This window comes from Ovis canadensis, chromosome 20, assembly GCF_042477335.2.
Source record: "Ovis canadensis isolate MfBH-ARS-UI-01 breed Bighorn chromosome 20, ARS-UI_OviCan_v2, whole genome shotgun sequence".
NCBI lineage: Eukaryota > Metazoa > Chordata > Mammalia > Artiodactyla > Bovidae > Ovis > Ovis canadensis.
In genome coordinates, this window is record NC_091264.1 from 54,617,434 (window position 1) to 54,689,522 (window position 72,089).

A 72,089-nucleotide genomic window follows, 5' to 3' on the forward strand; every position below is an offset into this window, starting at 1 on the left:
TTTAAAATAGGAATGAGTGCTGGTAGTATATGTCACCATCCTTGAAAAAGCCAAGTATCGATTGCAACAGAAAAGCAGGCTGGATTCTACCATTAGGTTCAGCCTTGTTGCATTCAAGTCACTTCACAGAGCAGAAATCTTCCTTTATCTTGTCCACTCCCCATTTCCGGTTCATCGAGGATGACGAGTACTTCATTCGCAACCACTCCTTTGCCTCCTTCGAAGGATGTGGACTGACTGAAAGATCAAGCAGAAAACCTTGATCTCACGGAGGGTGAGACGTAGAGGAAGACAGGCCTGGATTCAAGTTTTACACATGGCCACTTCCTATGTGGGACTGAATAGGATACTCGACATTACAAAGTTTTTAATGTTCTTATTTGTAAAATTGGGATGATGCTATTACCCAGAGTTGTTTGGGGTATTTATTTTTTTAACCTTAAAAATCTTTTTATTGGAATATAATTGTTTTACTATTTTGTGTTAGTTTCTGCTGTACAGCACAGTGATCAGATGTATGATTAATGTATACCCCCCACTCTTGAACCTCCCCTCCCACCTCCCCATCCCACCCCCCTGGGGCATCACAGAGCCCTGAACTGAGGTTTTAAAGGAGATTGTCGATGTAAGCTACACGGCATATGACGATTTGGTGGGGGTTGTATTTCGTCCCAGCCATGCTGACCTCCTTCCCTTTGCTGGGTCATCTGACTCCCTCTTGGTCCCCTCTGCTCCCCCAGCAGGGGATGGGCAGAGGGCATTGAGGGAGAGGCTGACCGCACCCACATTAGCCTGACTTCCAGGGGCACCGTTAACCCCAGGGATCCCTTCCCTGTATGTTGCTTTCACGTGAACTGCAGGTCACTGTCAGTCGGCTGGCCTGTCACAGGGTGAGCACCCCTCTAACGTGGAATGTCCACCTGTCCTGCGAGTCCAGCACCCTAATGAGGGGAGAAGCCGGCCTTGAGCACAAGATTGCTCTTTTAAAATCTACGACTTGGGACTCCCCTGGTGGTCCAATGGTTAGAACTTCCAGTGCAGGGGTCAAAGGGTCAGTCCCTGTTTGAGGAACTGAGATTACACAGGCTGCAGGGTGAGGCCAAAAAAGAAATCAATAAACCCCATGACTTAGGCGTTTCAGTCCTGTGTCCTCTCACCTTCCTTGTTTACTTTTTCTCTCTCTCTTTTTTTTTTTTTCAAAGAGGAGGTTGGGAGTGGGTAGGGAGGATGTTATGGGATTTTAGTTCCCCAACCAGGGATTGAACCCAGGCCCTCAGCATGTTAAACTTTTGTGTTCATTCCAAGTACCCATGTCCTTGGAGAACATTTCTTAGAAGAAAGAAATAGCACTGGTGTAAAAGCACAAGCGTGGTGGGAGGGACTCTGCTCTGTGACATGAGAGGTTGGCTGACCTGGGCCCCGGGAGTGGCAGGAAAGAGAAAAAACTAGCCATCAGAAAGAGCGTCATGTAAACACTCAGGCACCAATACCCTCATCCAAGAAGCTGCTACGAATGTCAAGTGCATCGTCTTTGCTGAGGCAGGCTCAGAGACCAGCCAAACTCTGGGCCATGCCAGTGGAAGGATGAAACACTACTGTCGTTTTCTCTGCGCGTTAATATCCAGTTTCCTGAGGTGACACGGCTCCTGGTGCGAGAAGAAAGCAAACGTGTCTTTGTCCCTCTCTGGCTCTTCATGTAAGGCTTAGTTTTGTGACAGATGAGCCCAGGCTCCTTCCAATGACTTATCCATGTCAACAAAAGTGGCAGAAAGAATCTTTAGGGCAGGACCTCCACTTAGACGTGGATGAACACAGGATACACTGTGGCATTGTGACCTCTTGGATGGTCAAGAATCCTACCCTTTCCAGCACAACTGAAGGGATGACAGTGATGGCTGCCTCTGGAAATTCTATGGAGGTTCCTGAGAATGTCCACAAGGCTGTGAGCAGCTCCACCCAGACCTGTCTGCTGCTGAAACTGTATATTCGTCTAGTCTAGGGCTCAACCGCTCAGGCCTGGGGCCAAGGATGGTCCTATTTCTGTTGAGAAGGGTCAGGAATGCTTTCCATTTAATCCTGTCTCAGATAACATTCAGATGCTTTAGCCCACAAAAATAAATTCAATTCTTGGAGGTCTAATGTGTGTTTGGGTCTTTATATATAGACGATGGGGACTATATTTCAATATTGGCTTTAATAGAAAAAGCAGGCCCTGAGTGTCTGTAAAATGAAGCCAATGAAGCCATTTTAAAGCCTATAATTATCTTGATAATGCAGTAGAATGGGAGATGCAATAGAATTCAATAACATAATGTAGATTTTTAAAAATTCTAAAGACAATATTTGGATTGATCATTTAAATACAGTTCAAGCAGGCCTAACTTTATTTCTCACTTAGAAAAAGGTAAGAAAATCGTTTCTGATTGCTGTCGATCCAGGCCATGAATGAATAGCCATTTCTGCCACGGGAAAATTGAATTTCTCTGGAGACCTTTGCATTGTGGCAAAGGCAGCGTATGAATTTGTCCAGAGCACCGCCTAGTGGAGAGAAGCATTGCTTCAGAAACCTCAGTGGGTGATGGTGTCTACATTTCTTCTCAAGAGAAATCAAAATTTCTTGTTAATAGAAACAATGTGAAACCCTTTTTTAAATCTCTAGTTTGTAAATGTAAATCTCAGTTTTCTCTAACCTGTAGCCTGGAAATGATTTTTCTAATCTGTTTTTGTTGTTCAGTCAATAAGCTGTGTCTGGCTCTTTGTGCAGACTTCCCGGTCCTTCTCTGTCTCCCTGAGTTTGCTCAAACTCGTGTCCATTGAGTCAGTGAAGCCATCCAACCATCTCACCTTCTGTAGCTCCCGTCTCCTCTTGCCCTCAGTCTTTCCCAGCATCAGGGGTTTCTTTTCCAGTGAGTATAAATGTTTTACCTCAGTAAATACAGCATACTGAATGTAACCAGCCATTTCTTAGGTAAGTCAGAATCCGATCATGCTTTTTGAAATGAGGCCAGTGGTTGATTAAATTATAGGTTATAATTATTTAAGTGGCACATTCAGCTGTATATATGTGTGTGTGTGTGTGTGTGTGTGTGTGTGTGCAAAGGCATGTATACACAAACGTGTGTAGGGTATATAGTCACTTCCTTATAAAAGCATGGAGAATGTGCTTTGCCACCCATTGGAAAATTTGCCACTCATTGGAAAAGACCCTGATGCTGGGAAAGATTGAAGGCAGGAGGAAAATGGGATGACAGGATGAGATGATTGGAAGGCATCACCGACTCGATGGACATGAGTTTGAGTAAACTCCGGGAGTTGGTGATGGACAGGGAGGCCTGCTGTGCTGCAGTCCTTGGGGTTGCAAAGAGTCAGACACGACTGAGCAACTGAACTGAACCGAACTTGCCACCAAAACTGCCCCGCTCTGCACCCCCGGAGGTACAGGGGCCACTGCATATGGGGCTTTGCAGCCTGTGGCTGCAGACTTCAAGCTGTGGTTCTCAACCTTGACTGTATTTTGGAATCCTCAGGAGAGCTTTCAAAAAACAGTGATGCCAGGTCACACCCCCAGAGACTCTGATTTAATTGGTGTATAGAAGGTGCTGCATACTGGGAATTTTAAATGCTCCCCAGATGATTCTAACGTGCCCTCAGTGTCGGCAATCACAGATTTCAGGAATAACTTCTCCCAAGTGTAGGAACAACATTATCACTCCTCTGAGATAGCAGAAGTCAGCAAGAAGGAAGAGGGTAATGAAAAGGAGGCTGGGAACTTGCCTGCAAGCTCATGGCCCTGGTGGCTCAGATGGTAAAGAAGCTACCTGCAACACAGCAGACACGGGTTCAATTCCTGGACATAACTGAGTGACTAACACATTCACAATTACCTGGTTATTAACTGGTTACCTAGTGCTGTTAACTGGCAATTAACTGGTTACCTGGTGCTATTCACCACTCAGTGTGAGAATAGTGTTACGGGTATTCTTCCGGCCTGCCAGTCACAGGTAGTTGAAAGGAAGAACAGGAGGACATCAAAAAGCTCCAGAAACAAACCTCTCATTGGTTTATAAGCTAGCACTGAAAAGTGTTCACAAAAGGGAAATAATAAAGAGTATATATTTAATTTCAGTAGTAATTATATGTGTACAAATAAGCATATCTTCCCTCTTAATTACCATAAAAATTATTTTAATGATATTCGTGTTAACAGGACGAGAGTGAAACTCATTTTCCATTGACTGTACCCGCTTTGGAAAATAATTGAGCAGCATGGGTCAGGGCTGATAAAAATGTTTCCTGTTTATCTGAAGAGACGTGATACAAATGAGCTTACAAAACAGAAAGAGACTGACAGAGAACGAACTTACGGTTGCCAGGAGAAGAATGAGGAGAAGGGATAGTTAGAGAGTTTGGGATGGATATGTAGACATTGCTATATTTAAAATGGATAACCAACAAGGACCTACTATACAGCACATAGAACTCTGCTCCATATTATGTGGCAGCCTGGATGGGAGTTTGGGAGAAAATGGATACATGTCCATGTATGGTTGAGTCCCTTCACTGTTCACCTGAAACTATCACAACACTGTTAATCAGCTATATCCCAATACAAAAAGAAAAATTAAAAAAAAAGTTTCCTGTTTAACCACCTAATTCCCCTGAAAATCTGAGGAAACATTTTATAATATGAGAAAATCTACATGGATGAAAAGGTTCATCATAGTTATTCTTAATAGTACAATATGAGAAATAGTCAAAGTATGAACAGTAAGAGAAAGGTTAAAAAGATAAATCACATATCCATTGGGTAGAACATTATGCAGCCATTATAAACATTGTTAGAAATGAAAATGTTTCGTATCAAAATCTTTATGCTCTAATGCTAAGTAAGGGCTTCCCAGATGGCGCTAGTGGTAAAGAACCCGCCTGCCAGTGCAGGAGACCTGAGACTCGGGTTCGATCCCTGGGTTGGGTAGATCCCCTGGAGGAGGGCATGGCAACCCACTCCAGTATTCTTGCCTGGAGAATCCCCACAGACAGAGGAGCCTGGTGGGCTACAGTCCATAGGGTCGCAAAGAGTCGGACAGGACTGAAGTGACTTAGCACACAGCACAGTAGATAAATGAGGGGCACGAATGGAGAGTCCTGGGGCTCTGCAGGCACCTCCAAGCTCTGATTCTGTTAAGTGCTCTTCCTCCCTAAAGAAAGCAGGTATTACTTAACAAAAACTCCCCCAAAGTGCAAGGAGTTAAACAACTTCAGCCAGATGGACAATTCCAGGAAAAAAAAAACCCATCACAAAATGCCAAGAAGACGCAGGAGCAGCAGAGAAAGAGGATCCCTGAACAGGATGCCAATTCTGTTTGATGAGTCAGGAGTAGGACCTAGAAGGTATAGTTTTTGAAAACCACCCAGAAAATGTTGGGAACCAATGAAATTTGACAACTGGTGCTCCAGATGTCCTTTGCTTATCTCCTGCCAAGTGTAAGGTTTCACAAAGTCCTCTCTCATACATCCTGCTCTGCCCACACTCATGCCTCTGGATTTTTTTTTTTTTTCTTTTCAGGGCTGAGCTATTTGCAACAATCTCTTGAGCTTCAATCTGTATTACCCACTGCATCTCCCATGCTGGTACCAGAACAGTGGTTCCTAAACTTAAGTGTGCGACAGGATAGGCTGGGTGCCGTGATACAACATACAGATTCCCAGATCCCATGACCGGAATTTCTGATGCTGAAGGCTGGGATTGGGGATGAAAATTTGGATTTTTCATCAATTTCTTGGGGGAGGCTGCTCCTGGTGGACTGGGGCCACACTTTGAGAAGCGCTGTACTGGAAGGGTCATCCTAAAGCAGATGGTGAGTTTGTCCATCACCTGAAGACTTCCGTGTTTACAGCAGAAAGCCCAGCCACTGAGCAGAGTCCATAGACACTGCGGCTTTTCCAGAGACTTCCTTCTCCTGTTCACATCTCTGGCTCAAGCACACCAAGCACTTCTCCGTGTGCACTAAACACTACCCCATGCTGTGTTTCTTCACACTTGCAGTCTTTGCAGATACAAGTCTCTCTCTGGAGAGATTTTTCTATTTCTATACTGGGTCAACTCCCACTCATCAGTCAAGATTCTGCTGGAATGTCACTTTCTCCACGAAACCGTCACAGGATCCTTCAGAAATAGCATTTTTCTCTCTCTGCTTCTCTGTGCCTCTGATTTGGAATACAGCACATTGCATTTTTTTTTTAAAAGATTTTTTTGATGTGGACCTTTGAAAAAGTTTTTACTGGATTTGTTGCCACATTGCTTCCAGTCTTTCCTTAATGTTTTGGTTTTCTGGCCAAAAGGCATGTGGGAACCCATACCCCTTGCCCTGGAAGGTGAAGTCCCAACCACTGGACCATCAGGAAAGTCTCCCAGTGCATTGCATTTTGATCCTCTGAATATCTCGATTATCTGCAGACTTCGCTAACTCATCATAAGGATTTCAAATAAAGATAAATTATATTCTTTATTGCTTATCCTCTCTATCCCAAAGAGCTAGCACAAAAGACATGCTAAATTCACACTTGTTGCCTGAAAGACGGGAGAGTCAAGGACACTATTTAGGCAAAGGGTTGTTTGATTTTTTCCTAAAGCCTAAAAGTACTCAAAGTGAAAAAGCAGATTCATTCTTTAGATGGCAGTTGAGCTATCAGTTACCTAGCTCTGGAAACTGTTTAAGGCTGGACATTGTGGGAAATACACAAATTTCCATAATGAACATCCTTAGAATACTATACTGTCTACAGAAGGATTAATGTCACATTTTCCATTCCTTACCCAAACCTCCCAAAAAGACTTTAGCGTTTAAAATCTGATGCAAACGAGTTTGGGTGTGATTTCTCTCTCCTCTAAGCAAATATACAGCAAATAAAAAATTTTCATCTGACAAGAGAAATGGTTTAATAATACCCACCACATTTGAAATATAGGACATGTAATTTAGAGGATAGAAGCCCAAAATCTTTCCTTTTAATTCATATTAGTGCAAATATTTTAGGGCTTAAAGACAAATACACGGCCACTGGAGAAACTTAGCCTGTTCACAAAAACAAATTACAGTCATCCATTTTCAGGGCTCTAAAATATTGGCTGCTGCTGCTACTGCTGCTAAGTCGCTTCAGTCGTGTCTGACTCTGTGCGACCCCACCAGGCTCCCCCGCCCCTGGGATTCTCCAGGCAAGAACACTGGAGTGGGTTGCCATTTCCTTCTCCAAAGCATGAAAGTGAAAAGTGAAAATGAAGTCGCTCAGTCGTGTCAGACCCTCAGCGACCCCATGGACTGCAGCCTTTCAGGCTCCTCCATCCATGGGATTTTCCAGGCAAGAGTATTGGAGAGGAGTGCCATTGCCTTCTCTGAAAATATTGGCTAGGCTGAAAAAATTCCAAATTTATAGATGATTCTAAGTGAAGATGTTCTTCTCTCACTGGCTGGTATTTTACAATACATGTCATCGTGTTCAGCCTTGTAGGATTTATGCCATTAGGAGTCATATCTTCAGATAAAAGCTGGATCAAGGAAAGGGGATAGTTGGAAGAGTATTTGTCGGTGAATGATTCACAGAAAATGAGTTCATTTCTTCTGAGTTTCAATCTGTTTCAATAAAGACCTTGACCAAGGGCTTGGAGATCTGCCCCTGCTTGTACATACTTCAAAAGGGCAAAGTACTCTATGTCACGAGGGTTAGGTGAGACTGGCCAGCTGAGAAATATTCTGGGATTCAACCACTAATTCAATGTAGAGTAATCAGTCACTCACTCATTCAACAAGTTTTTAACAAGTAATCAATCATTCATTCACTCATTCAACAAGTTTTATTGCCTTCCAATTGCTTGCAAGGCGCCCGTGTTGGCCCTAAAGATTCAGCAGTGACAAAACAGACACAAGTCTTCTCCCATATGGGTCTTACACTGTAGCTAGGGAGAGAGGAGTAATAAAATGTGTGTGTGTGTGCACATACATGAGTGCACGTGTGTGCATAAACCGCCCCAGAATAAAGCTCGGTGCGGGCTAGAGAATCATGGGAGTGGCTAAACTGTAGTTTCATCCAGGGAAAAGCTCATTGGCTGTCCCACCTGGAGCGGGGGGAAGAGTGACCAATCAGCTGTCTCGGGGAGGAGCCTTCCAGGCAGAGGGAGCAAAATGTACAAAGATTCTGCGGTGGGATGAACGTAGAGGGACTAGCGTGATTGGAGGGAATGAAGGGAAGAGTATTAGAAAATGAGATCCAAGAGAACAGGATGGTGAGGTGGGGGCTGGAGTCTGTTCTTACATGGCCTTGTAGACCTCTATTTTGGCTTTTACTTGGTTATGAGATGAGGACTTTGTAATGTTGAGTAGCAAAGTGATAATAAGATCTCTCCTATTTTAGAATTGTCAATCTGGCTGCTGTCTTCAGAGTCGACTGAAGGGAGAGGGGGCAGAAGCAGGGAGATGAATTAGAGGGCTATGACAACAATTCAGGTGAGAGATGGCTTTGGCTCCGACAGGGATTTAGTGTAGGTGGTGAAAAGTGATCAGACTCTGGATATAGTTTGAAAGAAGAGCTGACAGGATCTGCTAAAGGACCAGGTAGAAAACGTGAGAGAAAGAGAGAAGTCATGGATGCTGTCAGGTTTTGTTTGGGGAGGAGTGGAGAAGGGAATGGCTTTGAGAGGGAGAGAGCTCTATTTGGAACGTGTTGAGATGCTGATGGCACAGCCAAATGAAGCCTAGACTTAAGGAAGATATAAATTTGGCGATCCTCTGCATGTAGCTGGTATTTAAAGCCATCAGACAGAGTGAATGCTATTAAGGTGAGTATTGTAAAGTAATAATAATAAGCAGAAACAACAATTAAGTAGAGTTGGGAAACCTGGAGGAGGAGCTCTCTCACCCTGGGACATGCTTGACTGAGCAGGAAGAAAAAGACTCCTTTCCTGGCAAGGACTCAGCCAAAAGCTATGGACTCTTTGTTTACTACAACCCTGCCGACTTTCTTTTCCTCTTATAAAAGTCTTCCATTGCTCCGGGGCAGGGTGGGGTGGGGGCTTGCATGTGGCCTGCCATGGTTGCACACCCCAAATTTAAATTCTCTGTTGATCCCAACTTAACCCATTTTTGCTGGAGAGTCTGGTAGTCTGTTTGTTTCAGGTCAAAAGTGTGTAGCTAGAAAAGAGGACCGGTACAAAGTAAATGTTCTGAGCTCTCTAGTGGAAAAGATCAGGGGCATAAGAAAGTCAAGGAACCAAATGAAGAAGTGAAGGATGTAGGAAGGATCTTCCACAAGGACATTGAAATCATCAAGAATTAAGAGACGTGTTGGAGAATGTAATAGTGACCCAGAAGCTAAAATATTCATGAGACAGACCATCCAAAGTTTTGATTATTATACAATCAAGTAGAAGGGCTGAAAAATGCTATAAACTCCAATAGATTGTTAGTCTACAGTGGAGATGCATATTGACTTCTATTAACTATCCTTTGGTGCCATCTGCTGGACACAGACCAAAGCAAATCACTACAGAAGGATGAACCTTTTAAAGAAAGTCCTTGTGATTAAGAAAATTTCACAGAAAATAAAAAAGTTCTTAGTGTACTGAGAGTAATTAGATAGTCACTTTGCAATTTCACCAAGCTTTGTTTCTTAAATGTCTAAGGAAAAAATAGAGACAAGGGGATGAGGGAAAAAAAGAAGTGGAAATGAGAAGGATTGTTTAATTAGTCTATGATCTGTCTTTTGGAAAATATCCACTTTAGAAATTGGGACTTATACTATCCAGTTTTGAAAGTCTCATGTGTACATGTGCTTTCCCCTCCCCAAGAGGTTAAATTTTCATAATCAGGTCCCCCATCTTACATATTGCTAGTGACATGCCTAGCCTACCACTGTATTTAGGACAGGGCCCGGCAAAGAGCAGATGCTTAATATTCAAAGACTGGAGTAAGAAGAAACAACAGTAAAGATATTTTAAACAGACTCACGGATAAGGAAAACAGGCCTAGTGGTTACCAATGGGGAGAAGGAATGAGGGAGGGGCAAGAAAGGGGTATGGGATTAAGAGATACAAACAACTCTATGTGAAATAGATAAGCAACAGGCATATATTGTAGCACAGGGAAATACAGCCATTATTTTGTAGTAACTTTAAATGGAGTAGAATCTATAAAAATAGTGAATCACTATTTTGGATACCTGAAAATAACATAGTACTGTAAGTGAACTATACTTCAGTTAAGAAAAGAGTGAAGACCGTTGTACAACAATATGAATATACTTATTACCAAATTGTGCACTAAAACATGTTAAGATGGTGCATGTTATGTGATTTTCAACGCACAAATTTAAAACTATAAAATAATCTTATTTATTATTTTTTAAAAGATTTTTTAAAACGTAGACCACTTTTAAAGTCTTTATGGAATTTGTTACAGTATTGCTTCTGTGTTATGTTTTGGTTTCTTTGCCCTGAGGTGTATGGGATCTTCTTAGCTCCCTGGCTAGGGATCCCATACTTCCTGAGTTGGAAGACGAAGTCTTAACCATTGGACCACCAGGGAAGCCCCATCCTTGTAGTGATGGAAATAGCCTGGATCTTGATTGAATTGATGTTAATATCCTGGTTGTGGTATTGTATTATAGCACAGTTTTGTAGGATGTTACCCCTGGGAAAGTAGATAAAGGGCACATTGTATTTCGCTGTATTGTTTCTTACAATTGCAAAATAATAAGTTCAATTAAAAAAGACTATCTAATAGAATGATTTGACATTGACAATAAATTGCCTCAAGACCAGAGCATGAATAAATTAGATGTTGCTTTGTTGTAGACAGGGTTGCACTAGAGAAGTTCCTCTTTCTAGCACCTAATTGGCAGGCCCCTAGCACCTGAAGTCAAGGACTAAGGTCCAAGTGAATTTCTCTACATCAGCTGCAGCTGGTAATTGCTTGTTTGTTTGTTTGTTTTTTCTGTGTGGATTTCCCTCATTCAAGTTGTACAGATTTCAACATGTCTAGAAGGACAGAGGGATAAATGGTCCTTTCTTGGAGAATTAAACAAAATAAATGGTTCCAAGTATTCTGGACTAATCAGCAATTGCTCATTGCCATAATATTCCTCTGGAAATTGAACTTTCCTGCATTGGTAAAAATGAAAATGTTCATTTTATAGAATTTATGAGATGAAATTTAAGACTATTAAGCTGGCATTTTGGTGTTGACTGTAAAATTGTTTGCAATAACTTACTGACAAATTGAAAATAACCAAAACCTCTAACAAACAGGCATTGGTTAAATGTATGATAGCATATTTCAACTTTTAAAAAATTGCTAACTCCTTAAGCGGTTTAAAAATATATTTTTATAATTTTGAATGGCACATGAGGAAAAAAACCCCTCATTTTAAATTTAAAATATGAAACATATTTTAGGGTCAATATATTAAGGATTATGTCAGAAAATTTCTTAAAAATACAATAGATGAATCATGTGTGGAGATTATTAGTTAGTAAAAATAGTTAGGGAGTCTTAAACAGTGCATATATACCCTAAATATTTTGTTTCAACCTAAAATAATTATATATACTTTCACTTGAAAATGAAAGTATAAATGTTTTACTTTCTCTTGAAAATGGACTTCCTTGGTGGCTCAGACGGTAAAGAACCTGCCTGCAATTCAGTAGACCCAGGTTCAATACCTGGGTCAGGAAGATCCCCTGGAGAAGGGAATGGCAACCCACTCCAGTACTCTTGCCTGAAGAATTCCATGGACAGAGGAGACTGGCAGGCGACTGTCCATGGGGATGTAAAGAGTTGGGCACAACTGAGCGACTAATATTTTCACTGGAAAGTACTTTGATGTAACACGAAAGCATGGTTGGAATTCTTACAAAGATCACATCGTAATGCATTACCTATAACTGCAGGTTTAGGTTCCTTGAATTGGAGGGTGAGATTTGTACATTTTGTGAAACCATATGAATAGAAGCTTCAAAGATTTTTTTTTACAATCTTGTCTATTCCTTTAGATCATATTTAAGAAAAAAATGCTTTTCAAAATTAAATGTAATAGCTAGTAGTTGGACTGGATGCCACAGGCTTATGAGCCTTCTAGACGAAAGAAAGAGCCCAGAGACAGTGACAGAGACGTCAACTGCTACTGGACACAGAGATGCAACCGCTGTGTGAACAACTACTCTATGTGTCTGAACCAAAAGGTCTCTGTTTCTATGTGTCTGAAACAAAAGGTCGTAGAGTGACACCCCGCTGTGAACAGCAGACAGTAAGAGCAGGCAAGACACAATCACAACCTTCACTGCTTGAGGGACAAGGAAACTACCCTTTATATGGGGAATCAGTGTCAGGTTTTCCCATCAGTCACCAGGGAAACCAGTGTCTGGGGCAAGCACGTAGGCAGTTACTGATTAATACTTATAATTAAGAGGACCGGATAGGCATGTGAGTGAGGCAGGCACTGACCAAGCAGGAGATGTACAAAGAGCAAGGGAACCCCCGTCTTGAATGGTCTCACCATATTCCAGTATAAATGGCAATAAATTAGGTTTCAGAAGAGATATAATCAACTCTTGGTAGATATTCAACTTGATCCTTGGGTGCAGGGGTAATTAATTGAACCTGCTGGAAAGTGGTCTTTTAGTCATAAATGAGCAGCTTTCCATGGGCATGGCTGGGTAGTCTTATGGAGTGAATGAAAATATAGGGTAAATGTGAGTGTGCACTACCCAGAGGGATTGTTAAACTCAGGTTGCTCAGCCCTGTGATTTGATACAGAAGGTCTGGAGAGGGTCTGAGAACCTGCATTTATTAGAAGTTCCCAAGTGTTGCTGATGCTACTGGTAGGGGGTCACAGGCTGAGAACCACTGGCACGGGTCAGTCCCATCAGTTCAGTTCAGTTCAGTTCATTCCAGTTGCTCAGTTGTATCTAACTGTTTGCAACCCCATGGCCTGCAGCACACCAGGCCTCCCTGTCCATCACCAACACCTAGAGTTTACTCAGACTCAGGTCCATTGAGTTGGTGATGCCATCCAACCATCTTACCCTCTGTCGTCCCCTTCTCCTCCCACTTTCAATCTTTCTCAGCATCAGGGTCTTTTCAAGTGAGTCAGTTCTTCACATTAGGTGGCAAAAGGATTGGAGTTTCAGCTTCAACATCAGTCCTTCCAATGAATATTCAGGACTGATTTCCTTTAGGATGGACTGGTTGGATCTCCTTGCAGTCCAAGGGACTCTCAAGAGCCTTCTCCAAAATCACAGTTCAAAAGCATCAATTCTTCAGCACTCAGCTTTCTTTATAGTTCAACTCTCACACCCATACATGACTACTGGAAAAACCATAGCTTTGACTAGATGGACCTTGGCAAAGTAATGTCTCTGCTTTTTAATATGCTATTTAGGTTGTTCATAACTTTTTTTCCAAGGAGCAAGCGTCTTTTAATTTCATGGGTGCAGCCACCATCTACAATGATTTTGGAGCCCCCCCCCCCAATTAAAGTCAGCCACTGTTTCCACTGTTTCCCCTTCTATTTGCCATGCAGTGATGGGACCGGATGCCATGATCTTCGTTTTCTGAATGTTGAGCTTTAAGCCAACTTTTTCACTCTCCTCTTTCACTTTTATCAAGAGGCTTTTTAGTTCCTCTTCACTTTCTGCCATAAGGGTGGTGTCATTTGCATATCTGAGGTTATTGATATTTCTCCTGGCAATCTTGATTCCAGCTTGTGCTTCATCCAGTCCAGCGTTTCTCATGATGTACTCTGCATATAAGTTAATTAAGCACGGTGATGATAGTCTTGACACACTCCTTTCCCGAATTGAAACCAGTCTGTTGTTCAATGTCCAAATTCTAACTGTTGCTTCTTGACCTGCATACAGATTTCTCAGGAGTCAGGTCAGATGGTCTGGTATTCCCATCTCTTTAAGAATTTTCCACAGTTTGGTGTGATGGTTAAGGGCTAATACTCTAGGATTTAACAAGTGAGCACTGCTTTTCCTCCTTAAGTTAAGGAGGATAAAGCAATATCCTCCTTTTAAAGTAATATGTTTGGTTCAGGAATTAAATTGTATTCCATAGAGAGGAAATGTACATATTAATTACTAGAAATGATTATTGCTTTCATGATCCTGATGTTTAAAATGACTGTATTTGATGCTTAAAATAGCTGATCACTTTATTTTCCTGACAGTAATTTCTTGTTTATAAATGACAAAAGAAAAATGTATGGATCTTTAACTGCAAACACTCTTCTGTCAGTAACACTTTGCAAAGGCAGGTAGCTTTTATCACCAATCAATGAAAAGGTCCATGGAGTCAAAACTATGGTGTTTGCAGTAGTCATGTATCGATGTGAGAGTTGGATCATAAAGAAAGTTGAGCACCAAAGAATTGATCCTTTTGAATTGTGGTGCTGGGGAAGACTCTTGGGGTCCCTTGGACTCCAAGGAGAGCAAACCAATCAATCCTAAAGAAAATCAACCCTGAATGTTCATTGGAAGGACTGATGCTAAAGCTGAAGCTCCAATACTTTGGCCACCTGATGCGAAGAGCTGACTCATTGGAAAAGACCCTCATGCTGGGCAAGAGGGAGAGCAGAAGAGGATGACAGGAAGAGCTGGTTGGATGGCATCATTGATTCAGTGGACATGGGTTTGAGCAAACTCTGGGAGATAGTGGAGGACAGGGAAACCTTGTGTGTTGCAGCCCATGGGGTTGCAGATAGTTGGATGCAGCTTAGCCACTACAACAATGAAAAGCCAACTGGAATGTAAGATATAACGGCTGCCTTTTTGAAACATTTCATCTCGTGGACTTTTCAAGCATATTTGAGATCTCAGGGCGCAGAATGCAAACTGTGATAAGGGGAATGCAGCTTCCTGGGCAGGGTGAGAATCTCGAGGTGAATTTGCAAGACAGATCTTCTGCCCTCTGAGGGGCAGTGACCAAGAATAAGGACAATAGGAAGTAGGGTCCTGGGTGAGCAAGCAGCTGTCTGCCCTCCCAGTGGTGAAGGTTGCTGTTATAAGGAGCAATGTTCAAATTATTTTACTTACCAACTTGCCAAAAAACAGAAACAGAAATGTGTTTATGATCATCTTTAGGGATGAGAGTCCCTAAACACATAACAGGGAAACTAAACAATGCTACACCATTCAGAATGATACAGTGGGAGCAGATTTATTTACATGAAAAGATATTGTACTTCTGAGTCGAGAAATGCAAGTTACAAAACAGTTTATGTTGTATGAGTCCATTTATGGCAGGAAATAAAAATCAAAGTCCATACAGTCAAATATTTCTAGTAGTTTTCTTGATAGGAGGGAAAAATGTTGGATTCTTGGTATGTTTTGGTTCCTATGTTTTTCAGTGCATATTGCCTATAACATATTACTTATGGGATTTAGAAAAATAAAAACAAAGAGGTGGCTATTATTTTTAAGAAGCAGATAGGAGTGACAGAGAGACCATAACAGTTATCTCCCACAGTTTGTTTTAAAATAATGCCTTTATTGATCTCCTGAGACAAATATTCCACCGTTCTACAAGAAGGTTTGCATATATAACTTATGTGGATGCAAAAGTGATCTGTCCGCTGACACACTGCAGCATTAAACATCTTTAGTATGTGGCATTTACTATATAATTACTCCCTCAAATACTAGCTATTTACTGATAATGAAATAACAAACACAGAAATAGGCACAGTCATAAATTACTGGTAGTCACCATAGCAACACCCTATGAGAAATTCTATTTTTGTCCTTGTGATTACAAAAGTACTTGTGCTAACAGTCTTACATGGTGTATATTTTAAATATATGTGAAATATTTTTAAATTCACCTTTTATACATTATTTTAACTAAACATAAATTATCACAAGTTTTTTTTTTCTCCCAGAAAAAACTGGAGGATTTTTTGCTTGATATCAAAGTACCTTCTATTAGACACAGCAAGGCCATCTTTCACAAGGAAATCAATATAGGCATTTTTCAGCTGCCCTCAATTAAAATTATCATAAAGACATTTGCCTAATCTCACCTTCCTGACTCATAACTTCTGAAGGTTGTGGTTTGGTTTTAACTGAAATACCCTGGTGATTGTTCAGAACTTCATTATAAGAATGAGAAAACCAATTATGTTACTTCAGTAGATAAAATTAACATTATTCCTAGAGACTATATTTTAGAAATCTCAGTCCTTACTGTTTAGTATGAATCATCTTTAAAAAAGAAAGAAGTTTGATCCTGGTAAAAAGTCATGTTTACATTTGAAGTGGTTGGTTTTGCTTTGTTCATTTTTTAAATTTTGCAGGGATGGGGTTGGTGGCTTATTGGAGGCAGAGTGGGTTCAAACACAAACCTTGTGCCCTGCTGATGCCGGTGGCTCTGGGAAGGCAGGAAGGACTCACAGCCTCTGAACCTCCTTCGCTTCTTCCCTAAACCATCAGACGGTTTCATGAGTAGTAACATGCCTAGAGTTTTTGGGCTTCCCAGGTGGCACAGTGGTAAAGAATCTGTCTGTCAGTGCAGGAAATGCAAGACACGGATTCGATCCCTGGGTCAGGAAGATCCCCTGGAGAAGGAAATGGCAACCTGCTCCAATATTCTTGCCTGGAGAATTCCTTGGACAGAGGAGCCTGGCGGGCTAGAGTCCATGGGGTCACAAAGAGTCAGATGTGGCTGAGCGCACACACAACACATGTCTAGAGTTTTAGGGCTATACCCAGTATCCAGGTAACTCATTGCATCTCTCTCTTTCCATGCTGTTAAAATGAATGGTCTTGCTAAGAAAATATATGGCTTATCATCTAGGGTGTATTACTCCTTGGCATGTTTAACTATATAGAGAGAGGTTTCAAGCCAGAATATCAATGATAATGCTCACATCTATATGGTATATATTTTAAAAACAATTTTATTCATTTATTATTATTATTTTGGGACTGTGTTGGGTCTTCACGGCTGCTCGAGCTTTTCTCTCGGTGCTGTGAGTGGAGGCTCTTCTCGAGTTGTGGTGCTCTGGCTTCTCATTGCACTGGTGTCTCTTGTTGCTGAACACAGGCTCTAGAGTGCTTGGGCTTCAGTAGTTGCGGCTCCCCAGCTCCAGAGCACAGGCTCAATAGTTGTGGTGCGTGGGCTGAGTTGCTCTGTGACACGTTCCCTCCCGGTTCAGGGATCGAACCTGTGTCTATTGCACTGGCAGGCGGACTCTTTAGCACTGAGCCACCAGGGAAGCCCTATAATTACATTTATTTTAACTCAATAAACATGCCTATAAATAGCATAGGCACAAACATAAGATTTCAAAGGAAAGTATTATTTGGGTATTTAGCAAATTTGAAGATTGATTTAACTTTCAACAATTACTGTAAATTTGCATTGAATGTATTTTTAGTCAATTAAAGTTTCTTATTTGCATAGGTCTGAATGATACTCCAACTCTTCCAAAGTGTCTCAGCACAATCATTTTATAGTAGTCAATCATTACCTACTTTAATATTTCACATGATTAGGATTGGCACATGTCACCGCAAGATCATCTCTGTAGAAAAACCCATGGACAGATGAAAAACATCATGTTGCCCACATAGGATTTTATGTCAATAATATGCTATAAATATTGACATACACTAGCTTGCACAGTACTTTTAAACACAGTATTTTATCTGGTACAACTCTGAAAAGGGTGATTCCAAATTAACATATAAAGTAAGGTGGATCAATAACCTCAGATATGCAGATGACACCACCCTATGGCAGAAAGTGAAGAAGAACTAAAAAGCCTCTTGATGAAAGTGAAAGAGGAGAGTGAAAAAGTTGGCTTAAAGCTCAACATTCAGAAAACGAAGATCATGGCATCTGGTCCCATCACTTCATGGCAAATAGATGGGGAAACAGTGGGAACAATGTCAGACTTTATTTTTGGGGGCTCCAAAATCACTGCAGATGGTAACTGCAGCCATGAAATTAAAAGACGCTTACTCCTTGGAAGAAAAGTTATGACCAACCTAGACAGCATATTCAAAAGCTTTGCCGACTAAGGTCCGTCTAGTCAAGGCTATGGTTTTTCCAGTGGTCAGGTATGGATGTGAGAGTTGGACTGTGAGGAAGGCTGAGCACCGAAGAATTGATGCTTTTGAACTGTGGTGTTGGAGAAGACTCTTGAGAGTCCCTTGGACTGCAAGGAGATCCAACCAGTCCATTCTGAAGGAGATCAACCCTGGGATTTCTTTGGAAGGAATGATGCTAAAGCTGAAACTCCAGTACTTTGGCCACCTCATGTGAAGAGTTAACTCATTGGAAAAGACTCTGATGCTGGGAGGGATTGGGGGCAGGAGGAGAAGGGGACAACAGAGGATGAGATGGCTGGATGGCATCACTGACTCGATGGACGTGAATCTGAGTGAACTCCGGGAGCTGGTGATGAACAGATAGGCCTGGTGTGCTGCGATTCATGGGGTCGCAAAAAATCAGACACGACTGAGAGACTGAACTGAACTGAACAGAGGGGGACTTGAGTTTGAGTGAACTCTGGGAGGTGGTGATGGACAGGGAGGCCTGGTATGCTGCGATTCATGGGGTCCCAAAGAGTCGGACACGACTGAGTGACTGAATTGAACTGAACTGAAGGTGGATCAGGCAATAAAGAATCTGCCTGCAATGCAGGAGACCTGGGTTCAATCCCTGGGTCAGGAAGATCCCCTGGAGAAGGGAATGGCAACCCACTCCAGTATTCTTACCTGGAAAATCCCATGGTCAGAAGAGTCTGGCGGGCTATAGTCCATGAGGTCGCAAAAAGTTGGACATGACTGAGCGACTAACACTTTCACAAAAGAGGCACAGGAAGCCTACAGGGCTTTCCAAGGTACCATTGTAAAAAGTAGACTCCGATTCTTAAAGTTTTGGTTCTGAAATGAGTTTTGAAAGAAGCCTCCCCACCAGCACCACCATACATCAGCTTAAGGAGTCCTCAGTCCTACAGGCTGTAGGAAGATGTGGTGTCCATCACACCATCCCAAAGGGAGTGTACAAACAGGAGGTGCCCAGTGGTCTTCTGCTCAGGTCAGCACTGCCCCCAGCCATGGTTCCCCAGCCACCTCCTGGGCTCTGCTTGGCTTTTGGAGAGTGTATGTGTGTAATGACTCATCCACTGAAGAAATATTTACACAGCCGTATATAATGTGCTAGGCACTTTCCAAAGCACAAAACTACAGCCGAGGTCAAGATGAGCCCATCGTCTGCCCTGTTAGAACCGACACGTCTGGTGGGGAAGACGGACATGCATCAGCTAATTCCTACAGAGGTGTGACACTGAGTAACCCAGAATACCAAAGGGCAACTATGAGAGAGGGCCATCAACCCAGACCAGGGGCGTCAGAGGAAGTGGTGTCTGAGTGGAGAAACAAGAGGGTATTAGTCAAGCAAAGCCATGTGATGGGGAGAGAGGAAGGAGGGAGCAGCACAAAGGCCCAAAGGATAGGGAGTGTGTGAAGTTTGAAGGAAGCAGAAATTCAGTAGAAGTGAATTATGAAAGTGCAGGGTCTTACCAGTCAGAAAAAAAAGTCTGGACTTTACCTCAATCATGGAAGGGAACCAACAAAGGGTTTCAGCAGAAGACCATTGAATAAATACTGATAAGACTCTTTTTTCAGTATTAAAAAAAACTCAGGCTTTTTTTACTGTCAGAAAAAAATTGCACAATGTGAGAGTTGAGAGTTGAGTTTTATTGGGGACAGATGAGGACGGTAGCCCAGGAGACAGCATTTCAGATAGCTTGAGAAACTCCTCCGAGGCTGCGAGACGAGTAGCTAGGATATATAAGAGTTTTACAATAAAGGGCAGGTAGTTTGGACATCAAAAGATCACTGTTAATTAAAGAAACTAGATGTGTCAAATTAAGGAATTTAGTACTTTTCTATGTATGGGAAGATGCAAGAGCCTGCGCTCACGGAAATCATGCCTTTGATATGCATCTCAGCTATCTGGGTCCGTTTCCTGTATTTTCAGATCCTGAGTTTCCTCGGGGCTCATAGTAGGGAGTGGCTGCAACCTGATGGCTGCTCAGTTCAGTTCAGTCACTCAGTCGTGTCTGACTCTGCGACCCCATGAATCGCAGCACGCCAGACCTCCCTGTCCATCACCAGCTCCTGGAGTTCACTCAGACTAACGTCCATTGAGTCCGTGATGCCATCCAGCCATCTCATCCTCAGTCGTCCCCTTCTCCTCCTGCCCTCAATCCCTCCCAGCATCAGAGTCTTTTCCAATGAGTTAACTCTTCACATGAGGTGGCCAAAGTACTGGAGTTTCAGCTTTAGCATCATTCCTTCCAAAGAAATCCCAGGGTTGATCTCCTTCAGAATGGACTGGTTGGATCTCCTTGCAGTCCAAGGGACTCTCAAGAGTCTTCTCCAACACCACAGCTCAAAAGCATCAATTCTTCGGCACTCAGCCTTCTTCACAGTCCAACTCTCACATCGATACATGACTACTGGAAAAACCATAGCCTTGACTAGACGGACCTTAGTCGGCAAAGTAATGTCTCTGCTTTCGAATATGCTATCTAGGTTGGTCATAACTTTTCTTCCAAGGAGTAAGTGTCTTTTAATTTCATGGCTGCAGTCACCATCTGCAGTGATTTTGGAGCCCCCCAAAATGAAGTCTGACACTGTTTCCACTGTTTCCCCATCTATTTGCCATGAAGTGATGGGACCAGATACCATGATCTTTGTTTTCTGAATGTTGAGCTTTAAGCCAACTTTTTCACTCTCCTCTTTCACTTTCATCAAGAGGCTTTTTAGTTCTTCACTTTCTGCCATAGGGTGGTGTCATCTGCATATCTGAGGTTATTGCTATTTCTCCCGGCAATCTTGATTCCAGCTTGTGTTTTTTCCAGCCTAGCGTTTCTCATGATGTGCTCTGCATATAAGTTAAATAAGCAGGGTGACAATACACAGCCTTGACGTACTCCTTTTCCTATTTGGAACCAGTCAGGAATTCTTTCCTTCCTGAATCCTTCAGGGCTCATCGACTCACACTGCAGGGCTACAGTCTGATGACTGTGACATCCTTGTTTACTAATATGGCAGGAAATATTCCATTTCTCAAGACCATTGAAAAAAAGAAAGATGATCGTAGTAATCTAGCTGAATGATAGTCGGATGGTCTGAACTAGGTAATGACGGGAGAGGGTATAAACGTGGATACAAGAGATCTTCATAGCATGTAGACTCATCAGTTCAGTTCAGTTCAGTTCAGTCACTCAGTCATGTCCAACTCTTTGCGACCCCATGAATCGCAGCACACCAGGCCTCCTTGTCCATCACCAACTCCCGGAGTTCACTCAGACTCGCATCCATCAAGTCCGTGATGCCATCCAGCCATCTCATCCTCTGTCGTCCCCTTCTTCTCCTGCCCCCAATCCCTCTCAGCATCAGAGTCTTTTCCAATGAGTCAACTCTTCTCATGAGGTGGCCAAAGTACTGGAGTTTCAGCTTTAGCTCACCTTTCTTTCTTCCAAAGAAATCCTGTAGACTCATAGGACCTGATAATTGATTGGACGAGGGTGGTGAGGGAACAGAAGAACCACGGTGTAATTCCAGGAAGATGAGGGCCAGGAAACTCCTCAGGGAAGTCAGGCGCTGGACCTCCTCCCCCACCAGCTCCAAAGTTTTTCTTTTCTCACATGAAGAAAATTCCATACTTCATTTAATTCTGAGAATTGGGTGTTGCTTTCTTAAATTTTGTGAATAAAATGTAATTTAGCCACCATTAGGATTTTGCTTTCATCACAACACAAAGAGAATTAAAAGAGAAAAAAACAACCCACACCTAAACATACAGCATATGAGGTATACAGATCATGAAAATACTTAACACAAATCCATACAATTTGTCTTAAAGGACCCTCAGAGGGTGGACACAGCCAAGGGGCAGGAACCACAAAGAAGGATTTTATTTGTCACAAACACATTAACGGAAGCTGAAAGGTGTGAAAGGCATTTTCACAATGTTTGAAGCCACACTTAAGGAGAACAACAACTTTATAAAACCCAAGTTGGTCAAACTTTCCTTTTATTTAATTTTTTTGAAAGCCAGACTAGCCATTTAGTCGATTCAACTGAGCTCCAGCCCTGGCAGCTCTCACAATCATTCCTAAAGCCCAAGGCACATCCCAGGGGGTGAGGGGTCAGGCAGTCAGAGAAAACCAGAGACAGACTAAGAATGTCACACTTGGGGAAATGGATGCCTTTTCCTGAAATTCACATAAAATGGCTTAAGTTTTATCAGAATACGTCGTCCACTTGATTGTAGGACATGTCTGACTCCACAACCCCGATATTTTCGTAACTGTTGTTTCTATCATCAGAGGTAGTTTCACTTTTACTCTTCCTTTTCAGCAGTTTTCCTTCCTGCAGGTCAGATGGTTCAAATTCGGCACAACTCACGGTTTTGAGTCCTTTTGCAAACGGAACCTCCTCCCCAACTGGTTCAGCTGAATCTGAATGATGGGCTGGGGCCGGAAGTCTGTCACTCTGTAGCCTTTTTCTTATTTCTTCTTCTTTAGTCTGAAAAGCAGGGTTAAAGGGTGAAAAAAGAGTTCAAGTAACTCTCTCCAAGTTCTCATTAATACTGCCTGTAACGAACATTCCTGACATCTCTATTTCATTATGTAGTCATTCAACAGAGGTTAGGAATTACTATTGAAGGAGACAGACCCCCCCACCCCCCCGCCCCCATACCCTCCAGACACTCTCAAGAAGCTATGGTCTAGTTCTTGCTCTTTGGGAGGCCAACAAGAGACATGCAAGTAAAGACTATCAGACCAAAGCCATGAAGGCTGGTTCCCAAAATGATGGTGGACAGAGGGTGATGGGGGCCACGTGTGTGCGAATGCTGCAGGCCTTGTCTGAGGTCTGCACAGCCTCCGCTCAGCTCCCATCCTCCAACCGAGACCTCCTGCCGCCGGGGCCCCAACTGATGTTTCTGTCTCTTTTCTTAATAGGAAGAAAATATCATACTTAATTCTCAGAAGCAGATAAAGTTGGCTTTATGGATGAAGCTGTAATTTGACCAAATTCAAGATGGTGCTTCATTTCTTCACCACACAAAGAGAACTTAAAAAAATTAAGTATACAGCGTGGGAAGCATAGACATCACTAAAAGAATTAATACAACCCATGCAATTTGTCTGAAAGCTGCCGATTAGAGAGAATGGCTCGTTCAGAGCAGCGCCCTTCACGTGAGAGCTGGGCTACCTTCCTGCGCGCCTCCACCGCCTGCATCTTCTCTTCTATGTCCTTCATCGTGAAATCTTTTCCTTCCTTCTTGATCTTAAGTTTTTTCAGCCTGGCTGGTGCCTTTCTCAGTGGCTTCTCGGTCGTGCTCACCTGGAGGAAGACACTTTTTAAAATGGACAGACAAATGTATTCACTGGCAAAGAGAAAGACAAGAGAGAGTGAATAAACATTGTTTAAGGTGTTAGTCCAAAAATCTAAACAGATTTTTGGATAGATTTTAAAAACAATGATGTGAAAACTGGTAAAAACTGAACTCACTCCTAAAAACTTAATTCCTGGTAACAACAGAACTAATTCCTAAAGAAAAAATATCTATTGGATGTCTAGGAAAAAAACAAACGATTATTAAAAAAAACCAAAACCAAAAACAAAAAACAAACATGAAAAAGTGCAGAGATGGAAGAGAGCTGATAAGAAGGAAAAAAAATCCGAAGAACACAAACAAGATGGGAAACGGTGGCAAATGAATGCTGGACGCATTTGTAATTCAAGGTAAAAAGTTAAACCCTATGATTTTTTAATATTCCACAAGCAACCAAAGACTTTCATTTGGGATTGAGATTAGTGTTAGAACTTTTGGTTTTATGGAGGAGAGGCTTAACAATCACTGATACAGCAACTCTGCTCTGTACTGGGCTTTGATGTTGGTTCTTTCCACATGGTTTCATGACTACAGAAAAAAAAAAAATCCATACTATTTACTATGAGGGCTTCCCAGGTGGCGCCAGTGGTAAAGAACTGCCTGCCAATGCAGGAGATATAAGAGACATGGGTTCTACCCCTGGGTCAGGAAGATCCCCTGGAGGAGGGAGTGGCAACCTACTCCAGTATTCTTGCCCGGAGAATCCAATGGAGAGAAGCCTGGTGGGCTACAGTCCATGGGTCACAAAGAGTTGGACATGACTGTAGTGACTTAGCACTCATGCACTTCTCCTATGACTGGCTATCCTTTATATAGTTTAAAGCAGTGATAATGACTTTGACTATAATTATTAGTTATTAAAAAAGGTTAAACTGCTGTAAAGGGTTTGCAAAGAAAGTTTAATTTTTTAAAATAATATACCTTGGTTATGAAAAATTAAAATGATACATAAATAGTCCCCCAGCCCTCTGTTTAGGGGATCCAACCAGTCCATCCTAAAGGAGATCAGTCCTGGGTGTTCATTAGAAGGACTGATGTTGAAGCTGAAACTCCAGTACTCTGGCCACCTGATGCAAATAACTGACTCATTGGAAAAGACCCTGATGCTGGCAAAGATTGAAGGCAGGAGGAGAAGGGGATGACAGAGGATGAGATGGTTGGATGGCATCCTCAACTCGATGGATATGAGTTTGAGTAAACTCTGGGAGTTGGTGATGGACAGGGAGGCCTGACATGCTACAGTCCATGGGGTTGCAAAGAGTTGGACATGACTGAGCAACTGAACTGAACTGAACTGAACTGAATCCTCTGTTAACCAGCTGGACCTTGAATGCATTCATTAGCATAAACTATTTTAAAGAGTTTGGTGTGGGTCTTTCCAGATATTCTCTGTGCTCATATTGCCATTCCCTTCTCCAGGGGATCTTCTCAATCCAGGTGTTGAATCTGGGTCTCCTGCATTGCAGGCAGATTCTTTACCATCTGAGCCACCAGGGAAGCCCCATGCCCATATATCTATATACAAATATTAATATATTCACAGTACATCTGTCATATTCAACCACTCAATGAAATTATACTAGATACAACCCACTCCGGTATTCTTGCCTGGAGAATTCCATGAACAGAGGAGTCTGGCAGACTGCAATCTGTAGAACCACAACGAGTTGGGCACAGCTAAGCAACTAACACACTAACTTGCTTTATTGCAGTAGCCTGGAACTGAATCCGCAGTATCTCCAGCCTAGGTAGTACCCCTGTATATAGTTCTAATTACTTTCTCTAAAGACTTTTAAAGACAAAGGAGCTATTGATATTCATTTTCATATCTGAAAGACTGTGTCTTCAGATTGCAAGATGGTAGTTACTAAGAAGATAAATCACACAAAGAGAGACAGTTCAGCACAGCAGGAAGAGCCCCAGACCCAGACTCGCACAGCCTCAGGTCTGAATCCTGGCTCAGTCACGGTGTGGCTTTGCACAAACTCATAACTCTGTAGGCTTTCCCTTCCTCATTTGTAAAATAGGTTTCATAATACAAGTTTCACAGTCTTTGTTTTTATAAAAGGAAAGTATGCAATAGCCACTCGATAAACGGTGATTACTTTTCATTCAGTGAAACCATAGACTTTGTTCAATGACAGCACACAGAATCACACCAAACACAGTACTTGTCAAGAAGGGGACAAATGAGATTCAGAAGCTTGGGGGCCAGCAGGCAGGGGTCCTGGACTCTATGTCATGGGTCTACCACTGCTACCCACTAGGTGACCTGACACAAAGCATTTCGTCTCTCTGGACTCACTTTTCTCAAAATTATACTACAGACGCTGCTCTGCAATCTGCTGAGGGCAGTTAAGGTTCCTTCCAGCTTTAATATCTATGATTCTTGGAAAGCCTTTTAAAGGGAAAACATTTATTAAAGTTTTGGCTCAGTTGCAGCCTTCAGACAGTTTTATGTGGTGAGAAATTGTGCACTGCAGGAAAACTGGGAGATGTTTGTCAAAGCAAGTTCCCCTCCCCCACTCTTTTTTTTTTTTTAATCACCATTGGCTTTTAGGCTCCCTGACGGCCAAAGCTATCTGCTGAAAAGACAGATATGCTTGCTATGGGGGCTCAACTAGAAAGACTATAAAATTAGGAGAAGATAGTCTTTTTAGGGACATTCACTCAGAGAGGGCTAAGGAGAATATGATACAGTCATCTAAAATCCAATAAAGAAAGGTTCCTTCAGGCTTACACAGGATCTGAACCTTGATTTAAGTGATGAGGTCAACAGTTTCCAGAGAACTTGGGCTTTCCAGTTTGGGTGGACTCTTCCTGTGGCTTTATCCAGAAATGACTCTTAAGAAACCAAGTGCTTCCTACCCCTTGTGGAGGTTAATCCTACCTGGGCAAGCCCTGTCCTTTCTTGAGTTTGACATTTTAAAGAAAAGCCTTCCAAGGCCTGAGAAAATCTATCTGTATTCTTTATGACTGGATTTTATGAAGTCAGGAGTTATCAACTATCATTTTGTACCATTTATCAAAAATGATAGCATTATATGATCACATTATACCTAGAGAGCTACCCATAGAAACCATACAAAAAATCAGCTTCAAAACCTATAGAAGTTATTAGTTCAACTATTTTCTTTACGAGCAGCAGCAGGGGATGGCACGCCCAAAGACGCTGTAATAAGTTGAGGGGTCTTGTTTCTAGCCAACCTACCTTGTATATGTTACTTCTGGCACCCTCAGCACTTTTCTAGTTAACTATTGACCAACAAATAAACTTCCTTTGGCTATACTCCCTTAGTGAGAGTCTTGTGCATAGAGTAAGGCAGATTCTCAGAAGAGATCTGTCATTCCTGTTCATTGTTAAAACCTCCAAGACAGTCATTCTGAGCGTGAACTGCCATTACTTTGTCTTTATCTGGTCAACTTCCTCCCCCTTAAAAAAACTCCCCATGAGGTTCAACAATGTTAGAAACTCTGATACATTGTCAACAAATTCCCTAACAGTATTGAAAGTTATCAAGGACAGGAGTTGGCTTGAAATGGAAATCATCTTGGACCAGAGATAGGAGGACTCAACAGAGGATTGAGAGTCTTGTGCATGGAAACCCAGGACGGGAGAAATGAGTTTAGGATAAAAGAATCTTAAGTGGATAATGGGTTTCCCTGGTAGCTCAGTGGTAGAGAATCTGCCTGACAGTTGAGGAGACTTGGGTTCGATCCCCTGGGTCAGGAAGATCCCCTGGAGAAGGAAATGGCAGCCCACTCCAGAATACTTGCCTGGGAAATTCCATGGACACAGGAGCCTGGTGGGGTTCCTCTGGGATAGCAAAGAATCGGATATCACTTAGAGACTCAGTTCAGTCAGTTCGGTTGCTTAGTCATATCCAACTCTTTGCAGCCCCATGAACTGCAGCACGCCAGGCTTCCCTGTCCATCACCAACTCCTGGAGTGTGCTCAAACTCATGTCCATCGAGTTGGTGATGCCATCCAACCATCTCATCCTCTGTTGTCTCCTTCTCCTCCTGCCTTCAATCTTTCCCAGCATCACGGTCTTTTTCAGTGAGTCAGTTCTTTGCATCAGGTGGCCAAAGTATTGGAGTTTCATCTTCAGCATCAGTCCTTCTAATGAATATTCAGTACTGATTTCTTTTAGGATTGACTGGTTGACTTAGTGACTAAACAACAACAAAGTGGATAATACCTATGTGGATAAATGAGAGCCAATCCCATCTCTTTAAAGAGATCTGTACCAAGCCATACACATATTTACATGTGTACATAAAACCAATTTACATTCATAATACAGTCACTGGAGTCTCATGAGAATGTTTTAAAATGTACTGGACGATTCACTTGGTCTGATAATTTAGCTTCTTAACATTGTATTTCTTACATATAATTATAATTCTGAGTGAACGTAACACCTATTAGTATGAATATGCTTTCAGGCAGGTTATCCAGGAGAACATAGTACTGGCTAAAAAGCAGATGATGGAAAAAATTGAGAAAAAAGACAACAGGGGGTACTTCCCTGGTGGTCCAGTGGTTAAGACTCTGCACTTCCAATACAGGGGCAGGGGTTCCATCCCTGGTCGGGGAACTAAGATCCCACATGCCATATCCCCTGGACAAAGACACAGCTGTGGACTTCTAGGAAGAGACTAGGTCATAGGGGAGTCCCCTTTTCAGCATCCTTTATTCTATTTCACTCTGAAGGATGACAGAATTAAAGATAACAACCTGGCTAAGACAGGGCAGATCTACGTCAAACATTCCATTATATTTAAGTAACTATTGGTCTACTTAAGAAGTCTTATTTTTAAAGTATTCTCACATTTACTGTTCTGTTTTTTTTCTCATAATATTTCATTTAAAGTTTTTTTTTTAAAGCCCCCAGTGAAGAATGGTGTTTATATGTCTGAATCCAACCTATTGTACTACCTACTGACACTAACATTGCTTTTTTTTTTGGACTATTCCCTTTTTGTTTCCTTTGGCTCTTTGTTTCTTAGTTAAAAGTATTAACTATCTCATGATATTTTCATTCTTAATACGGTTCCCTTTTCAGTCCTGCGATATTCATTCTCATCTTTTTGCATTGGCCTTATAATTTTCCCCCAGATATTCAAGATCTCTGGTGTCTGACATACACGTTCTCAGCTATACATGAGTTGAAAGAGACTTCACCCGTGACCCTGAACAATTATATCTCTTTATTTCCATACGATTCCGAGGTACCGTCTTAGTCCTCTAGTGAACAGATGCTCTATTTTCTGGAATATTTTAGGACTATCTTTCAGGGTGAATGGGGGAATTTTAGTTTCGAAAGCTTTAACCCTTCCCAACTTGATCATGAATGTGAGGGCTTGGTGTACACTTTTACTGACACTTCAGGGCAGTACTTCTCAGCCTGGGCTGCTCAGGAGGACCCTGGGAGCTTTCAAAGCACCACATTCTGGGGCCCAGCCTCTGCCACTGGTCCCAGGAGTTCTGAAAGCTTCCTGGGTGTTGCGATGTTCAGGTTAAGGACTGTGCTAGGTATTAAGATGAATTACTGTTCTGGCCTGTTGCAAGTCTGGCTTTTGTTGGACATCTTGGCCCAATTCCAAACCAAAAAAAAAAAAAAAACAACCAACCAGACTGTGTTATTCTTGCCTACCTCTGCAGTCCTGTCACATTTAAATCCTTCTGAGAACACTCCAACTATGCTCCACCAGCATTCCCTTTCTGCATAATACGAATACAAACACAGCCTTCATCTTTGGCTCTCTTAATGATGTTATTGAAAGTCAAGCCTGTAGTTTTCATTTTTTAATAGATATGTTTCTTTCACGATGTAGCTTATATTAATTAACCTTGCTGGTGCCCTAGTGAGGTCTGAGTCTGAATTCATTCATCTCTGGCATTGGAATCACTGAAAAATATTTTAATGCTACTCCCACTGGTGTGAACATCCAGGGACAATAGCATCTCTCTTCAGAAGTCATTGCTTAGTTACTGAAAGTCCACACAATCTATCTTCCTCCAGATGGCTCTCCTGTCTTTTTTTTTTTTTTTTTTGATCCACCTTTTATTTTCTGATTCCCCAGAGATTCATTTACAGCAAGAAAAAAATCTCTTCTAGCCTTTTTCATATTAAAGACACATCATTTTTTAGTACTTTGAAGTAAGATGCTCCTGCTGCTGCTGCTAAGTCGCTTCAGTCGTGTCCGACTCTGTGCAACCCCATAGACGGTCTGCCACCAGGCTCCCCCGTCCCTGGGATTCTCCAGGCAAGAACACTGGAGTGGGTTGCCATTTCCTTCTCCAAAGGAAAGTAAGATAAGGTACTCCAAAATGCCCTGTATCCTGATAGCTGGTGTTGTTATACAAATATAAATTGTCATTATGTTGCATCATTTTTTCCATCATATGGTCCATTTTTACCTTCCCTCACTTCCTCTTATTATTGGCAGCTTGAAAATATCACTCATAAGGCTTAACAATCTCCTTCCTTTCACTGAATACTTTCTGTAGCACCTATTTTTTCCTTCTTCAAAAGAAAATGCCATGTTGGCTTTTATTCATGCGTTCTCAGCAAGTCCCACACACAGAGAAGGAAATTACCTTTACTGAAACACTAAGTGACTTAGTCTTGGTGGCAAACTTGATTTCAATAATGAATCTTTTTATTCCCTATTGATTGTTTTCCCTACAACACAGGAGACTGGCCACCACTGAGGCGGCTTTGATATAATTTCAGGCCTTAATTTCCATCATTTCAGGTTCATTCTTTTCTTTCCTGCTCATTTTCCCTTAGGCCTCTTTTCTGTGTTATTTCTTCTTCTCATCTTCTTTTTTCCTGTCTCTATGCTTTAGGATTAGGGCTTCCCTGGTGGCTCAGAGGTTAAAGCGTCTGCCTGGAATGAGGGAGACTTAGGTTCAATCCCTGGGTCGGGAAGATCCCTTGGAGAAGGAAATGGCAACCCACTCCCATACTCTTGCCTGGAGAATCCCATGGAGGGAGGAGCCTGGTGGGCTACAGTCCATGGGGTCGCAAAGAGTCGGACATGACTGAGCGACTTCACTTCACTTCACTTCACGCTTTAGGATTACAGGTACTGCTGGGAGCAGTGGCTTTAAAAGAAATCCAAACAAACAAGAGAACTAAGCAAAACAACACCAAGCCTGCTATCCTCACCACAGGTTTACAAAGAACTTATTCAAGTGAAGAACTCAAGACTTTGACCACAACCAGTTAAAATCAGGATAAAACGAACTGCTCACACTACAGGAAAACAATGATTGATTAGTTAAGATGAACTGACAAAGAAAAATAGGGTATAACAATTTTTATCATTTCATTTTATTTCCTCATGATTGACTTCTAGGTGTGTATATAAATGATAAGCATATCTGCTCTAGCTTTGGTATTTAGGCCTATTTTCTTATTGGATAAGCCAGCGTTCAGTTCTATATTCACATACCTAATACAGAGGCAATGTTTAATAAAAATTGCTGAAAGAAGGAAGGCATTTTATTCAGTGGGTCTTAGTTTTCAAGTTCGGTAAAACCCAAGATATGTCTTACTGGATTCATTAATCATTAATGATCAGGCAATTCCTGAATCCATAGAGTAGGATGGTGTGTGGAGGGGTGAGGGAGTTAATGGGAGGAAAAACCTGGCTTAGATAAATGCTATAGTATAATCTGTATTGTGACACTAAGATGCATATTGCTGGAAAAAATAACTTGCGATCAGTCATATCCTGTTGCTATTTTTAACTCTGTAGGGCATGCTGAGTCACTCAGTCATGTCTAGAGTGGATTATTATTTTCCAGGGGATCTTCCTGACCCAGGGATCAAACCTGAGTCTCATGAGTCTCCTGCAGTGGCAGGCAGATTCTTCAGCACTAAGCCACCTGGAAAGCTCATTTTTCCTATAAGTTAGTGTTAATCACAAAATTACTTGCCATGACATCGTATGATTCTCCATTTCTAAATACTTTGCTGTGGCTCTGTATTATTCCTTGAACAATTAACTCCTCCAGAATGTCTGATGACTTTTGTCGCTCTCGATTCTCTAAGGGTTGGGGTTTATGGATTAATCCATTGATCACTAGGTCTTCCAAAGGAAAAGAAAAAGAGACAGTGAAATTTAAGCACAATGATTTTATCAATCAAATGCTAATTACATGCCTTATAAATCATGCTAAATAATTAATTCTTAGTCTCAACACTTGTACCTAAATATGTTTCTATTACAAATCTTTATAATCCTTTGAAGTTCAAATCCTTAATGTTTTTACAGAGGATACACATCAACATAATATAATGTTTACTTAGCAGGTTGGAATATTAACATAACAAAAAAGTCTTTCATGTGCTGCTATATACTACATTTTTGTTGTATCAACACATATACACTTGGGTATGATTACACAGGTTCTGTGCAATAATTATGAAGCTAAACCACAGGCACAAACGAGATAGTCTTTCAGTGACTCTCATGAGTTGCAGTTTGGTTTCTATGCTTTGTATACAAAGGATAAACAGCGTGATGTTGCCAAGAGACTTCTAGTTCTGCAACCCTGAGTTTACAATTACGCCATCTGCTAAATCTACATAAGTAAAAGCATGCCTTTTTGAAAAGAGTCTTTGAACCAAATCAGCATTGGAGTCAAGTGGTAGCTAAGTTTTTATCAGTTATTCTAAAAATGGCACAGAAACAGTTTATAGGGGAGCACTAATGAGAGGGACCGCCCCATTACACATCACCCAATTATATAAGTAAGCAAGGAAGCATCCCGTTTTCACAGCCTCATAAAATAGAGGTGCAATGAGGGGTCCCTGGAAATGATCTCTCAGGTGGTCCAGGTGTTAAGACTCCATGCTCCCAGTGCAGGGGGCACGGGTTCAATTCCTGGTCAGGATACTGTATGCTGCACAGCACAGCCAAAATAAATTAAATAAATAGTCTCTAGCCACTGACACTTCAAAAAAATGAAAGAAAGAAGTGAGCTCTCTTGTATTTTAAGACGCTCTTTCCATCCAGTGGATGAAATCTTTTCATGAAAATTTCTAACATCACTGTATAACGAAGACAGTTTTCATGAATTTGTAATGGGAAGATAGGAAACCCCCCCCCCGCCCACACACACACCAGATGTCTCTCACTTAAGAATATTGACCTTCTTGAAATTTTAAACAAACATACTCTGTAGCTGTGAAGAGAAGGGATGCAGAGAGGAGACAGAGAGGAAACTGCGTACACACTAAGTTGCTCCAGTCGTGTCTGACTCTGCGACCCCATGGACTGTAGCCCGCCGGGCTCCTCTGTCCATGGGATTTCCCAGGCAAGGATACAGGAGTGGGTGGCCACTTCCTTCTCCAGGAGAATCTTCCCACCCTAGGGATCAAACTCACGTCTTCTGTGTCTCCTGCCTTGGCAGGTGGATTCTTTATCACTGCGCCACCTGGAAAGCCCCAGAGGAAACTGGGATGAGAACAAATAGAAAGCTCAGGGCACTGGTTGTTACTCATCCTGTGGGGAGCTCTTCCCTGAAAATAAATTGGTACTGCATTTTGAAAACACCTGCTCTTGTGGCTCAGCCCCTCCCCCGCTGGTCTCTCTCCTGCTTCCCTGGGGCCTCCCTCCCCACACTGCTCTCAACAGTGTATACAGATGGCAGGACTGCTGTCCAGAGGCACCCAGGTCCCCGTCCTCCTGATTATCTGTAGTCTGTTAACACGTGGATAGCGAGCATTCGTATTGCAGTCTAGGAGGGATTCTCATCAACAGAATTATCAGAGAGAAAAAATACATGTGCTGGCCCAGCACTGAGGGTGAGGGGGGCATCTCTGCCCTGCGTCCCCTACCCCTCCCTCATCCTTAGAGGTCATGCTACACCCTATCAGAAGCACAAGACGAGGAGCAATGGGAAACTTGTGATGGACTTAGCGAATATTACACAATGAAATATCAGACACAGAAAGACACAGACTATACAGTATCACTTATATGTGGAGTCTAAAAATAACACAAACAAATGTCTATGCAGAACAGAAACAGATTCGCAGATACAGAGGACACTCTGCTGCTGCCGCTGCTGCTGCTGCTGAGTCGCTTCAGTCGCGTCCGACTCTGTGCGACCCCAGAGACGGCAGCCCACCAGGCTCCCCCGTCCCTGGCATTCTCCAGGCAAGAACACTGGAGTGGGTGGCCGTTTCCTTCTCCAGTGCAGGAAAGTGAAAAGTGAAAGGGAAGTCGCTCAGTCGTGTCCGACTTCGCGACTCCATGGACTGCAGCCCACCAGGCTCCTCCATCCATGGGATTTTCCAGGCAAGAGCACTGGAGTGGGGTGCCATTGCCTTCTCCGAGAAGACAACACTAGTGGTTACCAAAGGCGAGAAGGAAAGGAGTAGGGGCAAGATAGAGGTAGGTGATGAAGAGACAGTCTACTATGCATTAAGTAGATAAGCAACAAAGATGTATTTTCTAGCCCAGGGAATTATAGCCATTATATCTTGTAATAAGTTTTAATGGCATATATAATCTGTAAAAATAGTGAATCCCTACCCTGTACTCCTAAGACTAATACCATTATTGTAAATCAATTATGCTTCAGTTTAAAAGATAAATAAAATGGGCATTAAAAAAAAAAAGGAAGTTTGTCATAACCCAAGTTGCCACAAAAGTCCAAGTAAAAGAATGTCACTTACTATCCAATTTATTTTCCAACTCTAACTGGTTCCTAGGGAAGAAACTATGGGAATGAAGAATGAAATGAAAGCTTTCCCCTTCGAATAAAAGAGAGTACTCTTCCTTGGAGTCTGATAAGTTCAATTTGTTTTAAAGGCTGAAGAAATACAAATAACAGCTCTTAACACCAGAAGGTAGCTCAAGTAAAGTGAAAACACACCATTAAAAAAAAAAAAAAAAGGCCCACTAACAGTTTCTAAAGAACACGCTAGGTCAAAATTATATCTTTGATGTTTTTGGAAGATACTTTTACTATATATCTGCTGATAGCTTTGAATGGGGAGAGACAGGAGAAATAGTTTGATGTAGGTTTTACAGATTTTTTAAATGTAGAACTTTGCCTTGTAAAGATGGTGGGAGTTTTGAGGAATTTAACTAAAGCCTGGACAACTGCTATTCCCAAGGCCTTATCCAACCACCAATAAGAACTCTTAGTTTTTTTAGTTAACTAATTAATTAGGCTGTACCAGATCTTAGATGTGGCACGAGGGAGCTTCTACCTTAGAGGCAGCATGCAGTTTAATTGCAGCACGTGGGATCTAGCTCCCTGACGAGGGATCGAACCCAGGCCCCCGGCATTGGGAGTTCGAAGTCTTAGCCACTGGACCACCAGGCACGTCCTAAGGCTTTTAGTTTTAAGTAAAAAAGAAAGTTTTAATTATGTCATCAACAAAATTTTTAGTATCTTATTAATTCATGATGTGAGTAAGTAATGGTTAGTATTACTCACATAATGAAGGCCTAAGGCTAACTCCTAATGTCTTAGTGATGGGACCTTATCACTTGAAGCACTGCCTGGAACACAAAAAGCAGTGATGTGAGTCCCCAAACACACATTATAAAATGTATCCAGAGAAACAGTATTTTACAGAGATCAATACATACGGGGATTGTTACCTGAATTTAGTCTTCTGTTTCTTTCACTAGGAGATGGGAAACTTTCTGGAATAGTTCCAGGTAAGCTTCCCAACTGGGCCTGCTTGTCCAGGTCTCCGGGGCTGCCCATAGCGTCCTCGGGCAGTGAAGTTTCAATCTGGGGTCTGTAATTCTCCCCAGAATGAGCCACACCGACATCAGCCTGTGAAAAGGGAATGGCTTTGTGAGAGTCAAGACTTCTTAGAAAATGGTTTCTTTTTAAAAATTTTATGGAAGTACAGTTGATATACAATTTTTTGTTTTTTTTTAAATGTATTTTTATTTATTTATTTGGTTGCACCGGGTTTTAGGTGTGGCACGTGGGATCTTAAATCTTCGTTGCAGCATGCAGGATCTTTAGCTGCAGCAGCTGAAGTCTTAGCTGTGGCATGTGGGATCTAGTGCCCTGGCCAGGGATTGAACCCAGGCCCTCTGGATTCTGAACGTGGAGTTTTAGCCACTGCACCACCAAGAGAAGTCCCAGAAAACGGTTTCTTGGAAAATGAAACTGTTTCAGGGTCTGCTTTATGAATACATAGTCAATTGGTTATCTGTGGGAGGCTGAATAGTACCCAGCAACCTGTCGATGTGATCTTTTAAGGCAAAAGAGACTTCTCTTTTTGCCATAAATTAAGGACTTTATGATAGCAGGAGTATCCTGGGAGCTCTGAATGTAATCACACGTGTCCTTAGAAGAGGGAGGTAGAAGATACAACTACAGAGAGGGAGATGGTGATGTGACGTCAGAAGCAGGACCCAGTTGAAGATGCCGCAGTGCCAGCAGCCAAGAAATGCAGCTCTAGAAGCTGGGAAGATCCAGGGAAATGTCAGTGAGAAGGTGCTTGAGTTGACATGAGTTGACTTGAGTTTATGAATGAGCTTCCAGTTGTTTAGTCACTAAGTCACATCCGAATCCTTTGTGACCCCATTGACTATAGCCCACCAGGCTCCTCCGCTCATGGGATTTCCCAGGCAAGAACACTGGAGTGGGTTGCCATTTCCTTCTCCAGGGGATTTTCCTAACCCAGGGATCAAACCCAGGTCTCCTGCATTGCAGGCAGATTCTTTACACTGAGCCACCAGAGAAACCCGAAGTCCCAGTACGGAAAGGGAAAATGTCATTCTAGACACAGGAAACGTACAAAGGATGGTGGGATGTGAAACAACACAGTGAGCTCAGAAACTTGAATTATTCCAGGTAAGCAGAAATAGACTGATGTAGAAAGTGGTAGCTGCTGAGGTGGGAAAGTCTTTTGTGACAAGCAGATACATGCCATTTTGCTTTGAAGGCAACAGGAATCCTTTGTAGGCGTTTTATACAGGAAGTGAAATAAAGTGATCAGGTGTGATTTTTAGAAAAATCGCTCTTGGGTTAGCACCCACGGCAGGAGTAGAGGGAAGGAAGGGACAAAACGGGGTGACCGGTATGAGGACTGCAACTGTCCAGGTGAGACTGGATTAAACAGGAACTGGGACCCTGGCCGCGGAAGTGGGGGAAAGAGTAGGCCCCAACATATTAGAAGGGAGGGAGAACAGACCTTCTCAGAGCTTCAGTTTAAAGGAGGGAGGCCCCTTCTGGCTCTAAATTATGACTCTAGGGACCAAGAAGAAAACATTCCCTCTAGGAAAAGAGTCAGAAGCCAGGACATCAGCATAAAACCCTTGGCTGCTGTTGTTCAGTTCCTCAGTCACGCTGGACTCTTTGTGAACCCATGGACTGCAGCACGCCAGGCTACCCTGCCCTTCACTATCTTCTGGAGCTTGCTATGATTCATGTCCATCAAGTCAATGATGTCATCCAACCATCTCATCCTCTGTTTCCCCCTTCTTCTCATGCCCTCAGTCTTTCCCAGCATCAGGATCTTTTCCAGTGAGTTGGCTCTTGGTACTTTCACAATTAAAAAAAAAAAAAGAAAAAAACAATTTAAAATAGTTGAGTCCATCTGACCACTTTCTGGAAGCATTCCAAAGCTCCTTCAGAGGTTAAGGAGGAACCACCATTGATAGGTTGAGGGCCCCTGTCATCCTCACGTCCTCGTAATTCTGTTAGCCATTCTTGTATGTTCTATTAGTAGGGAGACTTGCATTGCTTTTCATCCTGTTTACAGAACACGATCATTCCAGCTAAACCAACATCAGTTCATTATGTTGAGACCTAATTAGTTCTGTGGTTCAGAACTACACGAGAAAATATGATAAACCAACCAACTGAACAAACAAAGAAGTAAGCAAACAAAAACTCAACGGTCCTGAAATACGACTCAGCTCAAGGATAAAGGGTGAGAGCAACTACAGGCTTTTCTCTTTGTCTCTTCATCTCTCTCTTCTCAGACTCAGTTATAGTGCATACAGCCCCTGAATAGTAAGCTGACCCAGGAAAAGAGTCTTTACATATAACATATTCCATGCTATGTTATTATATAATAACAGTCATGTTTATCAGACAGGGCCTCCTTTTCCTTTGTTGTATGAAATATATATACATAGCTATAGGTATCAGTTCAGTTCAGTTCAGTCGCTCAGTTGTGGCCGACTCTTTGCGACGCCATGAATCGCAGCACACCAGGCCTCCCTGTCCATCACCATCTCCCGGAGTTCACTCAGACTCACGTCCATCGAGTCAGTGATGCCATCCAGCCATCTCATCCTTGGTTGTCCCTTTCTCCTCCTGCCCCCAATCCCTCCCAGCATCAGAGTCTTTTCCAATGAGTCAACTCTTCACATGAGGTGGCCAAAGTACTGGAGCTTCAGCTTTAGCATCATTCCTTCCAAAGAAATTCCAGGGTTGATCTCCTTCAGAATGGACTGGTTGGATCTCCTTGCAGTCCGAGGGACTCTCAAGAGTCTTCTCCAACACCACAGTTCAAATGCATCAATTCTTTGGCGCTCAGCCTTCTTCACAGTCCAACTCTCACATCCATACATGACCACAGGAAAAAACCATAGCCTTGACTAGACGGACCTTAGTCGGCAAAGTAATGTCTCTGCTTTTGAATATACTATCCAGGTTGGTCATAACTTTTCTTCCAAGGAGTAAGCGTCTTTTCATTTCATGGCTGCAGTCACCATCTGCAGTGATTTTGGAGCCCCCCAAAATAAAGTCTGACACTGTTTCCACTGTTTCCCCATCTATTTCCCATGAAGTGATGGGACCGGATGCCATGATCTTCGTTTTCTGAATGTTGAGCTTTAAGCCAACTTTTTCACTCTCCTCTTTCACTTTCACCAAGAGGCTTTTTAGGTCCTCTTCACTTTCTGCCATAAGGGTGGTGTTATCTGCATATCTGAGATTATTGATATTTCTCCCAGCAATCTTGATTCCAGCTTGTGTTTCTACAGCATTTCTCATGATGTACTCTGCATAGAAGTTAAATAAGCAGGGTGACAATATACAGCCTTGACGTACTCCTTTTCCTATTTGGAACCAGTCTGTTGTCCCATGGCCAGTTCTAACTGTTGCTTCCTGACCTTATACAGATTTCTCAAGAGGCAGGTTAGGTGGTCTGGTATTCGCATCTCTTAAAGAATTTTCCACAGTTTATTGTGATCCACACAGTCAAAGGCTTTGGCATAGTCAATAAATCAGAAATAGATGTTTTTCTGGAACTCTCTTGCTTTTTCCATGATCCAGCGGATGTTGGCAATTTGATCTCTGGTTTCTCTGCCTTTTTTAAAACCAGCTTGAACATCAGCTATAGGTATATATATCTCATATTATATTTATATTTCATGTAACAGGAAAAGGAGACCCTGTCTGATGTTTATCTTTAAGGGGCTCACAGTTCACATTGAAGATAAAGATTATATTCAGCATTCTTGCTCCTCTTGCCAAATGAGCTATTAAAACCCAATCTATGAAGTGATAGTAAACAGATATTTTTTACAAGTTCCTTTTGTTTCACAGATCCATCGGTTTTTGAACCTAGCAAAGCACTGAGTTACACATGGGGACTCATTTTGCCATTTAAAAATTTTCAGGGGAGATCCTCAAACGGGGAACTGATTTAACAGCAACAACAACAAAACAAACAAAATGCCCACGTTGGAACTGAGAGCAAGTTTGAATGTTTTTAGTCTAACACATGGATTTTCACAAAGATATCTGTCAATTACAAGTCAGAGTAGATTTAAATTCCACACAACCTCCCAATTGTTTCATCAAAGCAGCTCATCCAGGCCTGAGCAAGAATCTTTCCCATTTATGCTCGTTTAAATACAGTCTGCCTTCAAGCTCTGTCAGTGACCAAAACTCAAATTGTAGCCAATGAAACACAATCTTCCAGCATAAAAGAACATATACCAACAGCCTTCAGTTTCTAGAGCAGAAATTTAAGGTTTTTCTCTTTTGCAAACTAACGATGTCTTTCAAATATCTTATCTATGTGCAACACATTCTGGAAGTTTTAACATTCAATTTCATAATCTAGACTTGAGAAAAGATGTAGTTCAAAGATGAGAGATATTTACAAATTAATTAGATCTATGCCTAATGGGGATATGGTGTAGACAGTTTTCCTGGTCTGTCTATGCATGCAGAGTTTATATTTTCACACCAATGAGAAGTCTAACTGTAATGGTATGGGGGTCGGGAGGTGGGTAGAAGGTTTTAATTTGTCCTTGAGATGAAGTTGTAGCAGAAGTACAGAATCAATGTTTTCATATTTTGTATCGATTTTATTTTATGCTTCATTGTCTTGGGATAAAAATCCAGCAATTTTAGACAGATGTGAAAAGCTGTGAATTCCAAAGTAACAGCTATGCATGGGCATTATCAGCATCCCAAGAAAGGTATTACTTTTAACTATAGAAAGGTATTTTGTTGGTTGGTTGGTCTGATGGCAATTATATGTTGTGTTCTAACGCTTTGTAGAAACAAATCTGATGAACAGTTTGGAAGGAAAGAGTCATCTGTCACAGTTCCCTGGAGCTGAAACCTTCCTATTGGCAGATAACTGATAAATATATTTGTCTGTAAACATATAGGAAGAATTTTTCTCATTAAATTTTGGTTCTTTGTAGTTTATTTCAAATAAACATAATAAGAAATAGCAACCCTCCAAAAACATTATCCTGAATATTCATTGGAAAGACTGATGCTGAAGCTGAAGCTCCAATACTCTGGCCATCTGATGTGAAGAACTGATTCTTCGGAAAAGACTCTGATGCTGGGAAAGATTGAAGGCAGGAGGAGAAGGGGATGACAGAGGATGAGACTGTTGGATGGCGTCACCGACTTGATGGACATGAGTTTGAGCAAGGTCCAGGAGTTGGTGATGGACAGGGGAGCCTGGTGCGCTGCAGTCCATGGGGTCATGGGGTCGCAAAGTCGGACAAGACTGAGCAACTGAACTGAATCAAAAACAACTAGAAATATAATTTTTTTTTAAAAAAAAATGAACTTTAAAAAGTTAACTCCCGTTACTGGTGACAAACAAGAATTTTCCTGTCAAAGTTTAAGGGAAAACTGCCAAGGATACTCAGAAATCATCTATTCCAATTTAGTCTCTCCCCTTTTATATAAGGCAAGAAACTTTGAGTTGATCACATGGAAGAAGAGCATTTCTTCTAAGAACAGTTCCCCATGCTTTCTTTATTAGGTATTATTTTATTACCATGTCTTCTTGCCACTTTAAGGTACAGTGAACAGAAAGTCGGCAGGCAGATCTCAAGAAGTTAGGTTCAGAATATTTTAAAGTCGAGCTGCTAAGAAACATAAATATTTCAGGCAAACAAACGTGTTCATCTCATTTAAAAGACACTTCGTAACTAGGGAACTCTCAAGCCCTATGCATTTATGAAGGTAAAAAAAAGTGCTGTTCTGATAGCCAGAGAGTATTTAGTTAATAATTATATTTTTCCCAGATTGGATTTCCAAAGTCAAATGTTTGGAGTAGGGAAAGAGAGTCAGGTCTGAGCCTATTTTCAGGTCATTTTAATATCGAATTTCCTCCTTGCTGACTGTCATTAGTTCAGTTATGCTCCTCGGAGACAAGAAGAGGCTAAAGAATCTGAGGAGCTCATGTCAGCATCAGCTTTACATGCAGTCACCCCAAAACATTCATTAATCTCTACTCTGCACCGGACACCATAGTGAGCACTGGAGACTAAGACAAAAAAAACAGTTCTTTCCTTCAGTAGCAGCTTAGGATGGGAGGCTAGCATGGAAATAAATAAGCACAATAAATGTTTTGAAATATGATGGGAGAAGGTATGAAGTTCAGTCTGCCAGCATGGGGGGAGGGGCAGGGTTATAGACAAGAGTGGTCTTGAGTCATCTTGAAACCTGGGGGCATATCTGCCTGTGGTCCAGGAAGATGTAGAAGGTAGAGCTGAAGGAAAGAGGAGGTGGGGGGCAAAGGCACAGAGGTAGGAACAGAATGGGGTTGGGGAACCTGTGGTGAGGTTTGATTAGAACAGAGGAGCAGGGAGAGATGAAACTGGGGCATCTGACCAGCAGCAGCTTGAGGGTGGCTGGTAAGGTGTGCTAAGAACTTTGTGTTTTATCTCACATAAATATAATAATAGTGATTGTAATAACTAACATTAATAGTGACTGAAATAACTAATAGTTGTAATAATAGTGACTATGGTAACTAATATTAATAGTGACTGCAATAACTAATAATTGTAAAAACAGTGATTGCAATAACCAATATTAAGTGCTTATCCTGTGCCAAGCTCTGGTATGAGCACTTAATGTGAACTGAATTCATTTATTCCTCCCAGAAACTCTACAAAACAACTATCATTACTTTCTTTTTACAGAAAAGGAAGCCAGGGCACAGAGAAGTCAAATAACTGGACCCAAGTCACACAGCTGACAAGTGGTGAATCCAGAAATCAAACCTAGGTAGTCACACACTTGACCATCGGTGGATATGCCTACCTAGTGGGTCAGTGACTTTTTTCCAGCAGAGAACGGACATAATCAGATTTTATTTTAGAATGATCCCTCTGGAGGTCACGTGGAAGATTGGAGCTGCAGGGCAGGTAGAAGCTGGTTGTGAAGGAAGCACCCAGGGAGACTAGTTAGGAGTGTTGTACAAAAATCCAAGCAAGGGGCGATGACTGTCTTACCCAGGATAGGTCAGGAAGAAACCCAGAACCCTTCCCAGCCTTGGGAATGCTTGGTCCAAAGCGACCCAGTGTATTTGACACTTGGAGATGATTGCTTTTCAGCACTCCTGCTCTATAAAATATACACACATATATTTTTTTTCAGTAATAACCATGAGATGGGACAAATGATAATGGCCATAAAACAAACAGAAATAGTGAAAATTTTCTTCTACTGAAGTCTTCTATGTAATCATGCCAATGAAAATAAATTTTAAAAGATTTTTGTACCAAAAAAGGGAAAACCAGAATGGATTAGTACTTTAAAGTCACATGAATATATTTGGGGGAAAAAGAGAGGAAAAAAGTATTCTTAATGTTATTCCCCAACGGTGATGAATAACAAAGATGATCAAATTGCTCCCAAGAAGCCCATAAATCTATGAGGGCAAAGGAGCTTAAACAAACATCTACCATGAGGATAAGGGAGTGTCACAGTGTTTGGGCAGTGGAGCTTGGGCTCAGTGTGGAAGGACAGATAGGAGTTCATCAGGAGGACCAGGAATGGGGCCCAGGGAAGATATTCCAGGAAGTGGGAATGGCATGGGGGAAAGGCACGGAGTGTGATGAAGCCTGGAAGAACTGGGCACTGCAGCTTCTTGTTTTGGCAGATGAATGCAAAGGACTGGTGAGGAGAGGATGACATCAGAGAGACCGATGAGACCAAATGTAAACTTTCATGCAACAAAGGCAACTTTTTCTTAGGAAGACAGGAGGCAGTGTGGAAGATAGCCTGGTTAGGGTGGTGATGAGAGAGGCAGAAAGACAAGATCCAGTGTAAAAGGCGATGGTTTCTTGAAAGCAGACAGTGGCAGTTGGGATGAAAAGCAGAAAGCAGTGTTGAAATAGGTGTGCATCTGGGCACAGGAGTCCCCCCGCGGACCACGCTTGAGTCCCAACCTTTAGTAAGTCTGGTTTGTTTTTGATGTATTTACACACAGTAGGTGTTGTAACTGATACTGAAGAATGACTTACCCACCACCTGCTGAGAGAGTGTTTGCTCTTTCAACTGTATTTCCAAACAAGCCCTTTAGGAATGTGTGTGTGTTACCACTCAGTCGTGTCAAACTCTTTGCGGCCCCATGGACTGTAGTCCATCTGTCCATGGGATTCTCCAAGCAAGAATACTGGAGTGCATTGCCATTTCCTTCTCCAGAGGATCTTCCCGACCCAGGGACTGAACCCCGGGCTCCTGCAATGCAGGCAGCCTCTTTACCAACTGAGTCATCAGGGAATATAGGAAGGGCGACATGATATCTTGATTTGCGGCAGACAGTATGGGCTTATATTGGATTGTCTGGGCAAATTTATTAATAGGGTTGCCTTTCACTCTTTTGATGATAAATTATATGGTAGCATGCATGATCTTGGGATAATCCCTCTAGAAGGGACCTTGGTGGGTTCCTAGTTCTCTTTGTGGAAGTCTCGCGATGGTAGTGACGATGTCAAGAATCATGGACCTCATTTTTGCCTCCACCAGCCCATTCCTTCATGCCCTAGCCTGGGGGGGAGGGGGGGTCGTAAACTGCCCCATCGTGTCTCTAGAAGAATTGCGGGAGAGTGGGTGGAGTCCTGAAATGAGACTCCTGACAATTCAGCACTGTCTCCGGCTGTTCCCCCAAAACAAGCTGTACAGCCTCTGGCAAGTGGTCCACCTCTCTGGGCCTCGGGATCCTCTTGTGAGAAGCAAGAGAGCTCAGCTAGACGGCTGCGGAGGTCTCCTCCGGGTCTTACTCCCATCAGGGAAGCCGATAATATAGGGCGGCTCCCAGGAAGTCTCATCTTCCCTGGGGCATCACCACCAGCCCAGTTAGCCCCGCCTCTGGCCCGGGAGTGTGACCACCTTCGTGGGCTCTTGAAACCCAAAAGCTAGGCCTAGAGCAACACGAGTCCTGGTTGAGAAGGCAGTTAGATCCCTGCTGAAGCAAGCCGCTCCCTCCCGGTCCGCCCAATGCTCAGGCACCAGGCGGGCTGTGATCGCCCGCAGGGCCCTCTCCAGCCGCCTCCAGGCGTGGGACTCGCCAGGCCTCCCAGGCAAGAGGCTGTACAGTCTGTCTGTTTTGTATGTGTGTGCTTTTACCTTGAATCCCTCTTCCCAGCCCTTCCTGGGCGCGGGCACGCGTCTCCTTTCTTCATCGGGTTGGGAAGGTCCGCAGCCCATCGTGCGCGGTGCGCGCGATTCCTGCGGCCGCGCTGCCAGTGCGCCCAGCGACCCCCGAGCCCAGCGCACGGACCGCGCGCCCCGCGCCTCCGCTGTCCCCAGCCTCGGGCGCTTCAGGGCTCGGCAGGAGGCGCTCGACGCCAGGGAACTGTTGCCACAATAAACCACATCACGCGGACCCGGGACCTGCGGGGCGATGGGACCTTTGTAACCCGAAACTGCAAGATCGAAGGCGTTTAAGGCACACCTGGGATGCCCTCTCTCCAGAGAGGAGTGAGGGGGAGCTCCCGCTGCCCCGCCAAGTTCGTTTTAAAAGTATCCTAGGCGCTAGCATCCTTCGGGGACGTCTTATTTTTTCCAAGGCACCTTGGAACACGCCCCTACCCCTGCTGCCGGAGCCTGGCGCTCTAGCTGTTAGTTTTGGGGTTACAGACCCCGAGGGGAGGGTAGGAGGCGGCTGCAGGAAGGCGGCGTAGGAGTCCAGTCCGCCGAAGCCCTGGAGGACAGGTGGGAGGTGCAGGCGGCCCGGATGGCCCCAGAGCAGTGTCACGCGGGGCGACCTCGGAGAGGACCGTGACGCAAACCGAAACTCACACAGTGAAGAAAACCAAACTTTCAGGATCACAAACAGCTCAGCAGCCGCGAAATGGGTCATGCAAATCTTTTTTATGGAAGAGGCATTTTCATGAACTGTTGCCTTGTAAGGAAAGAGGGTGGATGAATGTACCTATTCCTCTCAAAGAATTAACATGGTGTCATCCCCAAACGGCAGACCAGGCGGACTGCCCAAATGAGCAACAAGCTGTTCTTTCCTGAATTTTTTTTCTTTTTATCCTATTTCCAATTAATTTTAATTTTCCAGAATAAATTTTGAAAAGTTAAATAAATTTTAAAAAGCTGAAAGAGATATAGACATTGTTTACCGGTCCCTTATTTTACAGGCTGCAAACCTTTGCTCAGAGAGGTTAAGTAACTTAGATGAGGAGTGTGTGTGTGTGTGTGTGTGTGTTTGTGTGTGTTGGGATGGGGCGGGGGCGGGGGAGGGGGAGTAGTTAATGAGGGATCTCTGAAGAGGAACCAGGTGGCCTTATTCAGTCCCATGTATCCACAACACCGGGAAAATACTAGTATGGATTCTTGGAAATGTAGTAAAATTCTGGATTCAGCTAAGGAAATTAATGGTCAGCTCTGTTATAGGAAATTGATTATTTGCTTTATAGCATTTGAACTCCTTTCTCTCTCCTTACGGCTGTGATGCCTGTCAATTTTCCTTTGACTAAAACTGAAAAAGAAGAAAGATGAGATGAAACTCAAGCCAAGCCTTTATGATTATTGAGCAACAAACATTAAAAATTTGTGAATGAACAGTTGAAATAAGGCTAATATGGTGTTTTAGGAACATCTCTGAAAGTATTAACTCATGGGTGCCGTAAGTCACATGAAACAATCCAACTGCAAACTGGAAAATTCTCAACTAGAAGAACTCAACAAAGAGGATGCCTATAAAATGTTCTGGAGAAAGTTTAAGGAAAGTTTGCAGGATGAACCTTAAGAGTGAAATTCTACAGATGTTTTTTCTTTTTTTCCTTTGAAGGCAAGCTGTTAACAGATGTTTGCTAAGATATCAGTGTGAAGAAATGATACCCAAATGCATTGTGCAGGTATCTTTTGAGACTTCCTACGATTTACAGTCCAAATGTATGAAAAATGCCCCTTTTCAAGGTATGTGCTGGAGCCTGCTCGTACTGTCTCATGAGAGCCAGTTCTCAGGACTGTTTGGACTTAGTTGTTCAACACAGCCATTGCTAAAACTTACATTATATAAACTCACAATTAGTTATATTAAAACAAAGGTAATAAGTACAACTCATCAGTTCCTAACTATTTACAACTTACTGCGTTTCTGAGTTTATTTACGTCTCTTGAATCATGGTGTGCTACGCTGCGTCTCTTCCCAGTGATACCACAGTGATAGTTTAAAATCAGCCAAGGTAGGACTAGGTACACTGTGTGCTGTGCTTCGTTGCTCAGTCGTGTCTGACTGCAACACCATGGACTGTAGGCCACCAGGCTCCTCTGCCCATGGGGATTCTCCAAACAGGAATATTGGAGTGGGTTGCCACGTGCCCCTCTAGGGGATTTTCCCAACTCCTGATCGAACCCAGGTCTCCCACGCTGCAGGCAGATTCTTTGCCGTCTGAACCACCAGGGAAGCCCAGGTACACCATGGAAACTGATAAATGCTACAAATCAAGGCTTTCTCCTCACCACCCCCACCCCACCTCCATGGCCCCTGAGGGACACATCACAGCCTGTTTGTTTTCCAGAATGCCGAGGAATGACTCCGTCCTGTTCACTCTCCTCTGACCCCTCTCTGCAGTGAAGCAGGCTCTGTCACCCGCAGCCTGAGCCACAGACTGTGTGCTGGTATCATTTCCACGTCTCCCTTCACTGGAGCCGGAGCCCTCTTCTTAGGCTCCAGGCTCTGTGTCCTTAACTATCCTGCTCTGCTATCGGAGAAACTTCCTACACTTTGAAGACTGCTAGAGCAAAAAAGGTATGCAGATGACACCACCCTTATGGCAGAAAGTGAAGGAGAACTAAAAAGCCTCTTGATGAAAGTAAAAGAGGAGAGTGAAAAAGTTGGCTTAAAGCTCAACATTCAGAAAACGAAGATCATGGTATCTGGTCCCATCACTTCATGGCAAATAGGTGGGGAAACAGTGGAAACAGTGTCAGACTTCATTTTTTGGGGCTCCAAAATCACTGCAGATGGTGATTGCAGCCATGAAATTAAAAGACATTTACTCCTTGGAAGGAAAGTTATGACCAACCTAGATGGCGTATTCAAAAGCAGAGACATTACTTTGCCAACAAAGGTCCATCTAGTCAAGGCTATGGTTTTTCCAATAGTCATGTATGGATGTGAGAGTTGGATTGTGAAGAAGGCTGAGCGCTGAAGAATTGATGCTTTTGAACTGTGGTGTTGGAGAAGACTCTTGAGAGTCCCTCGGACTGCAAGGAGATCCAACCAGTCCATTCTGAAGGAGATCAGCCCTGGGATTTCTTTGGAAGGAATGATGCTAAAGCTGAAACTCCAGTACTTTGGCCACCTCATGTGAAGAGTTGACTCATTGGAAAAGACTCTGATGCTGAGAGGGATTGGGGGCAGGAGGAGAAGGGGATAACAAAGGATGAGATGGCTGGATGGCATCTCGGACTCGATGGACGTAAGTTTGAGTGAACTCCAGGAGTTGGTGATGGACAGGGAGGCCTGGTGTGCTGCGATTCATGGGGTCACAAAGAGTCAGACACGACTGAGTGACTGAACTGAACTGAACTGAGAGCAAAAAGTCCTTCAAGTTTTGCCAAAGCAGAGCTGTCACTTGCTCGCTTTAAAGTTGGATGTGCTGCCTGTGCTTAGTTGCTCATGTCCGACTCTGTGAACCCATGAACTTAATAACCCACCAGGCTCCTCCATCTGTGGGGACTCTCCAGGCAAGAATACTGGGCAGTGGGTTGCCATGCCCTCCTCCAGGGAATCTTCCCAACCCAGGGATCGCACTGCAGGCTGATTCTTTACTGTCTGAGCCAATGGAAAAGCCCAATTTTTCTCATCAGTTATGTGTAATCTCTGGAAGGTCAAGTCTTTACTTCCATTTGGAATCTATGTAAACCTGAGTTTTGTCTTTTTTTTTTCTGGAGTGATGGGGGTATCATGAGGATTGGTGCCTCTTAAAGTTTGCGGTGCAGGCCCTGTTAAAATGCAGATCATGATTCAGGAGGTTTTGGGATGCGGCCTCAAATCCCAGATTTCTGAAAAGCTCCCAGTGGTTCTGGCACTGTAGTCAGAGGATCACACTTGGAGTTGGATAGGTATAGAACACATCAGAATATCAAATCATTACTTCATTATTTTTGGTTATCTTTTTGTTTGTTTGCTTAGCTGTGCTGCCCAGCATCTGGGATCCTAGTTCCTTGATCAGGGATCGAACTCGTGGCTGCCTGCAGTGGAAGTGCAGAGTCCTAACCACTGGACCACCAGGGAATCCCCTCATATGGTTACTTCAAAAGACAGGAAGGAGAAAGGAAAAATGGAAAGAAGGAGAAAGGACTGAGCAGGAAAATGACAGCGAAGAATAAGATGAAGTTCCTTAGACAATCAAGCACAGAGAAAAAGCAACCCCGGCTTCATTTTATCAAGATATTCTCCCTCCAGGAAGGAACTCTGTTGCAGCGAATCACCACTAGGAGCCTGAGTGCTATACCAGCTTCTTCTCATCCTTTTCCCTGGCAGAGAACGGAACTTTGTGGGTTAGTGGGTCAGAGTGAAGAAAAAAAGACAATCCTTACTTGCCATCACCCAAGCTGTGGAGTTAGTTTTCCTCTTCTGTCTGTTCTGAAAGTTATACTTCCAAGAATGATGGGAAAATGAGAGAGAAGCCCTGGGAACATTAGTATATCAGGGTGAAGCATTAGATTTCACACTGAAAACTCTCCAAGTTTAGCTCAGACCTTAAGATTTCCCTGGTGGCTCAGACGGTAAAGCATCTGTCTACAATGCGGGAGACCTGGGTTCGATCCCTGGGCTGGGGAGATTGGCTGGAAAAGGAAATGGCAGCCCACTCCAGTGCTATTGCCTCGAAAATCCCAAGGACAGAGGAGCTTGGTAGGCTACAGTCCATGGGGTCGGACACAACTGAGCGACTTCACTTTCACTTTAAGATTTTCTAGGCAGTGGGACATTAGAGAAATCAATTGTGACCCCATCCACCAAATCCACTGTTTACCAGCATTCTTCCTATGCATAGAAAAATTCTGTGCTGACTTTCATTCCCAAACATGTCTCAACTGACTGATTATGTCAGGAATAGCTGACATTTTTCTAGTGCTTGCTAAGGATTAGGTAAATGAGAGAAGCTGATGACTGTGTTGGCATTTCTGTTTTATCAGTCAGTTGGCTTAAAGCAAGGATGGGGAAAACTATGGCCCACTGCCTGTCTTTATCAGACACATGGGCTAAGAATAGATTTTAAATGGCTGAAAAAATAGAGGGAAAAAGAACATTAATTAGTGATTCATGAAGATTACATGGCGTCCAAGTTCCAGTGTCCATAAATAAAGTTTTATTGGAACACAGACACTCCCATTTGTTCACATGCTCTCTCTGGCTGCTTTTCTGCTGCGGAGTTGAATAGTTATGACAGAGACCATATGGCTTACAGAGCGGAGGATATTTATTATCTGGCCTTTTATGGGAAATGTTTGCTGATCTCTGATTTAAAATGATAAAGTAATTCCCATAAGAGTATGAAATGATTCTGTGAGACCCTAATGGCCTGAAAGAGTTTGTGCCACTTCCAGGAAGGCGCAGAACTCCCAGGAAATAGCTTCTATACGAGAGGGATTTATCTCATTAACTAACAACTCCCAGGCGCATGAAACATTTTAAGTGGCTTCATTCAACTGCTAAAACCCTCCCCTGCCACATGGAGAGCCCTGTTCAACAGGATGGCTATCGAGTAGGGAAGAAACTCCCCCGTAAGGCTCAGCTGTTTTGCATCCTGAGACGGAGCGCAGGGAGCCTTGCAGCTTCTGGAAAAAGGAAAAGAGAGCACCAGATTGTAAGAAACAGAGTGGTATTTTGAGTGTCATCTTGAGTTTAAAGACCTAATTTTAAAACCCGGTATTGTTCTGGTTCTTCACGTCCTTTTGTCAGACGCTTCAACCCAAACACTGTGTTTCTGGAAAACAGTCCTCCCCTTCGTGCGCACGTTGTGTTGCTCAGATGTGAAGTTTCTATCTGCGGAATCCGCTGGGGCAGGTTGCCTCAGTAACAGAACCGAGCGCATTTAGAGACCTCACAAATCGGTCTGTGAGCGGTCATGCGATGAAGGAAACAACTATGAGTCAAGGCAAGTTGTAGCAGCGTATTGTTAAGAAATAGACAACATATTTGCATAATCGAGATTTGTGACATCCATGTGCGAAAACTTGCCCCGACACCAGTGATGAATTAATGGGATGGCCTAAAATGCAGAGTGCAAGCATATTTTACGCCTCCCTCTAAGGGACTTGACAGGACAGATTCTGGCAGAGAACTCTCAGAAATAAATGAATAAGCCCACAGACAGGGGAACAATTGTTTGCCGAACTTTGGCATTAAGCCACTGATCTAGATGTTGGTTCATTCAACACAAACTGGGTAAATACGCAAAGAAAACACCCATCTCAGAGGAATAGCTCCAAGGATGACAGCGTCACCGGAGATGTAGCCATAATAATCTCATAGAATTATAAGCCTTCTATTGTACATCTATCCTGAAGAACCAGTTCTGAACCACCTTCAGGTCATATGTGGGTCTAAGATGATGCTGAGGGCTGAACAGGGATGTGTAAGAGGAAAGCCAGTCCTTGCTGAATGGCAGTTGGAAAGGCAAGCTTGCTTTTCAGAAAGCTGTAACAGCTCTTGAGGTTACACATGGTAATTTTCACACACTGATATTCTCACAATTAAAGAAAAGTAATATTTAAATGATTTTCACTGCTTCCAATTTTGGCAGTACGTGGGCACAGAGCTCGGAGACTTTTCGAATGAGTGGTGTGATTTTTCTGGGCTGGCCTTGAACATATTGTTGGACGCTCCAGGGGAGTTTGGCTGCTTGCAAGAACTGAAAGGCTAGGGGAAGAACAAAGCTCTCTCAGAGACTTGAATTTTTTCTCCACTGGAATGTGGTGGAAAGAATGCTGGGCCAGCTGGCTTGGTAGTGGACTGGCCTCCAGGAAGTTGCTTAACCTCTGGGGGCCAGCTCCTTGCTCTTCTAGTAGGATTCAACTGGGAATATGCTGAATACTTAATAACCCCCGGAACATCAGTTCTCAAAGTGAGGTACTGCCATGTCCGTTTCAAAATAACCTCTGTGGCATGTCATAAATGCAGATTCCCAGCAACTCAAAGAGATATGTTGGATCAGAATCTCTGATATGAATGCTCCAGAGTCTGCATTTTTAAGAAGCATTTGGAATTATTTGTGTGCATAGGAAAGCAGAGAGAAGAGTCTGGGCTCAGAGAAGGCCAACCAATTATGCCGCCTTCCTAAGTCTCAGTTTACTTATCTTTAAAATAGTAGATAGCAATAATATCAACGTCTACCTCCTAAAGTTATTGGGAGGATTAAATGTATACATATACATATATATATATTTGTACATATATATATATTTAATGACTAACTAAATATATACAGGCATGGCAAATGCTTCACTTATCCACAGTAATTATAAAATTCATGGCAGCTAAGATGATTTAGACTACACTTTGACATTTAGAGTTGACTCATTTTTTATTGTAAAGGAGATAAAATTTTAAATTCTGGCTGAAAGCCCACAACTTTATCAGATTAACATCACTGTAAGTGAAGAAAATTCTTGTTAGATAATCTGAACAAGATTTTTTTTTTTGTTTTTTAGCCACAAGCTTGCTTCCATCTCCTCTCTAGACCCACAAGGACAATTCAACGGCCCTCTAGCCCTCATGTATCAGGCCTCAAAGCTCTAGAGGGAAAAAAGAGTGCAAGTATCACTTGTCATTTGCCACCAACTGAAAGCAAGCATTGCCCTTTTCACAGTGGATGCTGCCAATTTTCTTTCTTCTGGAGAAAACCCCTTCTGAGCGGGTGGGGGTCACACAAGTGGCATGACTCCCTGCTTCCCTCCGTCTTGCCTTTGATCAGACTCTACAATTAGAGCAGCTCCAGCGAGCTGCCTGCTCCTTGTTCTCTGAATAAGCTGCGGTGAGGGCTTGATAGTCAGAATTACTTGGAAGGAAATTATAGCTCTTCTCCCCTCGGAAAGTCTGTTGAGTCTCTCCAGGAGATCCATCACAGGGAGGCTGCTACAGATTTCTCTCTGTGTGAAGACTGAAATTCAGGTACAACAGTTTTGTTGGGAGTTAGGGATGGGGGAAGGAGGCAGAGATAATGACAGAAAGAGAAAGAGAGAGGGAGAGAGATGGAGACTGTTTATACAGGGGAAAGGTCAGGACGACTTTCCCAAATAAGGAAGTGTGTGTGTCTTGAGTATGCTCTGGACCAGCCTCCACTGAGAAAGAGGAACGTGCGTGTTAAAGTGTCCAACTCCTTGTGACCCTATGGACTGTAGCCCACCATGCCCTCCTCCAGGGGATCTTCCTGACCCGGGGATTGAACCTGGGTCTCTTGTCTCCTGCATTGGCAGGCATTTTCTTTACCACTAGAACCACCTGGGAAGCCCTTTGAGAAAGAGGAACTCGGTTCTTTGCCTGTATGGGCTGAGTCCACACACCAGGTGGCACCAGTGTCATTGCTTGCAGAAATGGCTCTTATTTAATTCCCTAAACATGGATTGGGCACTTACTGTCAGGTGCTCTGCTGAGCCAATACTTGGTCTATGAGAATGTCTGCTTTAACCCTCAGTTCAGTTCAGTTCAGTTCAGTCGCTCAGTCGTGTCCCACTCTTTGTGACCCCATGAATCACAGCATGCCAAGCCTCCCTGTCCATCACCATCTCCCGGAGTTCACTCAGACTCACGTCCATCGAGTCCGTGATGCCATCCAGCCATCTCATCCTCGGTCGTCCCTTTCTCCTCCTGCCCCCAATCCCTCCCAGCGTCAAAGTCTTTTCCAATGAGTCAACTCTTCGCATGAGGTGGCTAAAGTACTGAAGCTTCAGCTTTAGCATCATTCCTTCCAAAGAAATCCCAGGGTTGATCTCCTTCAGAATGGACTGGTTGGATCTCCTTGCAGTCCAAGGGACTCTCAAGAGTCTTCTCCAACACCACAGTTCAAAAGCATCAATTTTTCGGCGCTCAGCCTTCTTCACAGTCCAACTCTCACATCCATACATGACCACAGGGAAAACCATAGCCTTGACTAGACGGATCTTAGTCGGCAAAGTAATGTCTCTGCTTTTGAATATACTATCTAGGTTGGTCATAACTTTTCTTCCAAGGAGTAAGTATCTTTTCATTTCATGGCTGCAGTCACCATCTGCAGTGATTTTGGAGCCCCCCAAAATGAAGTCTGACACTGTTTCCACTGTTTCCCCATCTATTTCCCATGAAGTGATGGGACCGGATGCCATGATCTTCGTTTTCTGAATGTTGAGCTTTAAGCCAACTTTTTCACTCTCCTCTTTCACTTTCATCAAGAGGCTTTTTAGCTTCTCTTCACTTTCTGCCATAAGGATGGTGTCATCTGCATATCTGAGGTGATTGATATTTCTCCCGGCAATCTTGATTCCAGCTTGTGTTTCTTCCAGTCCAGCATTTCTCATGATGTACTCTGCATAGAAGTTAAATAAGCAGGGTGACAATATACAGCCTTGACGTACTCCTTTTCCTATTTGGAACCAGTCTGTTGTTCCATGTCCAGTTCTAACTGTCGCTTCCTGACCTGCATACAGATTTCTCAAGAGGCAGGTCAGGTGGTCTGGTATTCCCATCTCTACATTTCAGTAATGGGTCAGTGGGTGACATTCTTTTAGGGACAGTCATTAAGAGTCCAAGGATCAGGCAGACACTGTGGACCTAGAATGAAAAAATGTTAATCATTCTTAAAAACAAAAAGATCTGTGTTCAGCAGGGCAGCTCAGGTCTTCCCTGGTGGTCCAGTGGCTAAGACTCAGTGCTCCCAATGCAGGGGGCCTGGGTTCCATCCCTGGTCAGGGAACTAGATCCCACATGCCGAAATAACGATATAAAGATGGAAGATCCTGAGTGCTGTAACTAAGACCCAGCACAGCCAAGTAAAATAAATAAATAGATAAATATATTTTTAAAGAATGCCAGTTCAAGAGTTAACGCAAAACTCCAGCTCAGTTTTGTAAATTGTCCTGAGTGCAGCTGATGGTCAGTTTTTGTACATGGTTGGGTACTAGCCACCAGACTCTCTGATGCTAAGATTAAGTAACTGTGAGGGTCGAAAAAAACCCGAGCTGTTCCATTTTCCATGGAGGGTACGTCAGTCAGCTATGGGATGAATTGCAGCCCCTCTCCTTTCAGACGCTCGTCTTACTAATTCTTTCTTGGGGAAGTGTCTCAGACCCAGTCTGCTCATTTTTCTCATCTTCATCATCTTCCTGGATTACTCCTTAGGCACCCCAGCTGACCCCATACCTGTAGGCTCCTCATATCTCTACATCTCCAGTTTGTCTGGTGTATTAAATTTTAATTTATGGCCAAGCATCATTTGTTACTTTCACCTAGGCAAGCCAGTTTTCTTATCATTCACACACACACACAGACACAGACACGCACATGTAGCTTTCCATTTGTTCTACACGCTTGCTTATTTATTCACTCAACAAATGTTTATTGAGCTCCTACTGTTCACTAGGCATGGTCCCAGGTGCTGTGGGTACAGGAGAGACTAAAACAAAGTCCCTGCCTTCAGGGAGCTTAAAGTCAAGATCAGCAATGGGATAAATGATAGAATAGACGGATACTCTGGGAGGTGGTAAAAAGTACTGTGCAGGAAAATAAAGCTCAGAGAGGATAGAGAGTAACTGGAGGGTGCATAATTTTAGACTGAGGGGTCAAGGGAGGTGGAGAGGAAATGACCCTTGTGGCTGGAGGGAGGTGGCAGGGTCTCAGAAGAGAGAACAGTGAGCAAGGATGCCCTGCTTCAGAGCATGCTTAGACCGTGCAAGGGAGAGTGTGGAGTCCAGTGTGGCTGCCTGGAAATTGGGAGAATATAGAGTCCAGGTCAGCGAGGCAGCTCGTGTCAGCATTGTGCCTTACAGGACTGGAACAGGACCCCAGGAGAAGTAGTATCATCTCGTGCTTGATCTTGGAGAGGTCGTGTATTATCACACGTGCCGCATAAGGTGCCTGAGGATCAGAAAGGGGTTAATTTGTCAACCCATGGGGCTGGGATATGGTTATACCCAATGATCCTAAGCCCATGTCGCTTGCATGAATCCTACGTGAAACTCTTCTTCCCTTAGCAGTTTTTTCTGGCCCTCAGCAGAGGATCATAGTATATTTCATGACACCAATCCCCCATTTTTCTCCAAATGTGTTTTTACTTTTCAAACAGGTGGTGTTAGTAGTGATGGGGACCCCAAGATGGTACCCAGACAGTGGTGTACCCCAGAAGCACTGTAAGAGGGAGCACGTTCTCTCCTGACAGGGCTTATTACTAATGGCTCCATCAGTCTCTTTCAGTACATCGCCTGAAGAATTAAAAGAAGTAATTGAAGAACTGTGCACAGTGGGCAAGCCTACAACTTTCCTGCTGAGTTTATTCTTATCCCTCCTCCAGAGTGAATCCCAGCTGACTATTAATCAGATTGCTATTTACCAGCTAAGCGCCGAAAGGGTGACGGTGATAGAGATTCGCAGCGATATTAGCAGTGATGTTCACCTAGCGGGGAGAATCTTACTTTCAAAGGACACCACACAATGTACTAAATTGTGCTTTCAGTTGTTCAGAGCAGATATGCTATCCCTCCAAACTGCTAGAGGGAAATATTCAGCTTGTTATCTTCTACCTTTAGCTTCAGTTGAATTCAGTTTCGCAACAATTTAAAAATTCTTTTATTTCCCATTCTATTAGGGAAAAGACAAAGAATGTTTCAATGTTGGCACAGGAGGAAAAAAAGAGAGAGAGAGACATCTTCCCTGTCCTCTTTCCTGCTGCTGCTGCTCAGTCGCTTCAGTCGTGTCCGACTCTTAGTGACCCCATGGACTGCAGCCTACCGGGCTCCTCTGTCCATGGGATTTTCCAGGCAAGAGTGCTGGAGTTGGTTGCCATTGCCTTCTCCCCCTCTTTCCTGAATCTGCCATATATTTTTAAAAACCAAAACAAAAATTCTCTCAATTGTATGATTATTATGTATCTTGACAGCTTCAAGAAATTTGGTAAAGGGATGCCTCCAAACTTCTTCCCTTTCCCCTGAGGTAACATGATTCAGGTAGACTTGCAGACAAGATCAAATAATAAGGACCAGATGACCCTCCCCCCGAAACAATCAGAAGCAAAATATGTGAAACAGTGACTTTTAAAAAATGATTTTATTAACTTTTGGCTGTGCTGGGTCTTCATTGCCGCACAGGCTCTTCTCTAGTTGTGGCGAGAGGGGGTTACCCTCTAGTTGCGGCTCACCAGCTTCTCATTGCTGTGGCTTCTCTTGTTGTGCAGCCTGGGCTCAGTAGTTGTGGTGGCCGGGCTCTAGAGAGTTGGCTCAGTAATCATGGCGTGCTGGCTTAGTGGCCCCGCGGCATGTGGGATCTTGCCGGACCGGGGATTGAACCTGTGCCTCCAGCATTGACAGGGATTGAACCACTGAGCCACCACAGAAGCCCACAGTGACTTTTAAGACAGTGGACATCAAGCAATAAAGGACAATGATCCCTGAGATGGAAAGCAAATAGAGTGAGGACCTTATCTAACTGCCTTGATAAAGATTCCAGCTGATGGTACAGGGAAGGAGAATCCCAAATAGCCAATGGAGTCCTTGAACTGGGAAGAAGATGCTGGGAGTTCAGGAAGGGAATAGGGTTTGCAGGGCAAAGTACGTAAGAGGAGACAGAGAGAACTCTGGGGACTGTACAGGGTCCCCTTGAGTACTCAGCACAGGACTAGTCAACACAGGCAGGTGAGAAAACTACTCAAGACTGGGGAACGACCCACCCAAAGGGATTAGAGGGAATGGTACCCAGAGCTCTCACAATGCCTATTCTCACTAGTTGGACTAGAAAACCTCAGAAGATATAGGTTAGAGTACTCAGAGGATACTAAGTACTTGTCATTGGTAGTGGGGAAAACTAGCCCTTCACTAAGCATCACCATGCGCTTCTCTGGGGTTAAGAACCCACCTGCCAATGCAGGAGATGAGGGTTCTATCCCTGAGTTGGGAAGATCTCCTGGAGAAAGGAATGGCTACCCACTCCAGTATTCTTGCCTGTAGAATCCCATGGACAGAGAAGCCTGTCAGGCTACAGTCTAAGGATTTACAAGAGTCAGATATGACTCAGCGACTTGACAACAACAGCAGCAACAAAGCATCACTACAGTCCCACCTAACAAATCATAAAAGTAATATTTGAAACTGCATCCAAGTAATGGAACTGCACCCAAGAGTTTAGGAATATTTATAGAAACACAGAACTCTTCTGGAGCCAGCGAGATAAAACTGATGATGTTAGAAATCTAATTAAAAAAATGGACCTCAGGTATGCAAAGAAACAAGATACGATCCATAATTAGGTGAAAAATAAGTTAACTAAAACAGACCCCAAACTCACACAGATGTTGTAATTAGCAGACATGGGCTTTAAAACTTATTATTGCTATATTCTATATGTTCAAAGAGCTAGAGGAAAGTTTAAGCAGGTGAAGATTAGAGAGAACATGAGTTTGATCAGACTCTGGGACGTAATGAAGGACAGGGAAGCCTGCCGTGCTGCAGTTCATGGGGTTGCAAAGAGTCCGACACGACTTCGTGACTGAGCAAACAGCAAAGATTAGAGACAGGAAAGATAGTTAAAGGACTCAAACTGAAATTTTGGAAATGAAATTTTTAATGTCTGAGATTTAAAAAAAAATAATCTGAATGGGATTAATGACAGTCTTAATCCATTCAGGATCCTATTAAAAAGTACCATAGACTGCATGACTTATAAACAACAAGGTCCTAGTGTATAGCACAGGGAACTATATTCAATATCCTATAATAAACCATAATGGAAAAGAATATGATAAACAATGCATATATATATACATACATATACATATATATATGTATAACTGAGTCACTTTGCTGTGCTCAGTAATCAACACAACATTTAAATTCAGCTATACTTCAGTAAAAAATTAAAAACAATCAATCACTTAAAAAAAGGGAGCTCACCTGATCTGGCCAGGTCCACCCATGTGGAACCTTAAATATATCTGCAACCATGACTGTGATTCCCCATCATATTCACAGGGTCCACCCATATGCAAGGAGAGGGGGTTATTCAGGGGGTACACACTAGGGTCCTGGGATATTAGGAGCCAATTTAGATTTCTGCCTGCCCCAGGGAGATAGGAAGAAATGAGTGCAGAAAATGAACGTTACTTATTAATTATTTGCTATTCATAATCTCTCCTAAAAGAGATTCATAATCTCTTCAAAAGAGAGTCTTTTCTTAAAAGAGATTAAATACTGCTCCTGAATGCAAACAATTAGCTTTGATTGGCTTTGTGTTATTTTTTCCCCCTCAAGATCATTCATAACCTTCTGAATAACCTTAAGAATAATTACAGTAATGATATCAGCTACTGTTGCTTGAATGCCTAATATGTGCCTGGCATTTTGCACAGCATTTTACATATAATATCACATTCAAGCTTCACAACAAATCTATGAGTGGGTATGATTATACCTGCCTTGTAGATGATAAGAAGATCCTGAGGTTTAGAAATCTTAAGTAACTTGCCTCAAGGAACAAAACTTGTTGGGAAGGAGTCAAGATTCAGACCCAGAGCTGTCTGATGCTAAATCCAGTGCTACAGAGAAAAAATGGGAATGCAAATAATAGGGAAAACTGCATTTCCACTGCTGGTTCTTCTTTTTGAACAGTCAGCCATTTCTCATTGAATTTTTCCATTAATGATAAATGTAGCCATCTCTAGTTTTTGGGAAATGTTTTATCTGTTGGAAAGAGTAATATATCTATCTATCTATATAAATTAAAGTAAAGTAAAGTCGCTCAGTCATGTCTGACTCTTTGCGACCCCATGGACTGTAGTCCACCAGGCTCCTCTGTCCATGGGATTTTCCAGGCAAGAGTTCTGGAGTGGGTTGCCATTTCCTTCTCCAGGGGATCTTCCCGACCCAGGGATTGAACCTGGGTCTCTAGCATTGCAGACAGATGTTTTTCCATCTGAGCCACCAGGGAAATCATATATATTAAACCTTGCTAAAATATTTTCTGTCCATTAGAAATGTCATTCCCCATATCCACCTTTCCCCTACTTCATAAAACAAGGAGGTACAATTGTGAGTAGCTGAATTGTGTCTCATGGGTAAGTTTCTGATTTGGAGAGTGAAAATGCATCTGGAAACATGAACCCATCTGTACAGGGGACATGTCCCTATAATACAATTATTATACTTAACTTCGTGTGTATGTGTTGGTAGTACTTTTATTAGTTTTATACATTTGAAAAAATTTACAGCCTGAGCATTTAGATCCCCTGGGAAAACTAGCTTCCACTGGATTGAATATTACTCTCTAAAATAGGGGTCCTCAACCAATTGTTCTTTGAGACCAAATAGCTTATCAATCTGGTGGTTGCCTCCATGGACAGTGTCTCTGAGGGGACAGAAACGTCTCCTGGACGAAAGGAAAGTAGATGGATGAAGAAATTGCCCTTAAAGAAAAAAAAGTTCAGATGGAGTCAACACAGAAGTTTTCATCAAGAAAATTCTCTTATGCCTTTTGTCTCTAGTTTCACTCGGAGAGGAGTGAATACCATGATCTCCAGGGGAAAATCTGTGGACCTCTGTTTAAACAGCAGCATCTTCAAACAGGCAGGGCTAAGTAATTAATATCTCCACCAGGGGGCAATAAAACCACAGCGATGCTGAAATAGCAATCAGCTTGCCTTTATTGTATCCAAATCATCTACAAGGACAATCTCAGGTGAATGGATTTTGTGCTACTCATGGTCAACGATGCAATTTAAGAACAAATACACTAATTACTGCTTTAAAGTAATAATAGCCTACACAGCTGGGCAGTACATTTGGGCAGGCTCTGTGGGGGAAACATTTATTCCCCCAGGCTACTTTCTCTCATAGAAAGAAATCATAGCCTTAAAAGGGATGATGATGGAATCATGGGGTGGAGGTGGGTATAGACAGGAGCAGGGAAGCTTCCAGATAAGGACAATGAGGCCCAGCGACAGGAAAAGTGGCACTTCCAGCATCCTCCTCCTAGAAACAGGGTCAGAGCCCAGAGATTTTGAATTGCACCTGCTAGGAACCCCACAAGACTACGCCACCTTCTCATTGAAGAACTGGGCATCGCTCATCTTTGTGCGCCCTCAGTATTTGACATGGGCTTAGCGAGTTCTTAACACCGGCAAGGCACCGAGGTGTACTGGAGGGAGGAACAATAATAATAACAATAAGGACATGACCCCTGCCGCCAGGAACTCAGGGTCTGGTAGGGGTGCAGATAATGAGTTAATGATCAGACAAGCATCTAATCACAAGCTGTATTTAATGATATACTTATTTGCTTTTGGTTGTGCTGGGTCTTTGTTGCTGTGCCGGCTTTTCTCTAGTTGGGTGAGTGGGGGCTCCTCTCTGCTTGCAATGCGCGGGCTTCTTATTGCAGTGGCTTCTCTTGTTGCAAAGCACTGGCTTTAGGGCGCGCGGGCTCAGGGCACGTAGACTCGGGAGTTGCAGCTCCCCAGCTCTAGAGCACTGGGCTCAATGCTTGCGCACAGGCTTAGTTGCTCGTCTACACGTGGGATCTTCCCAGATCAGGGATCAAACTGTTTCCTGCATTGGCAGGACTGACCCACTAGGGAAGCCCTAATGATCTAAAGGAAAGCACAAATTCGTATGAAATCATATAATGGGATGGGAGTGACGGTTAGACACTTAACCTGAGGCTTAAGGGAAAAGACAAAGAAACAAACACCTGGAGAGTATTCCAGGCTGACACCAAGATATACCGGATTATATAGAGAGAAGCTGGTGCCATTTAGTGCCAAGTGCCCTCTAGACCATGTGGAGGGTTTGGGATTTCATTCTAAGTGCAATAATAAATGTTGAAGGGTTTTGCAGAGAGGATTGTCATGAATCCAATTATATTTTCGTAAGATCAGTCTGGTTTCTATTTGGAGAAAAAAATAATGGAAAGAGCACAAGAGTTACAGCAGGGAGAATGATTAGGAGGTTGTTGTAATCATCAGGTGATAAACAATGAATGCCTAGGGGTGAAGATGGAGAGAATGAAACAGATTCCCCATGCAGTTTGAGTGAGACTAGATCTATCGTTGTCTTGTATGCTAGAGTTAAGGGAGAATGAAGTATCGAGAATGACCCTCCCCAGATATTGGGCACAGGACAGGGTGGATGGGCGACATTAACTGGATTGGAGGCATTCAATTTTAGACACGATAATTTGGGAGGCCAGGAATCTGTTCAAAGGGGATAGAAGGTTGGTGGGTAGAAGGAAGAGGTAGCCTAGAGATTCAGTTTTAGGGAATCATCCGCACAAACCCCGAGAGTAGATGGGATTAGCTAGGAAAACAGAGTTGAAAGAGAAGAGGGCTGAAAAGCGATCCCAGGAGGACCCTGATATTCGGAAGTCAGGCAGGAAATGGACTTATGCAAAAGCGACTCTGAAAGAGCTGTCAGGTGTGTTTAGGAAAAGCTAGGAGAATGTGGCATTATAGAAGCCAAGAAAAGAAGGTCTTTCAAGAAGGAGGGAAGCCATCCAGTGTGTCAAGTGTTTCTGAATGATTACGAAGCAAGATAAAGCCTGAGAGGAGAAATGGAGTTTAGAATAATCCACATGGAAAGCAAGATGAAAGCCTTTGGTTCAGTTGGACGGTAGAAATGGAATCCAGATTACAGGTTTGACGAGAAGGACACACGATCCTCAAACAGAAATCAAAGATGGCTTAGGGACTTAAAAGTGAAAGGTGAAATTAACACTTCTAGAGGAAAATGTGGAAGAATATTGTCATGATTTTAGTACGAGAAACAACTGTTTTGAGCAATACCGAAAAGGGGCAAATCCTAAAAGATAAACGGATAAAATGGACTATTTTATTGTCAAGTTAATATTAAGAGCTTCTGTTTCATAAAGAATGTAAAAATCCAAGATGCATTGGTCCTATCCCACATCTAGAAATGCAGAAAAAGTCTTACTCATGTGCCCAGAGATATGTATAAGAACGTTCATAGTAATGTCATTTATAAACAGCTCAGATGACCACCTTCAAAAGAACTGCTATCTTTGTTGAACAGAATGTAACACAGCACGACATGTAACGAAAGCGACTGGATTATATGGGTCTTTCTCACCCACATAACATTGAGCAAAAAATTTGATGTGTAGAATATTACATCGTATGTCCAGTTATACAAGGTTCAAGAATATCATTTAGAAATGTGACTAGCCAAAGAAAAAGCTGGAGAGAATTGAAAGTATTTGTCATTGGTCAGTAGACAGACTGACCAACTTGGGCATACAGAGTAGGGCAGAAGACTATTTTCAATATATTCTGTAGTAATAGTCGAATTTTAAAAGCTGTGTATGTGTATAATTTTAATTTTTAAAATGTGACAATAATTTTTAAATGGAGGAGAGGTGAAGAAATGGAAACTATGAGGGACAGTTCGGAACTACATTGGTTCTGAACAGAAACAGGAGAGGATAGTCAGCTCTCATGGGAGACGAAATCAAGTGAGGTTTGTTTGTTTTGACTGTTTTTTAAAAATTATTTTTTGGGGAGTATAATTGCTTTATAATGTTGTGTTAGTTTCTGCTGTGCAAGGAAGTGAATCAGCTATATATATATATACATATATATATATATACATATATTCCCTCCTTGGACCTTCCTCCTACCATCCCCTGCATCCCACCCATCCGGTTCATCACAGAGCACTGAGCTGAGCGCCCTGGGCTGTACAGCAGCTTCCTACTAGCTATCTGTTTTATATATGGTAGTGTATATATTTATATATGGTAGTGTATATTTCTGTTTTGATTTTTTTTTTTAGTTAAAAAAAAATTTGACACATTTGCTACTAATGGACTTGCCTGGTGGCTCAGAGGTAAAGAATTCACTTGCAATGCAGGAGACCGGGGTTTGATCGGTGGGTCGGGAAGATCCCCTGGAGAAGGAAGTAGCAACGCACTCCCGTATTCTTGCCTGGGAAATCCCACGGACAGAGGAGCCTGGTGGGCTACAGTCCATGGGGTTGCAAGAGTCGGACACGACTGAGCCACCACCACCATCATGTGACACTGCAGTGAAGAGTGCATTCAAGAAGGGGAGGTCAAGGATGCAGATGATGAGGGAGAAAATCCAGACCATGGTCCCTGAGAAGGCATGAGGAAGTAGGGATCACATACCTTTGATGCGGTGAGGGTAGACACTTTGTGGGTAATAACAGAAAAATGAGGAAGAGGGTGGAGGCAGACGGAGTTGGTTGGGTAGAGGGGATATGAGAAAGGTCCTATCCAATGAGCTCATCATTCTCTTTACCGGAGAAGTGAAAGTGAAGTCACTCAGTCCTGTCCAACTCTTTGCGACCCCATGGACTGTAGCATACCAGGTTCCTCTGTCCGTGGGATTTTCCAGGCAAGGGTACTGGAGCGGGTTGCCATTTCCTTCTCCAGAGGATCTTCCCGACTCAGGGATCGAACCCTGGTCTCCCACTTTGCAGGCAGACGCTTTACCGTCTGAGCCATTTGGTAGGAACTTAGGGGAGAAGAGATCACTGAGAAAGGATCATTGGCTAGGAGAATGTTTAGGTAGAGGGAATCAAAGCTTTGAGAGTGGGGACATTACGAATTAGTCACTGTAGAGTTGGGTCATGTCAGGTGTCCAGCTGAGGCTGGGAATCATGAGTTTATAGTGATATCAATTCTTTCATTTGTATAATTGCTTTAACAGAAACTTTCAAAACCAGGGAATACAGACTTCCCCACTTCCCCGAGATACATAGCAAAGCACAGTGGCTACTCAAGGCCACAAGATAAACATGGCACAACTTTTGGAAGCTGAGTTTACATGACAATAATTAATTTGAAACATTTTTATTTAAAAACCAAGAACACATATAAAATGGATTAGAACACAAAGTTCCAATAGATTTTTATAGTAAATCAGAGTATTTAAAATTTTTTAAAAATTGTGTATATATACATATAACTGAATCACTTTGCTGTATATCTGAAACTAGCACAATATTGTAAATTAACTATATTTCAAGATAAAACACCTAAATTTAAGAAAAATTTAATTGATGTATAGTTGATTTACAATATTGTGTTAATTTCTGATATACATCAAAGTAACTCAGTTGTACATATATATGTATATATCCTTATAAAAATATTTTTTCATTATGTTTTATTATAGGTACTAAAGATCTACTGTGCTATACAGTAGGACCTTGATGTTTATCCACTCTATATAGAATAGTTTACAGCTGCTAATCCCATTATCCCACTCTACTGTTCCCCTAGTTTAACCCTGCCAGCAATCACCAGTTGGTTCTCTGTGCTTCCTTGGTGGCTCAGCTGGTAAAGTATCTGCCTGCCGTGCAGGAGACCCAGACTCAATTTCTGGGTCGGGAAGATCCCCTAGAAGAGGGAATGGCTGCCCACTCCAGTATTCTTGCCTGGGAAATCCCAGGGAGAGAGGATATTTTCAATGGGATATTATGATGACAAGAAGTTGCCCCAGGCTCTCCCTCAAATTCCTGAATAAATGACTTGATTGCTCCCTTTTGCAGATAGGAGTACCCATGTGAAAAAATCTGAGAACTAATGATGTAGGCCACAGTGGGTGTGGGATTCCCTCAGAGGCCAAGTGGAGGTTAGGAACCACAATTCTGGACCCCAAAGCATGTGATTTCTCTACCTTCCCACACACATCTAAAGATTGTTATTAAAGATTGTTCATTTCTGTGTTAGAAGGTTCTGTTAAACTGTGTTCTAAATGATGCATAAAGTAATCCTGTATGTCTTCTATTCAACAGACAATTGTGACTGTGGCTCCAGAATGCTGGCTATAAATAGAATTTTATTGAAACCCGTGGCAACCCCTGCTTGCTGTTGGGAGGGTGGACTACTCAGTTATTTTGGGCTTCTCTTTCGGTAAAATTCAGAGCTGTACACACTGGGCTCAGCATTGTACTAAATCTGGACTCTGTTTAGGGAAATACATTTGCATCTCTGTCATCCTTGCTGTTTGACAGATGAGTGGAAGGAGTCACAGAGGTGTTGCTTGCTTAAAGTCCTAAAACTCACAAGCAGAAGCTGCTAGTTTCCTATTCTGTCAGAGTAAATGGTGCTACTATTTTTGGTTCGGTGTTCTTTTCCATTTCTGGTTATCGTGATCAGAGAGAGAGAAAGAGAGAAATTCTACTTTGTTTCTAAGATACTCTGATCTCTTTCAGGCAACTCACAAGCCTTGCATTGTCACTGAAACTCTCACATAGTAAGGTCCTCGGATGATGGTGGCAGGTGGGGGGGCTCATGTGTTAAATCCGACACAACAAAATAAAAAGTAAACATTACCTCAAACTCTGAGCCAGAAATGATAATGAAATCTGTGGACTTAATCCTTCTTTAATAACTTGTCAAAATCTGTTATCTCCTTAAACTTATACCCTTTGGAAAGAGCCAGAGGTGAATACATCTCACTGGTAATGAGTAACATTCACTGAAAAAGCATTTAATGAGGGTTTAAAGGGGTTAAAATCATTTCAAGCATTTAGGAAAATCCCAAATTCTATCTATATGCTGAAAAGGATAATATGATAACGGAGCCTAATAATACAGTAGTAATCTGATTAGGGAGAAACTCAGGAGATAGGAGACTGAGAGCCAGGGCCATTACCATCCCAGGAGGAGCTTGGTTTCAGGGGTATGAGAGGTGCACCAGTTCTTCTCAGCAGAGACTGAGAAGATAGGGGGGAAAAGCAAATGAGGAGGTTGTTACAGATCCAGCCAGAATTTTTCATTATGTTTTTCAGTTGGGATGGTATTTCACAATGCAGGGCGAATGGAAAGAAAGTTGCCAGTCTCCTCCTGGATTTGGCACTGCCTCTGTGGCAAGGAGGCTTGATGCTCCTCACCCTCCCAAATCCCCACCTTCTAGTACTTTCGCTTTTGTGTAATCTTTTCTCCATGAGTGTGAGCTGGTTGAGTAACTTGCCTCTAATCAATGAAATCCATCAAGACAGAGGGTTACCTTTCTGGATTAAATGATCTAAGATGGTCCCTTCCCAGCTGCTGGCAGACTCTCCATGGCTGGCTTTGATGAAGTACATGGCTGTGTCAGGGAAGTTCATGTGATCTTGGAACCTCAAGGCAGCCTTTGGCTAAGCAAGGAACTGAGGCTGCTCAACCAACAACCTCAAGGAACTGAATCCTGTCAACAACCACATGGGCTTGGAAGTGCATCCTCCCCCAGGCAAGCCTTAAAATCAGACCCCACCACTGGCCAACACCTTGAAGGCAGGCCAGGGAGAAACTATGACGGAGATAAGCCAGTTACTCCTCGCTCAGACTCCTGACCATGGCGTCCTAACTGTGAGACAACAAAATGTGTGCAGTTTAAGTTGGGAAAACAAATACCAGCTTATAAGCGCATGAATTCATCATGCCCTCTCACACTTGCGTCTTTTGTCTGTTTATCCCTTCCACCAAGAATGTCCTTCCTTATCCTTGCCCGCCATCTGGAAGACTCCAAATCTTGTGATAGCCACAACACTTCTTCCATGGAACTTTCTAGAACAGTCGGATTTTTTCCCTTTCTGCCTTTATGGTATCTTGTACCCTTTCTTGTCACGCTTGTTGCATTTTCATGGATGAAATACGGGTGTGACTGTTCATTGGACTGTGAGATCCTTGAGAGCAGGGGCTGAACTTCTCCGTCTATTTCCCCAGCATCTACCAGAGTGTCCACGCCTGTGTTTATAATATTAGTATCTGCAAATTGGATAAACAGTGTCCAGAGGAAAGTTACCCAGACTATGCCTTTGTAAACATGCCAAAGATCACAAAATCATCCTGGTTAAATCTCACTGTCATAGAGGTTTAAATAAGCAATTTCCCAGTTTGTGCTGCTGGCCACTAGTTTTGAAACCACACTCCTTGTGGTTCATTGCGTTAACATTTCAACATAGAGAACAGGCCTGGGATACTCAGATAATTCATTTATTTTATGTCAAGAACAGAATGAGACCTGGATGCCTAAGCCACTGTCCTGATTTTCAGTCTTTTCCAGTCTCTTACCCTCCTCGGCATCCATTCTGGCTGTTCTACTTCTACATCCCTCCTCGTGTTTCTTACTTGCCCAATCCTCTCCCGCCATGGCCTCCATACTAGGCTGTATGCAGAATCACTCATAGGGCACCTCAATAGTAAAAAGTGGCCCCTTACCCTACCAGTGAAACTGCCATCTGTGGACACCTCTTGTTCGATATCTCTTACAACACTTCTGTCCATAAAAATAGGAACTTTATACTGGCTCTTCCTTTGCTTGGCGGTACGTTCACAATGATGTGCTGAGAGATTTCTTTACAGCTTGAAGGTTAAGTGCTTGGGCTCCAGTCAGGCTATCACTGCTTTCATTCATCAGCTGTGACACCTTGGGCAAGCTATTTCTCCATACTTGAGTTTCCTTATTAGTGAAACAGAGTGTTAATAGTACTTACCACACCAAACTGTTTCAAGAGGATTGGGCTTATTGATACATCCCTCAAGCTCTTGAAATAGTCCCTGGCACTAGATAACTGCTTGCTCTTGCTGAAGATTTCAAAGTTTGCCAAATAATAAGAAATGTGTGAAAAAAGATTGACATGCTAAATTCTGGCCAACACAAAGTTAGAGAAACACCATACAGGAAGCATTCAATATTGTGCCATTGGGCAAGTCCAGGTTGTGTCAAAGGATGTAATTGGTTCAGTTTTTTTAAAAGTTAATTTACTTTAAAAATTTTCTTGGCCATGCCATACAGCATGTGGGGTCTTAGTTCCCCAACCAGGGATCAAACCCACTGCCCCTACATTGGGAGTGCAGAGTCTTAACTACTAGACCACAAGGGAAGTCCTGCAATTTGTCCAGGTTTTGATGCCCATCTTTCATTTTCTTGCCTTTTCTGTTTGGTTAATGGAGAAGGCAATGGCAACCCACTCCAGTACTCTTGCCTGGAAAATCCCATGGATGGAGGAGCCTGGTAGGCTGCAGTCAATGGGGTCACCAAGAGTCAGACACGACTGAGCGACTTCACTTTCATTTTTCACTTTCCACTTTCATGCATTGGAGAAGGAAATGGCAACCCACTCCAGTGTTCTTGCCTGGAGAATCCCAGGGATGGGGGAGCCTGGTGGGCTGCCGTCTTTGGGGTTGCACAGAGTTGGACACAACTGAAATGACTTAGCAGCAGCAGCATCAACAGGATGATATCGTTCCTTCAGATATCTCTGCATCCTGGCACCCTTACTCCAAGGATCTTGGGAATTATCCCTTCTAGCTATGAGAAAGGACAAATGTTACCTCCACTTTTTAAAATGTGAAAACTAAGGCACTGAAAGATAAAATAGGAGCTGATGGATATACTTTGGCCTATGCTTATTTAAACCCTTCTAGGTGCAAGGCTTCCTGTTACAGCTTCACAAAGAGGGTAGTCCACATTAATTTCTCCTTTTTCTAAAGCCTATAAAATGCGTCTTGCTCAACTAGCTACTATTTCGTTGCTCTCTGTTTCATGCATATTAGTTATGTTTCATCAAGGATACAAGAAACTTCCTAAGGATGGGGACTAGATTCTGGACCCCTCTCTTCCTGCCCTAATCATCCCAGGGCCAGATATCAGATGACTAGGGACAGTCCTTATGTCCCAGAGTGCACTGACATTATTTAATCTAGCCAACCCTAAGTCTGCTTTGCCTGCTACCATGCCAGGCCCATTATTTCCCTCAAAAACCACAATAAAGTAACTATCCATGTTTCCCTTCTCTGTTTCTCTCTGCTCACTCATCTTGCAAAAAGGGTAGACTGTGGTAGACAGTACTGTTCTCGATCCCGATATCTCTTTTCTACCAAATTCTCCAAGTGTCTGTCTCTTCCAATCTAATCCTGCAAATTCTGGGGCAAGGGAAATGTTTGCCAGCTAGGTCCTGCATGAGAGTATCTGTGATCTAGCCTCTGTTTAAGAGGCTGAAAATATTTGATAATCCAAATTAGAACCAGGGTTGTTCAGAGGGTTCCAGTTACTCCAGGCTTATCCCAAAGGAAGGCCAATATTAGCTATGATGTGGGTGTACATGAAATCTACCAAACTTCTTTCAGCCATCTTGAAAGCAGGCTGGTACTTCACGATGCCAAATGTGTATTATCATAGCATCCTGTGAGAGGCAGAAACACTGTGCTAAAAGGTAAGGCCAGGAGCCAGAACGATGGAGCTTTTTTTTTAAAGATTTCTTACTTTTTTTTTAATGTGGACCTTTTTTTTTTTTTAAGTTTTTATTGAATTTGTTACAATATTGCTTCTGTTTTATTTTTTGGCATTTTGGGCCATGAGGCGTGTGGAATCTTAGCTCCATGTCTGGGAATCAATGCACTGACAGGCGACATCTCAGCCACTGGACCACCAGGGAAGTCCTCTGATGTTGCTTTGAAGCCTGATATTGCTGAATCACTTTGAGCAACATCCACGCCTTCCCTCACATCCGTTTTTTTCTTCTGTTGGTTGTTGATAATAGTAGGATCACGGTAAAGGGCAAACATTTATAAAATCCTTGCCTATTATAGTGCCTGCTATGGAATATGTATTTGCTCAATGGAAGATGTTAGTGCTATCACGGAAGTGTATACAACTTAAGCCACCACTTCCTGGTCTTCATTAATTGAGCAAATAAGTTTTCCTTATTTTTCACTCCCCTAGAGTGAATGAATCTGCCCAGAAGACGATTACCTAGAATGCCTCCGGCAATACATTCCCGTTTTGAGATTAAGATCTGGATTTATCATTTTGTTTTGTTTTACTTGTGAACATAAAAAATTCCTAGCCATTTAAACGAAAACATTAGCATCTATATATAAAAATCTATATCATGGGTTAAAGTATTAAAAGTGACAGCTAGGGTCAGAATGATGTTTCAGTGATATCTTACTGGTGCACTAAAAAACTCCAAAGTGTTTGCTTTATCCTCATCCTCAAGTCATCAGAGTGGGCACTGGAAGGATTTTTATTAATAATACATGGGGCACCATGTTAGACTGACAGCGGTGACTAGCTGTCTAAAATTCTTTCTGGGACAGGGCAGATATAAACAAAGCAACCAGTAAAAACTGTAACCAGGGAGACTTTCTCCCTGGGAATACGGTTTCAGGTGGAAAATTCCTATGCACCAGTTCAATAAACTATTTTAAGTTTGTTCCTATGGCATAAAGGCCATTTTTGTGTTAGTCAACATCCAAATGGCCCATGCTAAACATGGACTTCCTAAACAGAGAGGATATTGGCATCACTCCATAGAACATCCACACGAGGCACTTAATAGGTGTCCTAATAATGGGAACCTGGATAATTTTAGTTTCTCTTGATTTGTTTTCCATTTAAATATGATAGGATCACAGTATGAGAGGGCAAGGCATCTGAGAGATTTTGGCTGCACAAATATTGTATGAACTGAAACCTCAAAAATATCCCACCACTCAAAGATAAATGACCAGATGACAGTTTACTTCAGATGCAGAGGAAATAGGGCTGCAGACCAGGTGCCTGGAATGCTTTGTTCTCCTTCTAAAGCTGCTTGACACTTGTAAAACATCATCACAATTTCAATACAGTATTTAAATACTCTTATCCTTACAGCAAATATAAGTGTGGTAAAGTGGTATATCTGTTAGAATCTTCTGAAATTGTTGCAAATCAATGGTGACATGAATGGTTCAGAAATGAATGTGAAATGAAAGGATTCAGGTACGAGAAAATAATGGTATCTATGGAGTCTTATGTGAATACACTTTAAAACCCGTGTTTTGTGTTATGTTTTTTTTCTCAAAGAAAAGTGCTTCAAGGTCCATCTTTAATGGCTGTTTAAACATCTTGTATCTGAATTAGCAGCTTCCTGGTACTGAAACGTGACCACAATACGTTCTCTGTTGTTGGAAGACGTCTCCGTGGCCTATTAATTTCTTTCAGGAACTGATATTTACTTTGAGGGGGATTGTGGAAGAGTCGTGATGATAATTCAGAAGACAAATAAGCCAAGGAACAAAACAGCTTGAGATAGTAGTCACTCGGGTTAGGCTGAGGCCAGGTGTCTACATGTGGAATAAAGAGAGGAAATGATTTTGGACCAGCTTGGGGAACCTTTGGACTTGGAGCTAAATCGATTCTGCAACTTCAATTTAATCCTCTGCACAAGACAAATAAGAAGAGCCTGTATTCTCCCCTATCTACGGTTACCCAAACACAGTGACATCATACAGGTGACCACTGGCAACTTCTTTAAAATCCACAGGATGAGGAACACGCTTGAGCCTAGCCTAAGCCCTTTGCAACTTTTTCTTTACAGCATGCAGTACTGGCACTGTTCTCACATAATTTTCTCATCTGCTATGTGAAGAGGGCGGAGAAGGCAATGGCACCCCACTCCAGTACTCTTGCCTGGAAAATCCCATGGATGGAGGAGCCTGGTAGGCTGCAGTCCATGGGATCACGAAGAGTCAGACATGACTGAGCGACTTCACTTTCACTTTTCACTTTCCTGCATTGGAGAAGGAAATGGCAACCCACTGCAGTGTTCTTGCCTGGAGAATCCCAGGAACGGGGGAGCCTGGTGGTCTGCCGTCTATGGGGTCGCACAGAGTTGGACACGACTGAAGCGACTTAGCAGCAGCAGCAGCAGGTGAAGAGGGAGCGGGGTGAATAGTGGGAAGT

At 42.7% G+C, this 72,089-nt stretch overlaps 1 protein-coding gene across 1 annotated transcript; it reads right to left on the reverse strand.

Moving 5' to 3' along the window:
• Positions 1–22,086: 22,086 nt before the first annotated feature.
• Positions 22,087–44,561, reverse strand: STMND1 (stathmin domain containing 1). Its single transcript, XM_069563336.1, has 5 exons — positions 44,326–44,561; positions 35,112–35,292; positions 31,426–31,577; positions 23,288–23,419; positions 22,087–22,597 (listed from the first exon to the last, which is right to left on the reverse strand). Exons 1-5 carry the CDS (start codon positions 44,404–44,406, stop codon positions 22,316–22,318), a joined length of 828 nt encoding a protein of 275 aa, XP_069419437.1. The 5' UTR covers positions 44,407–44,561; the 3' UTR covers positions 22,087–22,315.
• Positions 44,562–72,089: the final 27,528 nt, after the last annotated feature.

Bases quoted from the DNA above. Each gene is read 5' to 3' on its own strand.
- STMND1 (XM_069563336.1), bottom strand. From the start codon at position 44,406: ATGGGCTGCGGACCTTCCCAACCCGATGAAGAAAGGAGACGCGTGCCC. The intron at 35,293-44,325 runs GTAAAAGCACAC...CCCTTTTCACAG, and splicing joins GCTGGGAAGAGGGATTCAAG to GCTGATGTCGGTGTGGCTCA. The intron at 22,598-23,287 runs GTAGCCCAGCTC...CCTGCTTTTCAG, and splicing joins CGGTGGAGGCGCGCAGGAAG to ACTAAAGAAGAAGAAATAAG.